This window comes from Thalassophryne amazonica, chromosome 6 (genome assembly GCF_902500255.1).
Source record: "Thalassophryne amazonica chromosome 6, fThaAma1.1, whole genome shotgun sequence".
NCBI lineage: Eukaryota > Metazoa > Chordata > Actinopteri > Batrachoidiformes > Batrachoididae > Thalassophryne > Thalassophryne amazonica.
The window spans coordinates 70733113-70805201 of NC_047108.1; the positions used below are offsets into that span (position 1 = coordinate 70733113).

Here is a 72089-nt window from a genome sequence, read left to right on the forward strand (position 1 = left end):
AATGTTCAAAATGGGAAACTTTTTTGTTTTGTGCAAATATTTGCTCATTTTGAAATGGATGCCTGGAACACATTTCAAAAAAGCTGGGACAGGGCAACAAAAGACTGGGAAAGTTGATGAATGGTCAATGAACACCTGTTTGGAACATTCCACAGGTGAACAGGTTAATTGGAAACAGGTGAGTGTCATGACTGGGTATAAAAGGAGCATCCCCAAAAGGCTCAGCCTGTGAACAACTGTGTGACAAATAGTCCAACAGTTTAAGAACAATGTTTCTCAATGTTCAATTACAAGGAATTTAGGGATTCCATCATCTACAGTCCATAATATAATCAGAACATTCCGAGAATCTAGAGAACTTTCGACACGTAAGCGGCAAGGCCAAAAACCAATATTGAATGCCCGTGACCTTCGATCCCTCACAGGCGGCTCTGCATTAAAAGCTGACATCACTGTGTAAAGGAGCTTACCGCGTGGGCTCAGGAACACTTCAGAAAACCATTGTCAGTTAACACAGCTCGTCACTACATCTACAAGTGCAAGTTAAAACTCTACCATGCAAAGCGAAAGCCATACATGAACAACATCCAGAAACGCCGCCACCTTCTCTGGGCCTGAGCTCATTTGAAATGGACAGACGCAAAGTGGAAAAGTGTGCTGTGGTCTGATGAGTGCACATTTCAAATTGTTTTTGGAAATCAAGAATGTCATATCCTCTGGAAAAAGAGGAAAAAGACAATCCAGATTGTTACCAGTGCAAAGTTCAAAAGCCAGCATCTGTGATGGTATGGGGGTGTGTTAGTGCCCATGGCATGGGCAACTTACACATCTGTGATGGCACCATCAATGCTGAAAGGTACATCCAGGTTTTAGAGCAACACATGCTTCCATTCAAGTAGTGTTTTTTTTCAGGGATGTCCCTGCTTATTTCAGCAAGACAATGCCAAGCCACATTCTGCATGTGTTACAACAGCGTGACTTCGTAGTGAAAGAGTGTGGGTACTAGACTGGCCTGCCTGCAGTCCAGACCTGTCGCCCATTGAAAATGTGTGGCACATTATGAAGTGCAAAATATGACAACGGAGACCTCTATGAGGCCATTATTGTAGCAAAAGTATTTGTAAATGTGTATTTTGATCTGTGTGTGAAAAGATCCACAAATGTGTATAACAATCTGTGTGTGTGTGTATTTTGATCTGTGTGTGTGAAAAGATCCACAAATGTGTATAACAATCTGTGTGTGCGTATTTTGATCTGTGCGTGTGATTAGATGTGTTCTTACACGTGACGTTTGCTACAGTTCTGCCACGTTAGATCTGTAAATGCGTGCAGCGATTTGTGTGTGTGTGGAGACTTGTCTGTGTCCTTCCACCAGAGGGCGCAAGCACCAATGACGTCGCTCATCGCTGTCATTTTAAGCCTGGCTGGTCCCTCCAAGAGATCAAAATACACATTTGCAAATGTTTTTCCGACAATAATGGCCTATAAATGTCCAAAAGACAAATGTCGGGCTGGAAAAGACGAGACAATTTTCCAAGTCAACGATGCAACAGTGTGTTGTTTATGCTGGACACACAGCATAAAAAACAAACAGCTTTGTTCTGCCCCTGAGACCATCCACCAATCACAGATGGGGGCTCACACAGTTTAATTTGCATGCAGTATCTATAAATGAACGGTTGTCTGAGCCTAAGCCTCTTTCGTTTCATTAAATGCAGATTGCATTAAATTTGCAAAACCTTTTGCTACAATAATGGCCCCATAGCCACGCGTCAATTAAATATTGCTGAATGATTGACGTACAGAGTCAGATTAACACTGACTCTGTACATATAGGCAATTTGCATTTAATGAAACGAATGAGGTTTTGGCTCCAACACCACATGTCTACAGCCAAAATGCTTCTGAAATAAATATGGTCAAACTTTACTCATTTTGGGCCACAGAGAATGAAAATGTTGTTTGAAATTATTGATTGGCTGTAGTTTTAAGAAATGCTGCTACTGTGCTACTAAGAATTAATATATAACCCTTTTGCTGATTTTTCAAGTGTTACATTATGATTTTTCATGAAAACTACTGTTAACCCTAATAAATAAATATGTCAACATAAAATGAAAAACCCTGTATATCTTGGAAATAGTAACTTACAGGTAACTCCAGACTGTCTTTGATCATCCTGGAGCTGATCAATGGGTGAGCCTTTGCCATTCTGGTTATTCTTCTATCCATTGATGGTTGTTTTCTGTTTTTCTTCCACATCTCTGTTTTTTTGTCCATTTTAAAGCATTGGAGATCATTGTAGATGAACAGCCTATAAATTTTGCACCTGTGTATAAGTTTTCCCCTCTCCAATCAACTTTTTAATCAAACTACGTTGTTCTTCTGAACAATGTCTTGAACCCCCCATTTTCCTCAGGCTTTCAAAGAGAAAAGCATGTTCAACAGGTGCTGGCTTCATCCTTACATAGGGGACACCTGATTCACACCTGTTTGTTCCACAAAATTGACGAACTCACTGACTGAATGCCACACTACTATTATGTGAACACCCCCTTTTCTACTTTTCTTTTTACTAATAGCCCAATTTCATAGCCTTAAGAGTGTGCATATCATGAATGCTTGGTCTTGTTGGATTTGTGAGAATCTACTGAATCTACTGGTACCTTGTTTCCCATGTAACAATAAGAACTATACTCAAAACCTGGACTAATCTTTTAGTCACATAGCACTACTATTATTCTGAACACTACTATATATGAGAGACTTGTATATAAAACACACAAACAAAGCGGTTTTGGAGAGACCCAGCCACTGATGTCATGGTGCAGCTCTACTATGATTGGCTGTCACCTCCGCCACTTCATAAACAAAACTGAACAGATTGTGACATTTTAACCTCTTAAAATATGTTGTTTGCCATCTTTGAACTGTTCAACGTTTGTGTCCACGAATGTCCCTTGTGAATTTGACGACTGTGGCAGTAATAGGGCTAGACTAATATTGAACACAGACAGACAAACAGATGGACAGAAGCAAAACCTTTGCAATACCCAATGGCCATATTTGATGGCCTCGGGGTAAACCACAAGACAAACCCCTATATGTTTCAGCTACAGTTGTGGGCTGTCCACAGAGAAGAAAGAGAAAAAGAGAATAGGGAATCATAATGTCACATTCTCTCACACCATGCTGGCTGGTGTGCACAGTTTGCCTCTGAATCATTTGTCCGGGTCATTGTTAAGGGCCCCTTCACACCTACACAAAATTGGGCAAAAGAAGCAGAAACCAGCTGAAAATCCGTGAACAAAAACTAAATGGGAGCCGCAAAGCATTCCGCCTGTTGTCGCGGAGGGACACACGGTCGTACAAGCGTACACGATACCGCAGGCACTGTGTTCGTGCACGATCGTTGTTCACGTGCTATGAACACAGTGCTTGCACATGGAAGTCGCACACACAGTAGCAGAGCAAAAAAAAAAACAAATACAATTTATAATATTAAGTTCTAAAGCGCAGACTTAGCCTCGCTAGTCGTACACCAGGAAGTAATGAAATGTGGATTACTGTTCTCCCTTTTATGTTTTACATGAATTACCTGATGCTCTTGTCTCATGAAGACATCAGCTGGACTCTCATCTCATGAAGAGCAGCTCCCGTGTCATGAACACATCAACCAGCATGGCGTGTCAAGCGTGCAGTGATCCGCTGATGACGCATTGCAAATGTGATATGTGTTTTAATTATTACAATGTGGGGAAATCCTGCAGATACACACGCCTCGCGGTGGCGACCCATGAGGTGATTTTCTGCATGGCATGGTATTCACCAGCGTTCCGGTGTGCTGACACGACAGTCAGCTGAAGCGATATGTGTTTTAATTATTTCCATGTGAGGACAGCATGCTGATGTCTGTGCCTATGGTAAAGTTATGGGGGTCATATTCTACAAGCACTACAGGTGTTCTCCAACTGTGACTTGCAAGGACTAGATATCTGAAAGTCGCAGGGGCACGCACACCTTTGTCTGCGGACCTCGTCAGCTCACAGAAAAAAAGGCTCACTTTCTGTTCCTTTATTCTGATTTTTATTTTATGTATTATTATTATTTTTTTTGTCCTGCATCTGTCTGATGTCTGTTTTTAATTTAACACCTTGCGTGCACGGTCAGGTCCAGCTGACAGTCAGCAGTCAGCGGACAGGCGCCGTATATCCACAGCAAAGCGATACACATGAATGAGTTCACGCCTTTACCCTATTTGTTTGATCTAATCTCCACTCTTTCTGTCTGTCATGTAAACTACAATTTATAATGTGGTGGAAGTGACATCAGCCTGCTTGACCGGCTTCACACTGTGCCGGGCGCTCAGATGCTGGCTGGTCTCTCATGTGATTGTGTCTGTATGTAATTATCAGTTGTCATGAGGGCATGAGCGCCCACCCACCTGACTCATGACACGTTGGCTCTCACTGCGGTATTGTATCACTTCCTGTTCCGGAGCACAGCGGTGTTTTTTCTGTATCTGTTAGCTGTTTAATCTGCGCAGTTAGATTGATCTAGTTATCTAGATTACGATTTGTTTCCCAGTGTAATCTTTACGTGCCTTAACTAAAGCACTCCTTCTGCTGAATCACCTCTAAATTATTTACACATTATTCACTTTGTGTGTTTTTAGGAATAAAGCTAGCTAAGGCTAAACGTAAATTTGGTAAGATTGTAATTCACGTCGGCAGTAATGACACCCGGTTACGCCAATCGGAGGTCACTAAAATTAACATTAAATCGGTGTGTAACTTTGCAAAAACAATGTCGGACTCTGTAGTTTTCTCTGGGCCCCTCCCCAATCAGACCGGGAGGACATGTTTAGCCGCATGTTCTCCTTGAATTGCTGGCTGTCTGAGTGGTGTCCAAAAATGAGGTGGGCTTCATAGATAATTGGCAAAGCTTCTGGGGAAAACCTGGTCTTGTTAGGAGAGACGGCATCCATCCCACTTTGGATGGAGCAGCTCTCATTTCTAGAAATCTGGCCAATTTTCTTAAATCCTCCAAACCGTGACTATCCAGGGTTGGGACCAGGAAGCAGAGTTTGTAGTCTTACACACCTCTCTGCAGCTTCTCTCCCCCTGCCATCCCCTCATTACCCCATCCCCGTAGAGACGGTGCCTGCTCCCAGACTACCAATAACCAGCAAAAATCTATTTAAGCATAAAAATTCAAAAAGAAAAATAATATAGCACCTTCAACTGCACCACAGACTAAAACAGTTAAATGTGGTCTATTAAACATTAGGTCTCTCTCTTCTAAGTCCCTGTTGGTAAATGATATAATAATTGATCAACATATTGATTTATTCTGCCTTACAGAAACCTGGTTACAGCAGGATGAATATGTTAGTTTAAATGAGTCAACACCCCCGAGTCACACTAACTGTCAGAATGCTCGTAGCATGGGCCGGGGCGGAGGATTAGCAGCAATCTTCCATTCCAGCTTATTAATTAATCAAAACCCAGACAGAGCTTTAATTCATTTGAAAGCTTGACTCTTAGTCTTGTCCATCCAAATTGGAAGTCCCAAAAAACCAGTTTTATTTGTATTATCTATCGTCCACCTGGTCGTTACTGTGAGTTTCTCTGTGAATTTTCAGACCTTTTGTCTGACTTAGTGCTTAGCTCAGATAAGATAATTATAGTGGGCGATTTTAACATCCACACAGATGCTGAGAATGACAGCCTCAACACTGCATTTAATCTATTATTAGACTCTATTGGCTTTGCTCAAAAGTAAATGAGTCCACCCACCACTTTAATCATATCTTAGATCTTGTTCTGACTTATGGTATGGAAACAGAAGACTTAACAGTATTCCCTGAAAACTCCCTTCTGTCTGATCATTTCTTAATAACATTTACATTTACTCTGATGGACTACCCAGCAGTGGGGAATAAGTTTCATTACACTAGAAGTCTTTCAGAAAGCGCTGTAACTAGGTTTAAGGAAATGATTCCTCTTTATGTTCTCTAATGCCATATACCAACACAGTGCAGAGTAGCTACCTAAACTCTGTAAGTGAGATAGAGTATCTCGTCAATAGTTTTACATCCTCATTGAAGACAACTTTGGATGCTGTAGCTCCTCTAAAAAAGAGAGCTTTAAATCAGAAGTGCCTGACTCCGTGGTATAACTCACAAACTCGTAGCTTAAAGCAGATAACCCGTAAGTTGGAGAGGAAATGGCGTCTCACTAATTTAGAAGATCTTCACTTAGCCTGGAAAAAGAGTCTGTTGCTCTATAAAAAAGCCCTCCGTAAAGCTAGGACATCTTTCTACTCATCACTAATTGAAGAAAATAAGAACCCCAGGTTTCTTTTCAGCACTGTAGCCAGGCTGACAAAGAGTCAGAGCTCTATTGAGCTGAGTATTCCATTAACTTTAACTAGTAATGACTTCATGACTTTCTTTACTAACAAAATTTTAACTATTAGAGAAAAAATTACTCATAACCATCCCAAAGACGTATCGTTATCTTTGGCTGCTTTCAGTGATGCCGGTATTTGGTTAGACTCTTTCTCTCCGATTGTTCTGTCTGAGTTATTTTCATTAGTTACTTCATCCAAACCATCGACATGTTTATTAGACCCCATTCCTACCAGGCTGCTCAAGGAAGCCCTACCATTATTTAATGCTTCGATCTTAAATATGATCAATCTATCTTTGTTAGTTGGCTATGTACCACAGGCTTTTAAGGTGGCAGTAATTAAACCATTACTTAAAAAGCCATCACTTGACCCAGCTATCTTAGCTAATTATAGGCCAATCTCCAACCTTCCTTTTCTCTCAAAAATTCTTGAAAGGGTAGTTGTAAACAGCTAACTGATCATCTGCATATTTGGGTTGATGAGTTTTATTGTAGGTTAAAATCCATATATGTGAAGTGCACATATAAATAATCACAGAGGACAACACAAAATATAAAACATACTTATGGACAGATTTCATTGTATGTATGTACAATGATAAAAAGGCTCTTCTTCTATTTCCATTGTGGCTACATGATCAACTTGTGTGTAACTGATTGGAATGTACAAGTACAATAACAACCCCTAGAAAATTTATAAGGTCCCAAAATGCAATATAAAAAGATAATTGTAAACATAATAAGAGGTTAATTCTGAATAAAAAAGAGCACTCCTGAAAAGAGTAATTCTTCAGTAAGAATGAACATGAAACTTGAACTGGGGTTTGTACCTAAGATTCTGGATGTGATGATTGTCCATCTTTACATGACCAAAAACACTGAAAAAGAAAAACAAATTTACAATATGTCACAGGATGATGCATGAAATGGTACTTCAGGAAAACAGTGACTGCTCCCCTTTATATTACTTAGTCAATAATTATTTTAAATCATTAACAACATTTCTGTGTTTAGTTGAAGTTATGTTAATATTTATATGTCGCGGACATGAATGAGCAAAGCTCATCAGCATCTCACCATGTCATTTAGGTCCTTCAGACTTTATTTTTGAGGAAATACCCCCCCACTCCACCTTTTTAAGCATTTTTCTTTCTTTGCCTCTCACATGCCTGGAAAAACTCCTCGCCACCTAACCATGTCCTTTACGTCCTTAAGACATTTTTCAGTAAAAACTGTTCTTGGAGCATGACTAAACCTTTCAGTTTCTGGGGGGCTCTGCCCCATACTCCCCACCTTTTTTTTTTTTTTGCTTTTTAGCTGACCCCCCCCAATTACAGCCCTCTTAACCCCCTGCCACTTTAAGCATTTTTTTTTATTGCAGATGTAAATTAATCTTCAAAGTTTTCAACGAGTTGACAGTAGGGCTGTACAATATGGCCAAATTATCGTATCTCAATATTGTCATATAAATTGGCATGTAAATGTCACTTATATACATGCTGTCCATATTCTTGAGCCGTTTAGGTGGGTAGAGAGAGTTCCCATGGGATAAAAAAGCTTTTCAACCTACCATCCCATATTCTCAAGACCAGGCACCTAAGTGGCTTCTCTCTCTCTCTCTGAGATATTTCAGTGTACCTTAGTAAACACTAGTAGAGTTCCACTTTAGATTGGGAATTATAATAGAAGATATAACTTACTGAATTTTCATATCAGTATGATATACGATATGACTATGATTTGACACAAAGTGCAGCAACAGTGAAAATTAAACATTCTTAAACAAAACGGTAATAGTACACACTCATTTTACACTCATCATAAGGTTAGGATACTGTGCCCTCCAAAAGGATTGGAACACTTGGAATTTCACACATTTTAATTTGTTTATGCCATTTTAAATCCTAGAAAAACAAATAAAGAATTAAATTTCTAAAATTATCTTCCTCAAACTCAAACTGAAAGCAAATCTCTAAAACTTGATAAAACCTGTAAATAATAATCAGTTTTATTGCCAGTTTTCTTTTAGACAAGTCAGGGGATGGAACATGAACAATATGTCTTGGACGTTATTTACATCAACTAAGAAGAAATACAAAAGTTTCTTTCACAAAACATCAAATCTAGGCTTTCATCTCAAATGTACTTTCTGTCAAATTGTAGCTGAACTTTCAGGTCTTCTTTTTAAGAAAATCCTCCTCTACACCACTTCATCAGGAAGCTGGATTTTAGATTTTTAATTAATTTATATCAAGCTGTAGAGATTTGCTTTCAGTTTGAGTTAAGGAAGATAATTTTAGAAAAAAGTATTTTAAATAGAATAAACAAATTAAAATGTGTGAAATACCAAGTGTTCCAATACTTTTGAGGGCAAATGAGAAACACTGAGAAGCAGCATCTTACTTTTTATATATAGTGCAGCAGATAAGAGAATATTTAGAGTGGTGAATACAAATGGTGAATACAAATGGTGATACAAATATCAAATTTGGCACAAATAATCCATAGACATGAACTCTTTAAAAAAATAAATAAATACATATGGTCGTTTACTCACCAGTGTAAGTTTGGTGTGATTAGAAGTCCATAGCTCAAACGACATGTTCAGTTCAAGTCTGGAGCAAACATTTTTCTTATTCTGCTAAGCTGGATTAGAACTTTTTGTGGTACACAGCACAAAATACTGGACAGGAGGAACCTAGCAGTCAATGTGACTCACTGATTTGAAAATGCAGGTCTTTCAACGAGACGTGTGGTGCTGTGACATGTCAATCATCTGTGTCCAATCAGATTTCAGGAGAGTCCAGTGAAACCCCGGCCTCCACTCTAGCGCCACCGATGCCAGGAAGTGTTTGCCATTTGAACATTTCCTGTTTCACTGTGACTGATAAATTGGCACTTCCTGTTTGAGTGTGAGCTTGCCACTGAGTTCTCGCGAGATTCCATGGAATCTCGTCTGTCAATCCAGGAAGTGTTTGACATTTGAACATTTCCTGTTTTACTGTGGATTTGAATATTGGCACTTCCTGTTTAGGATGCCCTGTACCATGAGCGAGCTCCGCGCCACTTGCGTGGTGCTTCGCTCATATTAATGACCCCTTGTGTTCATGAAGTTGTTTTCCATATTGACATTATCAAATTTGTAGAATGAAAAATACATGTTCAAAGGTAGCCTATTTGAGGGCATTCTGATAGATGACCAAATAGATGTTGATGTCCACAGTTCAGTCATTATATAGCCTGGGATTTTAATTTTGTTGATTTTTACAATGAACTGGACATAAGTCTTTGTCCAACTGTTGGTATTGCCACATGGGTGAGATGATAATGGTCAGATTCCTAGATGACTAATTAGCACAATGCAATGTAACTATGTCTAGTTAGCTACATGTTAATTCCTGAGTGGGTCACCTTCGCTCCACAGAACGCCACAGCAGGTCCGTCCTACCTGTGGCAATCAGACTGTATAACTCCTCCCCCTTCTGCAGGATTAATACAATGATTAATACAGGATTAATGATCAGAGTTTTTCAGTTACTATGTGCAATACTGTCAGCATCTTGTGCAAGTGTCTTCAGTCATTCTGCATAAACATGTTGTACTCACTGCTTTCAGTGTTAAAAAAACTGTTTACTGTTTCGGCACTTTGGCAAAACAATTTCCTTAATAAAGTTCTTATTCTTATTGGTATTTATGGTAATTATTATTGAATTTCAAATCAAAGAATGTCAGCACAAGTGTATAGCTTGCAGCCTACGACCCCCGCCCCCCCACTGCTGATGTCCCAGGTTTCCAGGAGATCAAGTATTGATCTGTTTTCAGGATTTGGCACAAGTTTCACACTGACACAATTCCAACTCCAGATGGAAAAACACACTTGCAATGTTCCAAGTATGAATCAATGTGCACTCTGCTTCACTTCTGAGGTCTGATGGGATCAGGGGTGCACAGCATGGCTGCTGCAACATTTCCATTTCAAAATTCAAAAATGCCAGATTCAGAAACTCAACATGCATTCTGTACCTAAAACTGCACCAGGAGAAGGGACTAGCTGCCTGAAAGCATCAAGCCACAAAGGAACCAAGTGCAGAACATAACAATCATGACCATTGTCCAAAGAAGTTGTAATTTATTTAACCAATTTACTTCAAATAATGTGCAAGTGTTATGAACTTTAGGCCAAACTCATTCAAACAACACTAGGACGATGGCCACACATCGGAAAACTAATGTGGTTAATGAAAATTCTGTTTGGAAACCCTGTTGTAATAAAGGCACTGAAATGTCCACCCACAATAGACAGTGAATAAAATAAGTATTGAACACGTCTCTATTTTTCTCAGTAAATATATTTCTAAAGGTGCTATTTATATGAAATTTTCACTAGATGTTGGTAACAACCCAAGTAATCCACACATACAAAGAAATCAAACCATAGATGTCCATAAATTATGTTGTGTGTACAAACCAGTCTCACGGCATGTTGTGATTCAGCAGCACTAAATATGTATTGATCTATTGGTTTGTGATATTGTCATGAAAAGTGCAAAATGTTTGTAGCGGGAGCACAAATTTATTATAATCCATTCTGTGATGGCTGCACGAAATTAAAAGTGATGCGGGGGGTTGGGTTATGGAGTGAATTTAAAAAAACCCTGTCATGAAAATTTGGATCATTTCGTGATGGGAGCATGAAAAAAAAGTGAGACTTGGATGTGTGTGTAATAATGTGAAATAACACAAGAAAAAACTATTCAATACATGAAGAAAGGAAGGTACAAAAAGACATGGAAAGCCAAGACACCAGCTGAAATTGATCAGTAATTACAAAGCAATCCTGACCCTTGTCAGTGCAAATTAATATCAGCTGGTTCAGTCCCACCTGATGGCCTATAAAAAGGTATCTCATTACCAAGGTGTTGCACAAGAAACAGCTCATGATGGGCCAAAGCAAAGAGATCTCTCAAGATCTTTGCAACCTTATTGCTGCAAAACATACTACTGGCATTGGTTACAGAAGGATTTCTAAACTTCTGAATGTTCCAATGAGCACTGTTGGGGCCATAATCTGAAAGTGGAAATAACATCATTTCACCATAAACCAGCCATGACCAGGTGCTTATTGCAAGATTTCTGACAAAGGACTGAAACCAATTATCAGAAGAGTTGTCCAAGAGCAAGGACCACTTGTGTAGAGCAACTGAACTATTGTTACAGAGAAAACAATAAGTAATACACTCAAACAATAAGTAATGCACATGTGATGTATGCACGCTCACCATGCAAGACTCCATTGCTGTAGAAAAAGTATGTTGAAGCTCATTCATTTAGACAAGCCTGTGAAATACTGGGAGAATATAGTCTGGTCAGATGAGAAGAAACCTGGACTGTTTGGATGTCATAATACACAGCATGTTTGGAGGTCACATGGCACTGCACATCACCCCAAAAACACATAATACCAACAGTGAAGTTTGGAGGTGGGAACATCATGGTGTGGGACTGTTTTTCAGCAGACAACACTGGCAAACTTCAAATAATTGAAGGAACCTGACTTAGTGTTGTGTTGTTGCTTTTTTTTTTTAATTCTTTGGTCTTTATTTTAATCTTACTGTGAAGCACTTTGTGATTGTTTGTTGAAAGGTGCTATATAAATAAACTTTACTTGCTTACTTAATACTTACTTGAATCCAATAGAAAATCTATGGAAAGAAATATAGATCAGAGTTCATAGAAGAGGTCCACAGAACCTTCAGTATTTGAAGACTGTGTGGAAGAATTTCAATTTTCAATTTCAATTTATTTTCATTTATATAGTGCCAAATCACAACAGAGTTGCCTCAAAGCGCTTCACACAGGTAAGGTCTAACCTTACCAACCCCCAGAGCAACAGTGGTAAAGAAAAAATCCCTCTGAGGAAGAAACCTCAAGCAGACCAGACTCAAAGGGGTGACCCTCTGCTTGGGCCATGCTACAAACATAAATTACAGAACAATTCACACAACAATTCACGGACGAATATACAAGAAATGCTACTGGCGCACAGGACAGGAGGATCGCCAACACGAATACAACTCCCATCTCTGGATGGAGCTGCACCTTAAACAGAGAGAAAAAACAGAATCAGGCATCAGAAAGACAAAAAATACTGTATAATTTGCCAGCATTAAACAAGAAAAACAGAGAAATACTAAGGTGATCACCCGCCACTAGCCCTAAACTTCACTAAAAGACCCCAGAATTTAGGTAAAGTTGAGGCCGCAGCCCGCTCCAATTACTAATAAATGAATTAAAAGAGTAAAAAGCGTAAAACAAAATTGTACCAGTATACTAGCCATATGAAAGGGAAAATAAGTGCGTCTTAAGTCTGGACTTGAAAATCTCCACAGAATCTTACTGTTTTATTGACACAGGGAGATCATTCCACAGAACAGGGGCACGATAAGAGAAAGCTCTGTGACCCGCAGACTTCTTATTCACCCTAGGGACACAAAGTAGTCCTGCACCCTGAGAACGTAAAGCCCGGGCCGGTACGTAAGGTTTAATTAAGTCAGCTAGGTAGGGAGGTGCCAGTCCATGAATAATTTTATAGGTTAGTAGCAGAACCTTAAAATCTGATCTCACTGGGACAGGAAGCCAGTGAAGGGATGCCAAAATGGGTGTAATGTGGTCGAACGTTCTGCTTTGTGTCAAAAGTCTGGCTGCAGCATTTTGAACCAATTGGAGACCCCTAATGCTAGACTGCAGTAAACCAGAAAATAGAACATTGCAGTAGTTCAATCTAGAAGAGATAAATGCATGGATCAGGGTCTCAGCATCAGCCACAGACAGGATGGGATGAATCTTCGCTATATTTCGCAGGTGGAAGAAAGCAGTCCTAGTAATATTTCTAATGTGGCGGTCAAAGGACAACGAAGGATCAAAAATTACCCCAAGGTTCCTCACTTTGTCAGTGTGATGTATGACACATGAGCCGAGGCTGAGCGTTAACTGGTCAAATTGATGCCGATGTCTCACTGGACCAAGAACCATCATTTCAGTCTTATCAGAGTTTAAAAGTAGGAAGTTTCTAGACATCCAACTTCTCACTGCTGCAAGGCAATCTTCTAAGGATTTTATGTGAACGAGATTACCAGCAGTATCGGCATGTATAACTATCATCTGCATAGCAGTGAAAGGTAATCCCAAAACGCCACAATATGTGCCCAAGGGGTGCTATATAAAGGGAGAAAAGCAGGGGGCCTAAGACAGACCCCTGTGGAACCCCAAATTTCATGTCACTAAGGTTAGTGTTACTGTACAAAACACAGTGAGAACTGGTCAGGTATGATGTCAGTCATGCAAAGGCACTCCCAGTAATCAAAAAATGATTTTCCAGCCTATTAAGTAGAATATGATGATCCACTGTATCAAATGCAGCACTGAGATCTAACAGCAACAGAACCGTAGTTTTGTCCGAATCCATTGTAAGCAGAAGATCATTCATCACTTTAGTGAGAGCTGTCTCTGTAGAATGATATTTTCTAAAAGCAGACTGCAATGGCTCAAAAAGATTATTCTCAGTAAGATGGTCTACGAGCTGCCGTGACACCACCTTTTCCAGAATTTTAGAGAAAAATGATAGATTTGATATCGGCTGATAGTTTGTCAATACACTAGGGTCAAGATTAGGTTTCTTAAGTAATGGTTTCATCACTGCAGATTTGAAACATTTAGGAACAGATCCAGAAGTTAAAGAAAGATTAATAATTTCCAGCACAGTCAGCACAAGAGTGGGCCACAGGTCCTTAAACAGTTTTGTTGGTATAGGATCAAATAAACAGGTTGTGCTTTTTGTTGACATTACAAGTTTTGTCAGCATGCCTAGTGAGATACTATCAAATTCTGTAAATCTAGGTAATACCTCAGTAGTGGTGCCCACCTCAATAGCAGGGTGTAGTGGCTGGGTTAAGGCATGCCGGGATATGTTTAACCTGATGTCTTCTATTTTCTTCCCAAAGTAATCCAGGAAATCTTGTGCTGTAAAAGGAGAGCGAACTACAGGTGGTTGTCCATGCATAAGTGTTGCCACCATGTCGAACAAGAACTTTGAGTTATGCTTGTTTTTGTTGATCAAATCAGAGTAGTAAGTCCGCTTTGTAGCCAGTAATGCATGCTTATAGTCTAAGATAGCATCACGCCACGCAAGGTGAAATACTTCTAATTTTGAACGACACCATTTCTGTTCCAGACCTCTTGATTTATGCTTGAGGTCACGCAGATAATCATTGAACCAAGGTGACTGTGATTTGGGGGAGCACGGTTTTAACACAGGTGGTGCAATCATGTCGAGTGTAGTTTTGAGCACTGAGTTTAAACTATCCACAAGTCTGTCTACTGACTGGGTATTTGTCAAATGTGAAGCTAAGACATCAGGCAGTTTAGCTTCGAGTTCAGTCTTAGTTGAGGAGTTGATGCATCGCCGTAATGATATATAAGGTTGTTGTTCCACTAAACACGGCAGCGAAACTGTAAACTGAATAAGTGAGTGATCAGACACCACTGATGTAAGAGGTATGATGTCAATATTCGTGACAGCAATACCACGTGCAAGAACCAGATCCAGGGTATTTCCACTAATGTGTGTCGAATCCCGAATGCATTGCTGAAATCCTAATGCATCCACAATTTCGATAAATGATTTGCAGAGGGGATCAGAAGGCTTATTTATATGAATGTTAAAGTCACCAATGATCAGAATGTTATCTACACTAGTTGACAATTTAGAGAAGAACGCACCAAATTAATCTAAGAATTCAGAATATGGGCCAGGAGGCCTACATACAGTAACAACGTAATACGACTGATTTTTATTCTCCTGACCTTGGCAATGTGTAACATCCTGAGCAGAGCGGAGAATCAGATGCTCAAACGAGTGATATTTGTAACCCCCAACAGCTAATAAGCTAAACCTAGATTTATAAATAAGAGCAACACCCCTGCCTTGCTTCGTATCACGAGGGACGTGACTAAATGTATAAGCTGGTGGGCAGGCCTCATTTAAGGGGAGGACAGCTGTAGGTTTAAGCCAGGCTTCACATAGCCCAATCATATCTAAGTGATGATCAATAATTAGATCACTGATCAACAATGATTTTGAGGACAGTGACCTTATGTTAATGAGACCCAGTCTAAGGACCTCAGTGGGGTTGACAGTTGAACTGTTTGGGTTTAGGGGTGGTTCCAGAGTAGCATATATAAGATGCCTAGAAGTAGGTTTAGGTTTAAGACATTCCACGCGCGTTGTAGGTAGCAGACACAAAATCTTTGCTATTGCTGGAACAACCACTGGGCCATCCTCAATTTCAACATCATCCAATATAGTAATGGGTATTAAATTTGGAAAGCAAATCCCTCTATGATTTTTATCGACACGACTACGGAAGCAGGCCACAGTCTCAACTTGTTGAAATTCCCATCCCTGGCAAATAAACTGCACTATCATCATAGTGGATTTTCTGCACTAAATTTCCCACTAAGCTAATGGATTCCACACCCACATTTGTCATAAGCCTTGCAGGGTCTCTAATCACCTGCTCTGTGGCCTGCTGTAGATTCCTAATGTTACCCTCCCTGTAGAGCTCTATCTATGTTCGCAGACAAGATGGCGACGCCTTCCCCAGTAGGGTGGAGGCCGTCCGGCATCAGCAAGCCACTGCGGCCCCAAAACGAAAGCCAGTTATCAATAAAGCTAAAGCCTTGCTGTCTACAAAACTGCGCCAGCCACCTATTTAACGATGTCAGCCTGCTAAGCGCCTCATCAGTACCCCGGGAGGGGAAGAGACCACAGACTATTAATCGATGCCGACACATCTTTCTGGCAAGGTCACAAGTCCTCTCTATGTCCATTTTTGTGACCTCTGAGTACTTCATCCTGATATCATTGGTGCCAACGTGAAAAACTATGTGACTATATCTCATGTCATGTTCCTTCGTCTGTCTTCTCTTCTGCAGCGTCAGCACCCTAAGATGAGATGCAATGTCGGGAGCTCTAGCCCCAGGAATACATTTAATGTCAGTCAGTGTCTGTAACCTGACTCTGCGGGTGATAGAATCCCCTATCACTAAAGTCTGGTGTTTCGGCCTGGAGACAGGAGTGGAAGTCACTTGTGGGCTCAGAGAATTCACATCTGGCAAATCCAAGGGGGAGAACCGATTCACAGTTCGCACTGGTGAGTGTGATCGGGGTGCCACAACCGGGCACCGAGCCCTATGGGGCTTCCTCCGCCTAGCCACAGTCTGAAAGCCGTCCTCCACAGCCGGCATTTCTAAGCTGATGCTAATGGGCTCACTAGCCGGCCCAACATTAACCTCATCTGGAGTGCCCCTAACATCTATCTCCACTGAGCTAAGAAGCTGCTCTAACTTACGGACACGGCTCTCTAAGAGAGCCACCCTATCTTCCAACATCACGCAGGATTTATGGAGGGTGTAAAGTAGAATTAGTAGTGTACTTTGTGCACTAAGAAATTCAAGAATGTAGCCAAGCAAACATGAGCTAACCAATAATGATAAGCTAACCACTCCTAAGACTCACACAGACAAATAAATTTATTAAAATTCACAGCAGTTACACTGAAAAACAGAAGTATTAAAAAGGTAAAGAAGCAGCAGCTATAAAATACACTAAACAGCTAATTAACTAACAGGAGTGTAAAAAATGAAATGAAAAAATGATGACAGGGTCCGAAATAGCTAACGCAAGCTAACTGCTAGCGAAAATGCTAGCCGCTCTTAAGATTTTACACAGGAGTAAAATAATTACTTAAAATTCACAGCGGTTCGACGGAAAAATGAAGTATTAAACGGGTAAAAAAGAACAGCTATAAAAAGTAACGATGGAGAGGGGAGGGGTCAACCTAGCTAGCGAATGCTAACTGCTAGCAAATGCTAACCGCTAGCGAATACTAACTGCTAGCGATTCACAACAGGACTGTTGTTAAATAACGTTCAGAGTAGATACAATTAATAACCAGAAGAGTGCTAAACAGAAATAAAAGAAGCGTATACAACCATGTGAAGTTCAAAGTGGTGTCACAGCAATAAACAATCCGTCAGAAGCAAGTTGCCAATTTTGTTCCACAAAATTGACGAAGAATGAGCTAAAATCACACCAGAGCTTTTGAAGCTGTCATTAGCAACAAAGGCTTTTGTACGAAGTATTACATAAATTTCAGTAAGCATGTTCAATACTTTTCCCAGTGTCATTCTCTTTTATTACCCATAACTTCATTTCTGTATGCATTTGTTTAGGTTTCTTTGCATTTTTGGATTACTTGGGTTGTTACAGACATCTGGTGAAAATTTACTGTCAATAGCACCTTTAGAAATACAACCCCAATTCTAATGAAGTTGGGGCGTTGTGTAAAATGTAAATAAAAACAGAATACTATGATTTGCAATTCCTCTTCAACCTATATTCAATTGAATTCACCACAAAGACAAGATATTTAATGTTCAAACTGATAAACTTTATTGTTTTTGTGCAAATATTTGCTCATTTTGAAATGGATGCCTGCAACACATTCCAAAAAAGCTGGGACAGTGGTATGTTTACCACTGTGTTACATCACCTTTTCTTCTAACAGCACTCAAAAAGCTTTTGGGAACTGAGGACACTAATTGTTGAAGCTTTGTAGGTGGAATTCTTTCCCATTCTTGCTTGATGTACGACTTCAGTTGTTCAACAGTCCGGGGTCTCCGTTGTCGTATTTTGCGCTTCGTAATGCACCACACATTTTCAATGGGTGACAGATCTGGACTGCAGGCAGACCAGTCTAGTACCCGCACTCTTTTACTACAAAGCCACGCTGTTGTAACACGTGCAGAATGTGGCTTGGCATTGTCTTGCTGAAATAAGCAGGGACGTCCATGAAAAAGACGTTGCTTGGATGGCAGCATGTGTTGCTCCAAAACCTGGATGTACCTTTCAGCATTGATGGTGCCATCACAGATGTGTAAGTTGCCCATGCATAAGATCCTTTACACAATGATGTCAGTTTTTAATGCAGTTCCACCTGAGGGTTCGAAAGTCACAGGCATTCAATGTTGGTTTTTGGTCTTGCTGCTTATGTGTAGAAAGTTCTCCAGATTCTCTGAATCTTCTGATTATATTATGGACTGTAGATGATGGAATCCCTAAATTCATTGCAATTTAACGTTGAAAAAGATTGTTCTTAAACCACTGGGCTATTTTTTCTCGCAGTTGTTCACAAAGTGGTGATCCTTGCCCCATCTTTGCTTATGAAAGGCTGAGCCTTTTATACCCAATCATGACACTCGTTTCCAATTAGGTGTTCTTTGAGCATTCATCAACTTTCCCAGTTTTGTTGCCCTGTCCCAACTTTTTTGAAATGTGTTGCAGGCATCCATTTCAAAATGAGCAAATATATGCACAAAAACAATGAAGTTTCTGATTTTGAACATTAAATATCTTGTCTTTGTGTTGTCTTCAATTGAATATAGGTTGAAGAGGACTTGCAAATCATAGTATTCTATTTTTATTTACATTTTACACAACATCCCAACTTCATTGGAATTGGGGTTGTATACTTTACTATTTATTCAATACTTATTTTACCTACTGTAGTTGGCCAGGCCCGACATGGATTTCTTAATTTTTTTAAATAATTTTGCAAAAAAACAAAAAACAAAAAAAACAAACAAAAAAACAACCCAACCTTTTTCACCTTGTCATTATGGGGTATTGCGTGTAGAATTTTGAGGAAAAAATGAAAATGATCCATTTTGGAATAAGGCTGTAACATAACAAAATGTGGAAAAAGGCTCTGTGAAATGTCTTAACTATCCCAGCAGTCATTGAACGATAGGCAGGGTACACCCTATCCGGTTGTTAAGTGTGATGTAACACATCATGTGATTTTCAACTTCCGCCTCCAAACAAAAAAGGCACGCTGTCATTAAAATTGAGAACTGCACTGAGATGCTCTGATCAGGCTGCACTTAAACCGTTGCACACGGACAACAGCATTAACATCGCAACATAAAACTCTTTGTATATTGTGCCTAAAACTCTCCTGGATATACAACCCCTGCCAAAAATTATGGAATCACCGGCCTCGGAGGATGTTCATTCAGTTGTTTAATTTTGTAGAAAAAAGCAGATCACAGACATGACACAAAACTAAAGTCATTTCAAATGGCAAATCAGGAAGAATAATTGTGGCAGTCAGTAACGGTTACTTTTTTAGACCAAGCAGAGGGAAAAATATATGGACTCACTCAATTCTGAGGAATAAATTATGGAATCACCCTGTAAATTTTCATCCCCAAAACTAACACCTGCATCAAATCAGATCTGCTCATTAGTCTGCATCTAAAAAGGAGTGATCACACCTTGGAGAGCTGTTGCACTAAGTGGACTGACATGAATCATGGCTCCAACACGAGAGATGTCAATTGAAACAAAGGAGAGGATTAACAAACTCTTAAAAGAGGGTAAATCATCACACAATGTTGCAAAAGATGTTGGTTGTTCACAGTCAGCTGTGTCTAAACTCTGGACCAAATACATACAACATGGGAAGGTTGTTAAAGGAAAACATACTGGTAGACCAAGGAAGACATCAAAGCGTCAAGACAGAAAACTTAAAGCAATATGTCTCAAAAATAAAAAATGCACAACAAAACAAATGAGGAACGAATGGGAGGAAACTGGAGTCAATGTCTGTGACTCAACTGTAAGAAACCGCCTAAAGGAAATGGGATTTACATACAGAAAAGCTAAACGAAAGCCATCATTAACACCTAAACAGAAAAAAACAAGGTTACAATGGGCTACGGAAAAGCAATCGTGGACTGTGGATGACTGGATGAAAGTCATATTCAGTGATGAATCTCGAATCTGCATTGGGCAAGGTGATGATGCTGGAACTTTTGCTTGGTGCCGTTCCAATGAGATTTATAAAGATGACTGCCTGAAGAGAACATTTAAATTTCCACAGTCATTGATGATATGGGGCTGCATGTCAGGTAAAGGCACTGGAGAGATGCTGTCATTACATCATCAATAAATGCACAAGTTTACGTTGACATTTTGGACACTTTTCTTATCCCATCAATTGAAAGGATGTTTGGGGATGATGAAATCATTTTTCAAGATGATAATGCATCTTGCCATAGAGCAAAAACTGTGAAAACATTCCTTGCAAAAAGACACATAGGGTCAATGTCATGGCCTGCAAATAGTCCGGATCTTAATCCAATTGAAAATCTTTGGTGGAAGTTGAAGAAAATGGTCCATGACAAGGCTCCAACCTGCAAAGCTGATCTGGCAACAGCAATCAGAGAAAGTTGGAGCCAGATTGATGAAGAGTACTGTTTGTCACTCATTAAGTCCATGCCTCAGAGACTGCAAGCTGTTATAAAAACCAGAGGTGGTGCAACAAAATACTAGTGATGTGTTGGAGAGTTCTTTTGTTTTTCATGATTCCATAATAATATTTTTTTCCCTCTGTTTGGTCTAAAAAAATAACCGTTACTGACTGCCACAATTTTTTTTCCTGATTTCTTATCGTGTTTCTTAAAGCCAGAAAGTTGCCATTTGAAATGACTTTAGTTTTGTGTCATGTCTGTGATCTGCTTTTTTTCTACAAAATTAAACAACTGAATGAACATCCTCCGAGGCCCGTGATTCCATAATTTTTGCCAGGGGTTGTATATAACTGGGTTTTTAGATGTTATTGCCTTTGTTTTAGTCTTAGTCAGCTTTATTGTCATTTCTACAATACATCACAGACATATTGAGAACTGAAATACCTGATCTCTGGACTCCCTGACCTCACAAAAGGTATTAAAGAAATATAATAAAGTATAAGTATCAAGTGTAGAAATATAATAAAGTATAAGTATCAAGTGTAGAATTGTAAACAAATACTTGTAGTGCAAAGTGGCAGGACAACATTCAGCAGTAATGGATATGTGCAAATTCCATGACCAGAGCAAGAATATATACAGTTATTGATCATTGTGCAGAGTATTTTATGTATAAAGTGCAATATCTTCACAGCAGCTTAGGTTAGGGAGGTTAGGGAATAGACGGGAGTGGAAAGTGAAACAGTCCAGTTTGTGTTTATGTGTGAGTGGAGGGCAACAGGGGGAAAGGGGGCAAAGCAGGGAGGGAGTTGAGTGACCTGACAGCCTGGTGGGAAAAGCTGTCTCTCAGCCGGCTGGTCTTGGCCTGGAGACTGCGCAGTCTCCTCCCCGACGGCAGCAGGCTGAAGAGACTATGTAATGGATGAGTGGGGTCACTTACGATTTTATGTAAAAATCCCAGAAGCTCAGGTTGTTTCAACATTATTTTCAATGGGAGTTGCTGCGAGCTGCAATCGTTTCCTGTTCATGTCGTTCGGGGGAAAGTGAAGTTTGCACTTTAACATCCTGTTTATTGTAATAAATATTTTTTATGAACAAACAGACGTATATTTTACCTGTGCATAATAAAATATATAAATTAAAAGGAAAAAAGTTTTATTAAGTGTTCTTACCTTAGAAACAGACGAATGCAGTTAACAGAGGTGGAGAACGGAAGGAGGGAGGTTTGTGCACACTGTAAACACAAACTAAACTTAAACTGTAGATCCTTAAAAGGATCATACAGATGTAACTTTATTTGTAAACTTGCAGGTCTTTGGACCCGGAAACAATTTTTTCACGTGATGCGTTATGTCAGAGCTTAACAACCGGATATAGGACGCTATTGTAGGGCTGTGTATAGACAGACACTTTCACACTCAAACACATATACACCAATGAACAAGTTAGTCACCAATTCACCCAGTTTTTGGAAGTGGGGTGAAGCTTTTTACAAAGTTTTTTTTTTTTTCTTTTAACCAAATGTAAACAAATGTAAGTAACTTAATTTCAATTTTGATTTTATATAACTTTAAAAAAAAAAAAAAAATTATATTAACTTTTTCATGATGATGCTTCAGATTTTCTGGCTCCACCTCCTTTTAACATTTATTGTATAAATAAAATAAACCAAATCTCCCATATCAACCAACCTTCTTTTTGTATTACGTTGTTAACAAACCAGTAGGCAAATTTTATATAAAGGTACCTGTGTTACAAATCACTTTCATATTTGTTCACCACAATTACTGCATCACTTCTCAATTTACATAAATTCAATATTATTAAAAATTCAGGTAGCACATTAGGCTCATCACATTAAATTGAATCCATCTGTCTATCTGAGTATGTCTGTCTGCAGTGTAAAGCAGTCAGACACTGGAATTCAGCCTGATGTATGACGTTAGGTTACTGGTTGTTTGAGTCCTTGTACGTGCGGTCAAAGCTGTCAAGCTTTGTCTCTTTCTGTGTGTGTGTGGTCCCTGCAGCCTGCCTGTGTTGGAAACACTGTCAAATCTCAATTGCGTTAATTACTTTTATATTTTCGTCTTGCTTGAAGGGATAAATGTTATCAGATGAATTGCAGCGCTGTTAACTGGCTTTTATGGCGATACACTGGAACAGAAGTGTTTCTACGCATCTTATACAAAGTAACATTCTGCACCTCACAACTGTGTGCTGCCGTCACACGAACAAGATTCTACAAATCTGCTGAAGCAATCGATCCATTTTTATATTTGCCATTTTATTTAGCACCAAGTTTCACTTGTGACAAATCAATTCACCAAAGAGATTGGGTTTTTTTTTTTTATCAGTTTGTTCCTTGTTTTTATTGTTTGTGGGTTTGTTAGCAGGATTTCTCAACAACTAATAAACTGATTTCAAAGAAACCTGGTGAAAAGACTGGCCTAGAGCACATACAATTACAATCCCAAATCAGAAAAAGTTAGAATGGTGTGGAAAAAGCACATTTTCATTGCTATGCTACTGACATGAAAAACAGGATGTGTAACAACTTCTTTTAAATTCTGACAAGACCAAGATGATGGTCATTGGTCCTACAAGACAGGCATCCGTTTGGGAAGTTAATGTTAACCCTGGACTCGTGTGTTACTCATAACAGTGATGAAGTGAAAATTTTGGGCTTACCTTTCATCCCACACAGTCTTTTCACCCATAACATTACAGAAATCACTAAAACTGCTTTCTATCACCTCTGTAATACTGCCAGGATTCGGCCTATCCTGTCAATCAATTAATCAAAGTGGTGTCACGGCAGTTCGTAGACTATCTTACTGAGAATAATCTCTGAGCCACTGCAGTCTGCTTTTAGAAAATATCATTCCACAGAGACGGCTCTCACTAAAGTGGTGAATGACCTTCTGCTGGCAATGGATTCAGACATCACTATGGTTCTTGTGCTATTAAATCTCAGTGCTGCATTTGATACTGTGGATCATCATATTCTACTTGACAGGCTGGAAAATCATTTTGGGATTACTGGGAGTGCCCTTGCATCTTTGACGTCATACTTGACCAGTCGTTCTGTGTTTTGTGCAGTAACACGACCTCTAACCTTAGTGACATGAAATTTGGGGTTCACGGGGGTCTGTCTTAGGCCCCCTGCTTTTCTCCCTTTATACCACTTTTTCGGCACATTCCACTGTTACAGGAGTTTTTGTCATGGAAAGACGTGCGGAGGAATTTGCGCGTCGGGACGGAGCCGCATGGCACAGAACAAAAAGCAACGCCGTGATGAAGCCTCACAGGACATGTTGTGGCATGTCCAGCTTGTCCACAATTTCTCAGATAGTCACACGACTGAAAAGCCATTGAAAGCAGTCTGAATCTTCCGAATGGTGCAAGAGCTGCGAATGTCAGGGCATATCCTGTGAGACCAACACGGAGGTGCTTTTGTCCCACGCCATTAGAGGCTCCGTGGCAAATTCCTCCGCTCCTCTTTCCATGACAAAAACTCCTGTAACAGTGGAATGTGCCGAAAAAGTGGTATGTCCACCTCTTCTGCCATTTCTGTAGTAGTCAGACGACGTCCCGGATCAACACAGCATTTAGTTTGGAAATGAGCTGGTCATTTCAGCCTGTCGATAGCCGCTCGGAGCGCGGCGCGCCCTCAGCCGCTGTGGGCCATCTTTAATCCGGTTGTAATGCTCCTTAATCTGTGTGATCCCCATAAGATCTTCACCGAAAGCCATCTGAATTTTCCAAATGGTTTCCACCTGGCTGTCTCTCTCAGTTTCTGAAGAAATTTTGATGCAATAAAGCGGCAGTCGCTCAGCCAATTTCCTGACAATGAACACCCAGGAGGCTGGACCACTCCTCCCACAAGGCATGCTCACAGGCGAATGACGCAACAGACAGGCATGAAAAAAACTCACGCATGCGCACGAAGGTTCAAGCTTGGCTGATGCAAGCACATGATTCAAATCCATATAGTTTTTGCAAAAAATAAAAAGGTTGGATTCTTTTCTAACAGACCTTGTATAGGCCCAACACCATAGTAGGAGAAACATGCCCATATCATGATGCTTGCACCACCATGCTTCACTGTGAACTGTGGCTTGAATTCAGAGTTTGGGGGTCGTCTCACAAACTGTCTGCGGCCCTTGGACCCAAAAAGAACAATTTTACTCTCATCAGTCCACAAAATATTCCTCCATTTCTCTTTAGGCCAGTTGATGTGTTTTGGCAAATTGTAACCTCTTCTGCACGTCTTTTAATTTAACAGAGGGACTTTACGGGGGATTCTTGCAAATAAGTTAGCTTCACACAGGTGTCTTCTAACTGTCACAGCACTTACAAGTAACTCCAGACTGTCTTTGATCATCCTGGAGCTGATCAATGGGTGAGCCTTTGCCATTCTGGTTATTCTTCTATCCATTTTGATGGTTGTTTTCAGTTTTCTTCCACGCGTCTTTTTTTTTGGTCCATTTTAAAGCATTGGAGATCATTGTAGATGAACAGCCTATAATTGTTTGCACCTGCGTATACGTTTTCCCCTCTCCAATCAACTTTTTAATCAAACTACGCTGTTCTTCTGAACAATGTCTTAAACGTCCCATTTTCCTCAGGCTTTCAAAGAGAAAAGCATGTTCAACAGGTGCTGGCTTCATCCTTGAATAGGGGACACCTGATTCACACCTGTTTGTGCCACAAAACTGACGAACTCACAGACTGAATGCCACACTACTATTATTGTGAACACCCCCTTTTCTACTTTTTTTTTTTTTTTACCAATAGCCCAATTTCATAGCCTTAAAAGTGTGCATATCATGAATGCTTGGTCTTAGATTTGTGAGAATCTACTGGTACCTTGTTTCCCATGTAACAATAAGAAATATACTCAAAACCTGGATTAATCTTTTTAGTCACATAGCACTGCTATTATTCTGAACACTACTGTGTGTATATATATATATATATATATATATATACATACATACATGGGCACAATTTGGTAGGGGATGGGGGACATGTCCCCTCCACCTTTTCCACCAGGGGGGACAGAATATGGTATGTTCCCCCCACCTTCTGACATATATGTGTGTACTTGAATCATGCTATGCCAGTCTTATATGCAAACCATGTCAGTCTTATGTGTTTCACTGCTATGCTGATGATACTGTTATACATGCCGATAGGTGTTGGTAATCTCATCCACATAAAATCCTTAGAAGATTGCCTTGCATCAGTGAGAAGTTGCATGTCTAGAAAATTCCTACTTTTAAACTCTGATAAGACTGAAATGTTGGCTCTGGGTCCGACATTGGTATCAATTTGACCAGTAAATGCTTAGCCCAGGCTCGTGTGTCATACATCACACTGACAAAGTGAGGAACCCTGGGGTAATTTTTGATCCTACATTGTCCTTTGACCTCCACATTAGAAATATTATGAGGACTGCTTTCTTCCACCTGCAAAATATAGTGAAAATTCATCCCATCCTGTCTATGGCTGATGCTGAAACCGGGATCCATGTGTTTATCTCTTCTAGATTGGACTTCTGCAAAGTTCTATTTTGTGGTTTACCACAGTCCAACATTAGGGGTTTCCAGTTGATTCAAAATGCTGCAGCCAAACTTTTGACATGAAGCAGAAAGTTCGACCACATTACACCCATTTTGGCATCTCTTCACTGGCTTCCTGTCCCAGTGAGATCAGATTTTAAGGTTCTGCTACTAGTCTATAAAATTGTTCACAGACTGGCACCTCCCTACCTAGTTGACCTAATTAAACCTTACGTACCGTCCTGGGCTTTACGTTCTCGGGGAGCAGGACAACTTTGTGCCCCTAGGGTGAATAAGAAGTCTGCGGGTCAACAAGCTTTCTCTTATCGTGCCCGTTCTGTGGAATGATCTCCCTGCATCAATAAAACAGTCAGATTCTATGGAGACTTTCAAGTCCAGACTTAAGACGCACTTATTTTCCCTTTCGTTTGGCTAGCATACTAGCAAAGTATAGTTCTACGCTTTTTACTCTTTTAATTAATTTTTTTTTAGGAAATGGAGCGTGCCGCAGCCTCAACTTTACCTAAATTCTGGGTCTTTTAGTGAAGCTTAGGGGAGTGACCAGTGATGACCTTAGTATTTCCAGTTTTTCCTGTTGTTTAATGCTGACAAATTATACTGTATTTCTTGTCTTGCGGGATGCCTGATTCTGTTTTTCTGTTTAATTTTAAGGTGCAGCTCCATCCAGAGATGGGTGTGGTATTTGTGCTGAAGACCCTCCTGTCCTGGGCACCAGCAGCATTTCCTGTACATTCGTTTTGTGAATTGTTCTGTAATTTATGTCTGTAGCATGGCCCAAGCAGAGGGTCACCTCTTTGAGTCAGGTCTGCTTGAGGTTTCTTCCTCAGAGGTAGTTTTCCCTTACCACTGTTGCTCTGGGGATTTGTAAGGTTAGACCTTACTTGTGTGAAGCACCTTGAGGCAACTCTGTTGTGATTTGATGCTATATAAATGAAAATAAATAGAAATCAATCAATCAACCCTTTGTCATTGTCATAATAGCAGTTCTAAATAAGATATTGTTTAGAGCAACTTATTACTAACATAGAAGCATACTCAAAGTGCAAATCGCTGATGCACAGACTTTGATTCATGCCTTTTTCTCTTCTACTTTGAATTACTGTAACATCCTATTTTGTGGCTTACTGTAGCCTAGCATCAGAGGTTAAAAAGAGCCACAGAGCTTTCGCTTACCATGCACCTGTTCTGTGGAACAATCTGCCTGCTGAGATAAAACAATTTGATTCTCTAGAGTCATTGAAATCCAGATTAAAGACCCATTTGTTCTCCCTTTCACAACACTAAGGTGTTAGTTTTGTACTGAACTATTTTTTCTCCTCCATCTTAATGTAGTTACTACTAATGAAGCAGGACTCAATCTCATGATATCTAAATTCTGGGACTGTTAGTGAAGCAAAGAGCTAGCTGCCGGTGACCACATTAGCATCCTCTCTTTTAATCTGTTATTTTGCTGTGGAGAAATAATGTTCTGAGTTGTTTGTTCCAGCTGATTAATTCTGTTCTCTCCTTCTCCATTTGAGGTGCAGATGCCGTGTTCGTTGTTGACTGTTGCAGTGGAGTGGAGTCCTCGTCTACTGGTCCCGTCTGAGGATGTGGCTCAGCAAAACTGTTTTTATAAATCACACATTACTTTGAATTGTGCACACATTGATCTGCCTCATATCCTGCCATCTACACACCCACATTCAACCACTAATGCTCAGTGCAAAACCTTTATGAAGCATTAAAAAAAAAAAAAAAAAAAAAAAAAAATCACACAAAACCAACATGAATCTGTCCAATTAACAGAATATGTAGAAAACTGTTTATTGTTGCAGTTTTCACAGAATCCTTTGAGCTGCTGTGACATCACTGAGCAGATTTCTGGTGTCATACTCTCACACGTGCCACTATCTTAGATTATGGCAAGCTAAAAGTGGACGCTCTCGTTTTGGCCAAACAACTACCCAGTTTCTGGGTATTCTTTGTTAGTACGCGCCTGCGACGTGCTTGATGAATTCCTGCACAAAAGTAGTTCCTAAACAATGTGGTATTTGCCATGACAGTGCCTTTTCATGGGTAACAAAAACATGAGTATATTTGGCACAAGAACTTGTGTATCTCGTGTTTTTTTAATGCCTAAATGATAGTGAGTCAATACTCACACTCATCCAGCAGCATCTTCTCATGTCGGCAAATTCAGTGCTGGGTCAGGTGAAAGTAGTCTGGCGTGTTATCCCACAATGCCAAAATAGCAGAGATTCTGCTCCAATGAGAGAGGCAGGCTGAGCAGGGTGTTCCAGTGTCTCACAGCGCATGTAAATAATAGCTAGCGAGGATGTGGATGGCATTGATCCAGCGAGTTCAGGGGGAATAATGATGATGACGCATTCTCCCAAGCTGAGAGGGTTATCTGGAAGAGGTGTAGCACCTGTGATGGACTTCTGCTGTGCCCCGATGTCTTCTTGTCCATACTTCACAAGGTTTGTTTACATTGTGCCCTGACCCAGAACTCAGAGCATCCTGCCCACTTCCAAACTGGACATCTTGATACATAGAGTGAGCCTGCTCCTGGCAGCTGCCAATGGTAGCCTCATACGCGCATACAGCACCAGACACATCAACTTGTGTTTCGAGGGACAGAGCTTTAGCTGGAGCTACATAACGGCTAAGGTTGCCATCCCACTCGGGCGTGGACTTTCTCTGTGAATATGGATTACTGGTGGACATCAAGAACAGCTGTCTAATTGACGCCACCACCTTTTCCTCTTACAGCTGCACCCTCAGTGGCGTGGATTCCATCAGGCTGTTCAGTGTGTTGTCGCAGACAGACATGTTACACCAGCTGCTCAGGGAATTCCCTGCACTCATGCAACTGACCATCTCAGCCTCCACTGCCAAGCATAGAGTGAAGCACCATGGTCCTAGCTCAGCATCACCAAAGTGGAATTCAACCGCATGGAATGCCTCGGGATTATCCACCGCACCAACAGCCTGTCAGCGTCGCCCCTCCACATGGTGCCCAAGCCTGGTGGCGGGTGACGCCCATGCGGTGATTTCCGCCGACTAAACGATGCCATAATGCTGGACCTCTACCCCGTGGCCCACATCCAAGACTGTTAAGTGCACCTGGCAGGCATGGCCATCTTCACAATGGTGGACCTCATCCATGGATACCACCAAATGCCGGTCCACACACGAGACGTCCTAAAAACTGCAGTGATCACCCTGTTTGGACTGTTTGAGCTCCTGAGAATGCCATTTGGCCTCAAAAATGCCACCCAGTCCTTCCAGTGCCTCACTGACTCCGTACTATGCGACCTGCCATTCCTGTTTGTCTACCTGGATGACATCCTAGTGGCCAGCTCCTCCAAAAAGGTGCGCCTCTCCCACCTGTGGATGCTTTATGAATGCCTCAGCCTGCATGGACTAATCATCAACCCCACTAAGTGCCAGTTTGGGGTAACCACCATCAACTTTCTGGGGCACAGAGTCACAAAAGATGGAGCTGTGCCTCTCCCATCTAAGGTGGAGGTGGTTCTGAATCTCGTGCCACCGACCATGGTATGAGCCCTGCAGGAGTTCTTGCAAATGGTGAACTTTTACCACCGCTTCATCCCCAAAGCTGCCATGGTCATGTGCCCCTTATATACTCAACAAAAATATAAACGCAACACTTTTGGTTTTGCTCCCATTTTGTATGAAATGAACTCAAAGATCTAAAACTTTTTCCACATACACAATATCACCATTTCCCTCAAATATTGTTCACAAACCAGTCTAAATCTGTGATAGTGAGCACTTCTCCTTTGCTGAGATAATCCATCCCACCTCACAGGTGTGCCATATCAAGATGCTGATTAGACACCATGATTAGTGCACAGGTGTGCCTTAGACTGCCCACAATAAAAGGCCACTCTGAAAGGTGCAGTTTTGTTTTATTGGGGGGGGATACCAGTCAGTATCTGGTGTGACCACCATTTGCCTCATGCAGTGCAACACATCTCCTTCGCATCATCCATGAAGAGAACACCTCTCCAACGTGCCAAACACCAGCGAATGTGAGCATTTGCCCACTCAAGGCGGTTACAACGACGAACTGGAGTCAGGTCGAGACCCCGATGAGGACGACGAGCATGCAGATGAGCTTCCCTGAGACGGTTTCTGACAGTTTGTGCAGAAATTCTTTGGTTATGCAAACCGAATGTTTCAGCAGCTGTCCTAGTGGCTGGTCTCAGACGATCTTGAAGGTGAACATGCTGGATGTGGAGGTCCTGGGCTGGTGTGGTTACACATGGTCTGCGGTTGTGAGGCTGGTTGGATGTACTGCCAAATTCTCTGAAACGCCTTTGGAGACGGCTTATGGTAGAGAAATGAACATTCAATACACGAGCAACAGCTCTGGTTGACATTCCTGCTGTCAGCATGCCAACTGCATGCTCCCTCAAATCTTGCGACATCTGTGGCATTGTGCTGTGTGATAAAACTGCACCTTTCAGAGTGGCCTTTTATTGTGGGCAGTCTAAGGCACACCTGTGCACTAATCATGGTGTCTAATCAGCATCTTGATATGGCACACCTGTGAGGTGGGATGGATTATCTCAGCAAAGGAGAAGTGCTCACTATCACAGATTTAGACTGGTTTGTGAACAATATTTGAGAGAAATGGTGATATTGTGTATGTGGAAAAAGTTTTAGATCTTTGAGTTCATCTCATACAAAATGGGAGCAAAACCAAAAGTGTTGCATTTATATTTTTGTTGAGTGTACGATGTACTAAAGGGGAAAACTCCCAAACACACAGTAGACTGGAAAGCAGAAAGAGACACATGGCATGTTCAGATGCCAAGACAGCCTTGGCTTCCGCGACGATGCTGGCCCAGCCATCACCGGATGCCCCCATATCATCACCACAGATGCACTGGACTACGCTGTGGGCGCAGTACACAAGCAGTGGGTAAACAGGGCGTGGCAGCCACTCACTTTCTTCAGTCGACAATTACGCCCCAACGAGCGCAAATACAGCACATTCGACTGGGAGCTGGTCACCCTGCACGTCGCCGTCCGACACTTCGCACACTATTGGAGGGCCGGCGGTTTACAGCTTTCGTCAACCACAAGCTGCTGACTTTTGCCATGCCCAAATTGTCAGAACCCTGGTCCGTCCGCCAGCAACGGCAGCTTTCCTAAATCTCAGAGCTCACTACAGACATCCAGCACATCGCCGGCAAGACAAACATCATGCACTGCCTCTCCCGAGCCTTCACAGCCACCATCCACATCGACCTGGACTACACCCTCATGGTAGCCAACCAGGCAGCCGACCCAGAAGTGCAAGCACTCAGGTCTGCAGCCACCGGATTTCAGCTAACAGACATCACCTTCATTGAGGATGGGACCAGGCTGCTCTGTGACCTCTCCACAGGACAGCCATGCCCTGTATGGAAGCAGCGGATCTTTGAGGCTGTGCATGGCCTTTCCCAGCCGTGGAGGAAACCGTCACAAAGGCTGGTGGCAGCCAAGTTCGTCTGGTACGGCCTCAAAAAAAAGACGTTAGAGCCTGGGTGCCCTCTTGTGGCGACTGCTCCAACATCCACCGACACATCAAAGCCCCCCTAACTCACTTCCCAGTACCAAAATGGAGGTTTGATCACATGAATGTGGACCTTGTGGGACCCTTGCCACCTCCTCAAGTTTCACGCACCTCCTCACCATGGTAGACAGAACCACCCGCTGGCCGGAGGCCGTACCACTGACGTCTGCAACAACGGCCATTATGGCCTGGGCGTTCATCGGTACATGGGTTAACCATTTCAGCACTCCATCGGACCTCTCTTCGGACAGGGGCTCACAGTTCACATTAGAGCTATGGAATGCAATCGCAGATAGGCTGTGTGTGAAACTCCACCGGACCGTGGCGTGTTCATCCCAGGCAAATGGACTGTGTGAGCTCTTTCATTGTTCCATGAAAACTGCTCTATGTGCTGGATTAACAGACAGTAGATGGGTGGACAGGCTCCCATGGAGGACTTACAGTGCTCCTCGGCAGAGTTGGTTTATGGCCAATTACTACGGGTCCCTGGGGATTTCATTCACCACCACCCCCTGGTCGGTGGCTCACCAAAGGAGCGAGCCTTATGACAAAATTATGATTTTCGCACCCCTGCCGACTTCACAGCACGGCCCTCCGCTTTCCTACATGTCCCCACACCTACAGTCAGTAGATTATGTTTTTATTCATCATGACTCTCACAGAGGACAGTTACAGGGAGGTGATGGTCTAGTGGTTAAGCGTTGCACTTGAGACCAGAGATCCTTGGCTCAAATCCCAGACTGACCGGAAAATCACTGAGAGCCCTTCGGCAAGGTCCTTAATCCCTTAGTTACTCTCGGTGTATAGGGAGCGCCTTGTATGGCAGCACCCTGACATCGGGGTTAATGTGAGGCATTATTGTAAAGCACTTTGAGTGTCTGATGCAAATGGAAAACGTTATATACAGTACATGCAGTCCATTTACCATTTAAAGCAGGGGTGGCCAAGTTCGGTCCTCGAGAGCCACCTTCCTGACCCTCTTAGTTGGTCTCCCTGCTCCAACACACCTGAATCCAATGAAAGGCTCATTAAAAGTCTGCTAACGAGTCTTTCATTGGATTTAGGTGTGTTGGAGCAGGGAGACAACTAAGAGGGTCAGGAAGGTGGCTCTCGAGGACCGAACTTGGCCACCCCTGATTTAAAGCCTGTTCATGACGGCAGCCCTTTTCACATACTGTAAACAGGGGACAAAAACTTTTGGGTCAACTTCGGTGGAAAAGCCAAACGCATTTCAGTGGACCACCTCAAAGCGGCCCACCTGGATCTGGACAGGCCCAGGGAGCTGGCCCATCCACTTTCATGGGGCCACCCGCTGAATCGGCCCAGCCACCCAACCCACACGCCTAAAACTCCTCTTCGCAGCACCTCATTCTGTGTTCTGTAAAAACTTAAAAAATATATTTTTAAACACTTCATTTTCAGCCCCAAAGGCCTCCTACAACAACATCTGAGTGGTTGAAACATTTTTTTTGTGTTTTTGATATTTGGGTTTTACAGGGTTACGTGTGACTTATAACTCACTCACTGTTATGGAGACTAGATTTAAAAGGACTATATAGGGTTGGCTTGTGATGGTAATAAGCCTCTTTCACCACTGGGGCATCGGTCAGGACACAATAACAGGCATTAGTGGTTCAGTTTACGCAGTTTACCGAACAACTGCAGGCACAGGTGAGTTATAGGCATAAAAGGGTATCTGGGAGGAGAGTGCACGTGGGGGTGTGTGTAGTTCTAAGGAACAGAAACAGAAAAATAATAATAATGAATATAACAGATTCTTTAACTGCAGTAATATAGTATGCAATAGTGTTGCATTTATACTACAGAGGTTAACATTAACAATCATTAACATTAACAATTAATCTATTATTAGACTCTATCGGCTTTGCTCAAAAAGTAAATGAGTCCACCCACCACTTTAATCATATCTTAGATCTTGTTCTGACTTATGGTATGGAAATAGAAGATTTAACAGTATTCCCTGAAAACTCCCTTCTGTCTGATCATTTTTTAATAACATTTACATTTACCCTGATGGACTACCCTGCAGTGGGGAATAAGTTTCATTACACTAGAAGTCTTTCAGAAAGCGCTGTAACTAGGTTTAAGGATATGATTCCTTTGTTATGTTCTCTAATGTCATATACCAACACAGAGCAGCGTAGCTACCTAAACTCTGTAAGGGAGTTAGAGTATCTCGTCAATAGTTTTACATCCTCTTTGAAGACAACTTTGGATGCTGTAGCTCCTCTGAAAAAGAGAGCTTTAAATCAGAAGTGTCTGACTCCGTGGTATAACTCAAACTCGTAGCTTAAAGCAGATAACCCGTAAGTTGGAGAGGAAATGGCGTCTCACTAACTTAGAAGATCTTCACTTAGCCTGGAAAAAGAGTTTGTTGCTCTATAAAAAAGCCCTCCGTAAAGCTAGGACATCTTTCTACTCATCACTAATTGAAGAAAATAAGAATAACCTCAGGTTTCTTTTCAGCACTGTAGCTAGGCTGACAAAGAGTCAGAGCTCTATTGAGCTGAGTATTCCGTTAACTTTAACTAGTAATGACTTCATGACTTTCTTTGCTAACAAAATTTTGACTATTAGAGAAAAAATTACTCATAACCATCCCAAAGATGTATCGTTATCTTTGGCTGCTTTCAGTGATGCCGGTATTTGGTTAGACTCTTTCTCTCCGGTTGTTCTGTCTGAGTTATTTTCATTGGTTGCTTCGTCCAAACCATCGGCATGTTTATTGGACCCCATTCCTGCCAGGCTGCTCAAGGAAGTCCTACCATTATTCAATCTTAAATATGATCAATCTATCTTTGTTAGTTGGTTATGTACCACAGGCCTTTAAGGTGGCAGTAATTAAACCATTACTTAAAAAGCCATCACTTGACCCAGCTATCTTAGCTAATTATAGGCCAATTTCCAACCTTCCTTTTCTCTCAAAGATTCTTGAGAGGGTAGTCGTAAAACAGTTAACTGATCACCTGCAGAGGAATGGTCTATTTGAAGAGTTTCAGTCAGGTTTTAGAATTCATCATAGTACAGAAACAGCATTAGTGAAGGTTACAAATGATCTTCTTATGGCTTCGGACAGTGGACTTATCTCTGTGCTTGTTCTGTTGGACCTCAGTGCTGCTTTTGATACTGTTGACCATAAAATTTTATTACAGAGATTAGAGCATGTCATAGGTATTAAAGGCACTGCGCTGCGGTGGTTTGAATCATATTTGTCTAATAGATTACAGTTTGTTCATGTAAATGGGGAATCTTCTTCACAGACTAAAGTTAATTATGGCGTTCCGCAAGGTTCTGTGCTAGGACCAATTTTATTCACTTTATACATGCTTCCCTTAGGCAGTATTATTAGACGGTATTGCTTAAATTTTCATTGTTACGCAGATGATACCCAGCTTTATCTATCCATGAAGCCAGAGGATACACACCAATTAGCTAAACTGCAGGATTGTCTTACAGACATAAAGACATGGATGACCTCTAATTTCCTGCTTTTAAACTCAGATAAAACTGAAGTTATTGTACTTGGCCCCACAAATCTTAGAAGCATGGTGTCTAACCAGATCGTTACTCTGGATGGCATTTCCCTGATCTCTAGTAATACTGTGAGAAATCTTGGAGTCATTTTTGATCAGGATATGTCATTCAAAGCGCATATTAAACAAATATGTAGGACTGCCTTTTTGCATTTACGCAATATCTCTAAAATCAGAAAGGTCTTGTCTCAGAGTGATGCTGAAAAACTAATTCATGCATTTATTTCCTCTAGGCTGGACTATTGTAATTCATTATTATCAGGTTGTCCTAAAAGTTCCCTAAAAAGCCTTCAGTTGGTTCAGAATGCTGCAGCTAGAGTACTGACGGGGACTAGCAGGAGAGAGCATATCTCACCCGTGTTGGCCTCTCTTCATTGGCTTCCTGTTAATTCTAGAATAGAATTTAAAATTCTTCTTCTTACTTATAAGGTTTTGAATAATCAGGTCCCATCTTATCTCAGGGACCTCGTAGTACCATATTACCCCCATTAGAGCGCTTCGCTCTCAGACTGCGGGCTTACTTGTAGTTCCTAGGGTTTGTAAGAGTAGAATGGGAGGCAGAGCCTTCAGCTTTCAGGCTCCTCTCCTGTGGAACCAGCTCCCAATTCAGATCAGGGAGACAGATACCCTCTCTACTTTTAAGATTAGGCTTAAAACTTTCCTTTTCGCTAAGGCTTATAGTTAGGGCTGGATCGGGTGACCCTGGACCATCCCTTGGTTATGCTGCTTTAGACGTAGATTGTGGGGGGGTTCCCATGATGCACTGTTTCTTTCTCTTTTTGCTCCGTATGCATCACTCTGCATTTAATCATTAGTGATCGATCTCTGCCCCCCTTCACGGCATGTCTTTTTCCTGGTTTTTTCCCTCAGCCCCAACCAGTCTCAGCAGAAGACTGCCCCTCCCTGAGCCTGGTTCTGCTGGAGGTTTCTTCCTGTTAAAAGGGAGTTTTTCCTTCCCACTGTTGCCAAGTGCTTGCTCATAGGGGGTCGTTTTGACCGTTGGGGTTTTTCATAATTATTGTATGGCCTTGCCTTACAATATGGAGCGCCTTGGGGCAACTGTTTGTTGTGATTTGGCGCTATATAAGAAAAAAGTTGATTGATTGATTGATAATATGTAATCAGAACTCAATCTAAACTAGTGCAATAGCTGAACAATAAACCCCAATCAACCATATTAGCATCTTTACAAACTACATAATGATGTAAACAATAAATCATGGAGGAAAAAGTGATCTCCACCGCCTTAAACGGCCTTAACAAGCTTAATTACACATCAAAGGGTTTGCTGCAACTGACCTGTCAATCAAACACACCATACTAACAGTACTCACGAGCACACATTATGTTTTCTCTAAACGGACCACAGACTCTCCGTGGGAATGACACACACATTACTAAACTGAACAATAAATATACTTACATTCAACAATGACGCACACTGGTGCTGCACGAAAGAGAAAAAAGAAGAAATGAAGCTAAATTGTCTGTGGTTAACTTCTCTGGCTGGTGTTATCCCACAATGCAAACCATTGCTCTCTTAAAGTGGCACAGGTAAACATTGCACATAAACTCTTAAGGTGGACTGTTGAGGCACGTACAACCCCTGGCAAAAATTATGGAATCACCGGCCTCGGAGGATGTTCATTCAGTTGTTTAATTTTGTGGAAAAAAAGCAGATCACAGACATGATACAAAAAAAGAAAGACCAGCCTTGCAAATGCCTTGCAAGATCTCCGATCTTCACATCCGCTAACTGGATATGACCATCAGCACTGGGGTGGACTCTTGTGGCACGTGCAATGGTCCACAAGACCCAGGGAAGCTGTGGGTTCATCAGGAGCACAACTGAACCATGAGGTCAGCTGGTGTAGAGTGCCATTTTGGGTGTCTGCAGGCTCGGCAGATAGTTCCGTAAGCTGGACTAGAAGCAGTCTGCCAACACATGGGAGTGTCTCCAGTGACGGCCGCTCACGAGTTCAGTCTCGGGGTAGGCAATTTGGGGCAGGGATCCATCTATCCTCCCCATGAAAAGGACATTGGGGGTCACTGGACCGAGGTCGGTGATGCTAGACGAAACACACCCCAATGGCTTGAATTAAGAATGCCTTCCACTTCAAGCAGCACAGTTCGCAGTACTATCTCTGGGACTGGCTGGGATCCTACTGTAGTATACAGGGCCGTCTTTACGGAGAGGATCTCCCATTCCCAGACTCCTCGAAAGTGAGGTGCTGCGGGAGGGTTGAAGTGAAAGCTGATCCTTTGTTTGGCAAGTTGCTGTTGCAGACCTGGGGACAGTGTACCAAACGCTTCTCCCAGCTCCTTTTTTCCTCCAAGGAAATTTGTTCCCTGGTCAGAGTATAGCTCAGCTGGTGTCCCTCGGCGGGCGATAAATTGCCTCAGGGCCATCAAGAATGAATCAGCATCGATTGCGTTCAGGAGATCTAAGTGGACACCTTGGGTGGTGAGGCACTTAAATATTATGCCCCACTTTTTCTCCATGCGCCTTCCGACTCTGACTTGAAATGGCCAGAAGCAGTCCATCCCCGTTGAGAAGAAGGCCGGCTTGAAGAGGTGTAAGCAGGCAGGTGGCAGGTCTGCCATCTTGGGAGCACAGGGTGTGGCCTTCCATCGCCGACACTCAATGCAGGTGTGCTGGTAGTGGCACACAGCTTCACGGCCCCGCAAGATCCAGTACGAACGATGGATTTCGGCAAACACCCTCTCAGGTCCTGGATGATGCAGGCGACTATCGAAGTCCTAAATTAGGAGCCTGGTAGAGGGGTGATGAGGATCTAGCACAATGGGATGCACTGCTGTCTGCTCAAGGCCTACAGCCCGATGGAGTCTGCCGCTGACACGAATAATGCCTTCTTGTTCATTCATCTCCAGTGACAAGGTGAGCAGTAGGCTGCCTTAAAGGAGCCGCAACTCATTCAGAAAACTCTCCTGCTGGGCTGGCTGGAGTATGAAGATCTCCGCCCTGCGGTAATCTTCAGCAGTACAGCTGTCAGTCTGACCTGCCGCCCTGTGCAACTCCTGTACAGTAGCTTCTAGTAGTTCCTACCAGGTAGTATACTGCTTTGCCTCCTTAGCTACTGTACCGGGTGCATCGGAGATGACGCCACAGAAGGTAGACTTCCGGTGTTCAGTGCCGTCATCGGCGGGCTTGATATTGGGCTTGACAGGCCATTTCTCTGGGAGTTACAGGAGAAATGGAGGGCCTTGATGCCACCTGTTGGGCTTCCTAAGGTCTTGGAGTGTCTTGCCTCTTGTACTGTCATCTGCAGGGTTCCTCGCTGAATCCACATAACGCCATGCATTGGGGCTTGTTAGTTCTTGGATTTCTGCCACTATGTTGCCAACAAAGATTTTGAAGCGACAGGACTCCGACTGCAGCCACATCAGCACTGTTGTGGAGTCTGTCCACAGGATGGTCTGGTTCACCTTCAGCATAAGCTCCCTTTCCAAGAGTTTAGCCAGCTGAGCTCCAGTGACCACTCCACACAGCTCTAGTGGATGGATGGATGGATAGCTTTATTATCATTGTCATTACAACGAGATTTCCACACTCACATTCCACAGACAAACAGCAATTAATCCATAATTATTACTTGTTTGCCGTAATAATGGCACACATCGGAATTAAGACAACACATATACATTTGACATTGTTTATGTGCACTAAACTTGAAACAGTCCATTTTCCAAATTGAGGCAATGTGAGTGTGTGGTAGCCGCTGCAACTGGAGTCACGCTGCCGCCAGCTTGGGGGGAACGAGGACCTGCCGCAGCTAAAAACCGCGCAGCCCCCGCAGGGGAAGGGGTGGTGCGAGCAGTGGCCGGGATGGGGTATGTGATGGGGGGAGCAGGAAGGGAGGTGAAGGGAAAAATGGAGCATGCTTCAGTCTTCTGTCCATGTGTAAGTCTGTCAGTTTATTGTCTTTGTGGGTTGAGATAAGAATGGAGCCGAATAATCTCACCAAGGCCTGAATAAATTTCTGTGGAGGTAAACAGTGGGCAATTTGTCCTTCAGGCTCGATAAGCCTGGAGTGTTGTAGTTGAGCAGTTAAAAACACTTTAACAGTTCCACTTGAACAACCAAATCCCAATTATGAATTAAGAATATTCACCAGCCTCCGAAACCTTCAACTTCAACTGCAAGGCACGCATCTGCTCCAAGATGTCATCCAATCTGCGTCTGAGTTCAAGAGTCATCGCAGTCTAAGAATGCACTGCCTTGCCAACCTCGTTAATCATGACGGACAAGCGAGGAGCCGTGGTTCTTGATGCCGCCATCTTGACAATTTTCCGGTAGATCAGGGTAGCACATTAGCCAAAAAGTACCAGCCCTGCTACCATAAGACCAAAAATGAATAAATCCTTGACGTCCTCAACGGAGAAAGGCGCCAAGCATGCCACACGCCAAGAGCTCCAGGAGTCGAGAACATAGCCCACAGGATACGTTCCATCTGGGCAGGTAGGATCCCCTGGTCCTGACCTTCTTGTAGAAAAAAATGGTGTCAATAGCGTTCAGAGACCAGCTGATCAATTCCATGGTAAATCCAATAGTAGTCCAATAGATCCAGTATCCAATATAATTTGAGGAATTGACAGTCTGGTGAAGTAGAGACTTGAAGGTTAAAGCAGAAAGCAGAGATAAGGGACAGTGGAAGAGATGCGGCCGCCCTTGTCGGAGTCCCAAGCTGGTTGGGCATAGACAGACGTTGCTTGGGTGCAACTATGGACCTGGCCAGCAGGAAAGATAGATGAACTTGGCCTCGACTGTCTACAGTCCTCAGGTACGCCACAGAGCTAGACGCTTGTTAAGATGTGTTGGTGAACACATGGACTTCACGGATCACAGAGGACTGATCCACTTCAGCAGGCACATATGCTCGTGGCAGGATGACTTGAGGCAGGAACTGTAGTTCTTCCTCCCATTTGTTCCGGGCTTGAAGGAGGTCTTGGGGGAGGAGAGGATCATCCCAGTCTTTGTTTTTCTCCCAGCGGCATCTGACAAGCATTTTGGCTTGAGTGGTGTAGGGTATGATGAACCCCAAAGGAGCGTACTGACTCGCTAAGACCAGATAGATGTTGTGCATTGTGGGAACGTCATATTCTATGGGTTAGTGCTTGTAGGGTATGACGTCAGTTTGACAGTGCCAGCTAAGTCCAAGGAATCGGGGTAATCAATTCTCTCATGGGCAAGCCAGAACTCAATGCGCTCTGACCTGGCCTCCTTGGGTAGGTATTCGATGACACTTGGCACGTTACTTGCCCACTGGCTCAGTTCAAATCCTCCAGATGCAAGAAGCTCCCGAAGTCTGTCTACTAGATGTCTGGTGTCCTCAGGCTTAGGAAGGCTTTGCAGTAGGTTGTCTACATAGAAGCACCTGTCGATCAAGAACCTCACGGCGTCTCCTGGCTGGCTGTGATCAGCTAAATGGCGCTGCAGGGCGAACATGGCACAGCATAGATTGCAGGTGGTGCTGAATGGTAGAACCAGCCACTCAAACACTGCCGGAGGGTCATCTCAGGTTACATCAAGCCACACAAACCGCAGGAGTGCACGGTCTTCAGGCAGGAGGCAGATTTGGCGGAACATTGCCTTTATGTCGGCACTTAGGGCAACAGTGTGTTCCTGGAAACGCAGTAGCACTCCTAGAAGTGAAGCCCCAAGAGTGGGTCCAGACAGCAGTGACTCATTCAGGTTTTGGCCCCTGTACTGATAGGAGCAATTGAAGACAATTGCTTCTTGTTGTGATTCACCATGTGGTGAGGGATGTAAAACTCTTCTCCCTATTGGTTGACCTCTTCGAGGTTTAACCTAGTGATGGAACCCGAATCCACTAACGTCTGGATCTTGGTGCTGTAGGCTTTAGCCCATTCCGGATCTTTAGCCAACCATCTTAGGGACCTCATAGTACCATATCACCCCAATAGAGCGCTTCGCTCTCAGACTGCAGGCTTACTTGTAGTTCCTAGGGTTTGTAAGAGTAGAATGGGAGGCAGAGCCTTCAGCTTTCAGGCTCTTCTCCTGTGGAACCAGCTCCCAATTCAGATTAGGGAGACAGACACCCTCTCTACTTTTAAGATTAGGCTTAAAACTTTCCTTTTTGCTAAAGCTTATAGTTAGGGCTGGATCAGGTCACCCTGAACCATCCCTTAGTTATGCTGCTATACACTTAGACTGCTGGGGGGTTCCCATGATGCACTGAGTGTTTCTTTCTCTTTTTGCTCTGTATGCACCACTCTGCATTTAATCATTAGTGATTTATCTCTGCTCCCCTCCACAGCATGTCTTTTTCCTGGTTCTCTCCCTCAGCCCCAACCAGTCCCAGCAGAAGACTGCCCCTCCCTGAGCCTGGTTCTGCTGGAGGTTTCTTCCTGTTAAAAGGGAGTTTTTCCTTCCCACTGTCGCCAAGTGCTTGCTCACAAGGGGTCGTTTTGACTGTTGGGATTTTTACGTAATTATTGTATGGCCTTGCCTTACACTATAAGGCGCCTTGGGGCAACTGTTTGTTGTGATTTGGCGCTATATAAATAAAACTGATTGATTGACCATCGTTTGGTGCTCTGCAGACTTGGCATGTCTGCTTCTTTGGTGATGTGAAGTACAAGCATATCTACCTTGTGCAAAAGGGAGGCATAGCGCTGGACTCCTGCTACTTCCACATGGGTGGTCTTTGCTTTGACCTGGTTATGACCTTCTCACTCTTGTATGGGAGGGTGTCTAGCTGCCACAGCCTCTCAATGTGCTTAAAAACCTCTGGCATGTGTGGGGGAACAGACGTCACCAGACAATGCTGGGGGTGTAGAGGTTGCTGGATGAATCTTGCTGGTCCCTGAAGAGTCCAAACCAATCAGGTCTGAATGACAGCAGGCCCGCCTGGAGGACCTGGTCTGACTGGCTCAATGGAGGTTATCAGATGTGGGTGGTCAGAACTGATAAGCACCAGGGGTCTGACCTTCTGAAAGGACTTGATAGGCAAGCCAACTAGGTGGGTGTACCCTTTCTGGAGACTATCTACTGGGTAGGACTGGTTGGCTAGACCAAGGCGGGATGAGGTGAAGGCCTTGGAGATGAGGAATCTGGTTTTTGGTTGATCAGCAGGAGAGATGTGGAAAGACACGGTAGAGCCACGGAGGTTCTGGACATCCTGGTGGATGGTTTTCAGGGGCAGGTCTTCTTGGCTGCCTTGGAGGCCAAGCTCTTGAGCTGCTGCTGACAGAAGCATAGTCCTTTCAGACCCGTCATCCAAGATGGTGTAGGTGTTTATTGTGCAACTTCTGTGACGGAGGAGCACCCTGACAACCTTCAGTAGGACCCGGTGGTCCTCTGGTGGTCGGTCGACATAAAGAATCTCAGTGGTTGAATCACTGGACAACTCTCTTCTTTGTTCTCCATTCTCAATGATCTATCACTGACTTTGTGTAAGACCAGTAGATGTTTCCCGTGGCATAGGCTGCAGGGCTTCTTTAAGTCCCACTGGGCTGCCTGGTGAGGCCTTGCACAGGGCCAGCACCTCCTGTTGGCCTTTATCCACTCTATGAGCTGTTCCCTTGAGCTCTTCTTCACTTCAGTACATTGACTGAGAAAGTGTTCCTCATTTTCACAGAAGGGACAGTAGGGCTTGGCTATACCCTTCTTCCCTCTTGAGTTTCTTGTAGCAGCATTGTTCCATTCGGGCTCCTGAGCTCCATGGAGGACTGCCACAGACTTCCACCTTTAGTAACTCTCTGATCTGTGGGATGTGCTTCTCTCTCTGCCCTCTGGGTAGTCTCTGCCCATTAGGGCTGAACGATTAATCGCATTTACGATAATATCGCGATATCATAGAACGAGATTTCCTAATCACAAAGGATGCGATTTGAAACGTGATCTCGTAACGCACGAGATTTGAGTGCGAGCCGAGCGAAGAAAGCAGCCACAAAGCGTAGTTAGCAGTAGCACTGCGCTAACCTGTTGTACAATGGCTTCAGGCTTGACAGAAGCAAACACAGCTCAAAGTTTGGTACCAAAGAGGGGCAGCACGTCAGTTGTGTGGAATTATTTTGGCTTTAAAAATGAAGATGCAGCGCAGCGTCAGGTATTGTGCAGAACCTGCCTTGCTACAGTTGCTACCTCACGAAGCAACACCACGAACCTTTTTCAACATTTAAAAAAACACCACAAAGCTGTATACGATAGTTGCATGGCTACTACAACAAATACTCCAAGCAAACAAAGTACCAGCCGACAGGGATCATTGACAGAACAGTTCGAAGGAATTACGCCGTATGAACGGAGTTCGAAACGGCACACAGAAATAACTTCAGCAATAACGGAGTTCATCGTGAAAGACATGATGCCTATTAGTATAGTGACCAAGCCTGCATTTCAGGCTTTGGTTAGCACATTGGATAAGCGGTACAGAATGCCTTCACGCACACATTTTAGCCAGGTTGCCATACCAGACATCTACAAAAAATGTAGACTGAAAGTTACAGCAGAGCTGAAAACGGTGGAGTTTTTTGCAACAACAACTGACCTGTGGTCAAGCCGTACAGCAGAGCCATACCAGAGTCTTACTGTGCATTACATCGATGAAGACCTAAATCTCAAAGCTTGCTGCCTTCAAGCCTCCTACTTCCCGGATGACCACACGGGAGAAAACATTGCAGCCGGTTTAAGGGAGGGGCTTGCCAGTTGGAATCTACACGAAGAAAATCACATCTGCATTACGACGGATAATGCCTCAAATATGGTGATGGCAGCAGAGATAAATGGATGGACAAGACTGCAATGTTTTGGACACCGTTTACATCTTGCCATCGGAAAGTAAATTACTATCATGATGTGTGTGCGATATAGCAGAGTGATAGACCCTTTTCACGGACAGGTAATATTTTTCATACCACCCGAGTGTCATAGTCAATCAGGTGTCACGTCCAATTCTTTCCGCCTTGCTTAGAAAACAGTGCTTGGAATTTGAGGTGGATGGATGATGAAAGAAGCAAAACACCTTCGCAATTTATGTCGACATTTTGATGATTTTCTTCATTTACAGCAGCTTCATTAACAAATGTACTCGAACGATTACAAGCGAGAAAAAAAATAAACGGCACAGTTCAGCTGAAGCATTACTGAACATACGTGACACCGGTGGGAAATACATACGTGGAACAAGAGGTGAAGCTGTATGGCTCCAATCACGTTGGCGTATCATGTATAGGGATATGAAAAGGCTTTTTACACCCTTCAGAAAACGATCGTTTATAGGTATATGATAAAATCGTTATCATATTCGGCCTCAGGGTGTATGGTTTTCTTCAGGGTGTATAAAGCCATATTCATTGGTGAACAACTTGATAACTGATAGTATTATTCACAGTATTTCATATTATTTTATAGGACATGCTATCAAAGAAGAAAGTTTCCAGAGCACTAGGGCTGTGCAAGAAGTTGGTGGGGCACTTCTCCCACAGTTGGAAGAAAAAAGCAGCATTGACTGAGGCACAGAGGGAACTCAAACTTCCTGAACACAGCCTCATCACGGAGTGCCCCACAAGATGGGGATCCAAAGAAATGATGATTTCCAGGGTCCTAGAACAGCTTAAAGCCATTACACAGGTTTTGTCAGATGATAGAAATGCACGCTCCCTCATCCCAACACGGCAAGATATAGATGTGTTGGAGTCTATTCACAAGGTACTGCATCCCTTACTGGACTTTACTGATGCCCTCTCTGGAGAGGAGTATGTCAGTGTCTCCTACCTCAAATCAGTTCTACACCTTTTGGCCACATCAGTTCTAGCTGAAAACCAAGAGGACACTGACTGACTAGATCAATCAAAACCAAGGTCCTGGCATACCTCAATGACAAGTATAAAGACCCCAGCACCCAGGAGCTTTGGATGTTGCATCCTGCTTAGACCCCAGGTTTAAAACCAATTATATCTCCGCAGACAACATTCCTACAATTAAGACCAGACTCAAGACTGAAATGCTCCAATCAGCAAGGCTTGCACATCACCAGGTCAGTATTATATTGCAAATACTTCCTATGTAAGTATAATCTTATTTCAGTACTGATTGCTGTTTGTTTTTTTTTCTCTCTATCTTTCATCTTGCAGGAGAAGAGGTCTCGCACTGAAACAACTCCAACAGCTCAAAGTGCAAAGCCCTCTGGCGAAAAGGTGAAGAAGTCTCTTGGCAGCTTCTTCAAGACTGGTGTGACCTCTCTTTCTTCCATCCAACCTGAAGACCTTGCTGAGGCAGAGTTAAACAGTTACCTCATATCCCCTCCCACTGATGGAGAAGATGACCCCTTGGCCTGGTGGAAGGTGCACAAAATCAATTTTCCTCAACTGTGCAGTTTGGCTCGCAAGTATCTGTGCATCCCTGCCACAAGTGCTCCTTCAGAGCGTCTTTTTAGTTCTGGAGGTAATATAGTGACATCTTTAAAACCAGAAAAAGTTGACATGCTTGTTTTCCTTGCAAAAAATCTGTGAACTTCTGAGAACTATACTAAATAATCTTTTCTGGTTGATGGTGCCATAGTCATCATTTTGCACTTTAGTATGTTGTGCAGTGTGCACTGCTGCTACTTAGTGAATTCATGTTCAAAATGTTTTTTTTTCCTCTTAGAACTTACAACACTTTTTGTATATATTGGGAGTTTGTTATATTTAAAAAATGTCCAATAGGTTTTAAAGCACATATTTGCTTTTTTGCACTTTAGTATGTGTGATGTTACTGACTTGAGATCAGTAAGCTTTATTTGTTTTATACCTGTAATTGTATTTATTTATAGATTGCTATAAATCTATAAAGGTCAGTGTTTAAAGTTCAGTGTTTAAAAAGAGCAGGCCTCATGTTTACATAAAACTAAAGGGCTCTGTGCCATGGAGTGCCGCAGAAAGGAGGAGGAGATGGAGAGAGCCACGTGTGTGGCTCCACGCGGCTCTTGTCTCGCTCGTTTTCCCAAACAGGTACATGCAGCAGGTGGAACACCTGCAGGAGCGCACTGAGGAGCACTGAAACGAAACTTTTAGCTGACTTGGCCTCATTGTCCTTTTTCAGCATGCTGCAGCAATGAAACTGAATGCGGTGCAGCAGGGTTTAATTGTGCGCACATCAGAGAAGAATGCTGTCACGCTCTATTAAGGATCACCGCTAATCAAGACGGATCAACACGCTCAGTTGTGACCTCCACGACGAGGCGAAATGAGGGTAGTGTGTGACATTCGTGGAAGAAACATGCTCCACGAATATCACGCACCAACACACACTATTAAGAAACCTATTAAGTCACGTTAAGAATGTCAGGAATGTGCCAAGAATGATGCAAATATGACATTTGTAACGCGTCTTGCCTATGTGTAAATGCAGCATTAGAGATGGTTGGGCCTGGACCCCTGTATACCTTTTCAGTGGCTGGTGCTGAGTTATAGTACAATGGAACAGGGGTATGCTGATCCTGACTCGGCATCCATGGAACTTGTTAGGTGGAAAGTGGAAAGGTGGCAGGGTGCTGTGGTATATAGGCTGCTGCATACAATGGCACTCGGTGGTGTAGAGGCTGTGAGTATGCAGGCTGGTGGAAGTTTGGAGGCTGTCTGGCTGCATAAGCAGTGGCCTAAGATTTAAATGTGAGGGCAAAAGGAGGAGCCACAGGTTGATATAGGAACTGAGGATGCTGAGGTGTAGAAGGTGCATTCTCTGCTTGGGTGGGGCAGTGTGAGTGGATCTCATATCCTTTCCCTCGGTTCCTTCTCTCTGCACCGTAGTTGGGCTAGCTGGGTTTCCGCACTGTACGTCTGCCGCTCTTGGTAGTACAGGTCCGCCTCATCTGGCGCAGCATCCCTCCGGCAGTGGTTGATATAACGGTAGTAAGGGGAATCAGGGTCATCATCGTGGTCACTCCCTCTTCATGAGATGACTGCACTTCCTCTTGCCCATGCCTGTCTCACTGCCTGTGCCCAGTGTAGTTGACCTCATAGTCATCGAGGTGGGCTGGAGGGCGTGTCAGATGCTTAGGCCGTGCTCCGTAATACTGCTCTTCATACTCCATGTTGTCCAGGGGTAAAGGGAGCTATCCAGCTCAAAGGACCATAAATGTTATGGAGACTAGATTTAAAGGACTGTATAGGGTTGGCTCGTGATGGTAATAAGCTTTAAGGCAGTTTATTGAACAGTTGCAGGCACAGGTTAGTTACAGGCATAAAAGGGTATCAGGGGAGGAGAGTGCATGTGGGGGTGTGTGTGGTTCTAAGGAACACAAACAGAAAATAATAATGAATATAACAGATTCCATAACTGCAGTAATATAGCATGCAATGCTGTTGCATTTATACTACACAGGTTAGGTGGATTGGAATCTTTAAATTGTCCGTAGGTATGTGAGTGGGTGCGACTGTGTTTGTTTGCCTATATGTGGCCCTGTGTCACACTGGCATCCTGTCCTGGGTGTACCCTGCCTTGCGCTCTATGACTGCTGGGATAGGCTCCAGCCCCCACCCTTAATTGGACTAAGCGATTGAAGATGAGTGTGTGAGTGAGGTTAACATAATCAGAACTCAATCTAAACTAGTGCAATAGCTGAACAATAAACCCCAATCAACCATATTGGCATCCTTACAAACTACATAATGATGTAAACAATAAATCATGGCGGGAAAAGTGATCTCCACCACCTTAATCGGCCTTAACAAGCTTAATTACACATCAAAGGGTTTTCCGCAACTGACCTGTCAATCAAGCACACCGTACTAACAATACTCACGAGTGTACGTTATATTCTTTTCTAAACGGACCACAGACTCTCCGTGAGAATGACATACACATTATTAAACTGAATAATACACTTACATTCAACAATTTGCGGTTTATCTTCTCTGGCTGGTGTTTTCCCACAATGCAACTGTTGCTCTCTTAAGGTGGCACAGGTAAACATTGCACCTCTGCTCTTAAGGTGGACTATTGAGGCACGTAATACAACAAACATTGAGAGCCTTTCTAACGCTCACACATGGCATCATTTTATGTGTAACGCTGTTGTTCACATTTGAAATTTCCAAATGTTCGTTTACGTACGTGTGAACATTTTGCCATCTAAATTGTTTTCATGAATCACAAAGTATGCATTAATAATGTGTGCATGTTTTAGGTCTCATTTTGTGCATGTGCAACGTGCATGTGAGTTACATTCACATTGTGTATTTGTTAAAAGAAACTGCAGTTTTGCTCAGAGAGTTTTGCACTTTATGTTTTCAAATCCTCCGTGGCTTGTACTGACTGTGGCTCACTTGGTAGCAATGAGTTGCCCATTTATTGAAGGGTTAGTGGTTTTCTTGTGTCCACTTTTATTTAAGGAGGAAAAAAGCTCCTGTGGATGTGAAGCATCACTGTAGAGCACTTTGACTGTGTGTGTCAACATAGTATGACACCATATAAACACCTTATTACAACTGGCAAAGATTTGAAGTTGAATTTACTAACGAGAAGTGAGTAACATTTACTGAAAAAAAAAAGAAAATACCCTGTTAAATTCACTTTGAATTTCTGTGTGCAAATTGTGACAATGCTTTTTTAAAAGTAAATTACACTCCGTGTTTTATTGGTGGAAATGACGTGGGTGTGAAAATGACAGCTGCATCAGTTGATGGCTCAGAACAGCACATGCGATGCACTGTGTGCTGTTTTATGGCAGGTGACAGGCCGCTTTGTGCCACTGCCCTAAAGGTGTATCTGGTGAAGGAACAGTCAAACTTTGCCCTGTGCTCAGTTGGCCCATTTTCTTCAATCCCCTCCACAGAACCCTGTGCCTCCTTGTTGTCATCTGTGTTTTGGAAGCTCTTCTCACTCATCTAGTTTGTTAATTATCACTCTTTTTTGAAGTGAGACTGTTCTAAACAAACATGCAAACATTGTACATTATGGTTTCCAGACATGTTGACAGAAACCATGTCCATTTCATCTCTCTCTTTCTCTCTCTCTCTATATACATATATATAATGTCTTTCTTTTGTTTTTCATTGTGAGATTGTTATTCCTTCAGATTCTTCTCCAATATTTGTAGAGCCTAATCACTGGCCTTTGATCCTGATTGATCACCTGTGTTTCTGATTTCTTGATGTAGGTTCTCATCATTCATTTTTGATTGTTGATCTGTGTGTCATGGGCTGCCTTTGTCTGCCATTGTCCTCCCCCTGTCTGTCCTTTTGTGTGTTGTTTGTCTGTTTTCCCTCCAGGTGGCGTGCTGCAGAGCCGAGGAACACCTGAGATTCATCAACTCCTTGCACCTGTAATTCATGAGCTCCTGATTATGAGTGGGCTACTTAAACCCCGGCTTTGAGTTCAGTCTTGGCCAGAATCTACCTTGACACCTGCCAGATTCTACCAATGGTTCCATGAGCTACCTTGACCTTGAGCTGTGTCTTCTGAGAGCTTTCCCTGAGACATCCTCAGCGTGAATTCTGAGCTTCCCGCAGCTTCTCTCAAAGGTAACCTGGTTGCTCTAGTTTCCGCAATAGAGTACTCTGATCTTTGGTGTTCCCAGACGCCTTCCTGCTCAGCTTCCATGCTGCAGCGTCTCCTGGCTTCCATGCCACTACCTTCAACTACTACATCACTTTTGGAACTCACAGCTGTGCCGCTGTTCATCTGCAGTCAGCCTCAGAGCATGTCGCTCTGCTCCAGTCAGCTAAGCTCCTGCCGTCTCTGAGATCGTGAGATTCCGCCTCTCATTCAGCTCCTGTCAGTGATTTCGTCTGTTTATTCCCAAGAACTGTATGCAGAACTCCTCAGAACTTCCAAGTCATTTCTGAAGCCAAGTTCCAGCAAGCTCCAGCTAAATTGAACTGCATCATAAGATGCACTGCTGCTTAATTGCATTGCTGACGTCTGACCTCTGAACAATTCCTGAACTGTGAACATTCCTGCATTAAGCCTCCGTGCAAACTCTGAACATTCTGTTGTTAAAGGCTTCCAGTGTTACAAGTGTATTTACATACCTTTGTTCTCCTCAGAACGTTCCTCCATCCTCAGCTCTGTGCAGCCACCTGGCTCCGTTTCCTGTCCTGGATTTCAATCCACTCTCTAACTCCCAAACCTGGTTCCATTTGCACTGCAGCTTCCAGCTTTCCACTGCTCCAAGCGGGCCCTGTCTCGGCTCTGCAGGCACCATTACCAGCTTCAGTATTATTATTCCTTTCACTCATAATTGTAAATAAATCTCCTTTCGTTCACACCTGTTCTTGTCATTGCTCCCAGTATTTGAGTCCATCACCTGACCAGTCCGGACCTCTAACCATAACACTGTGATCCTTATTGTGGAACCTGATGACTCATCTTTAATCCTGAGCTTTTATCTTGTCTCCTAATGGTAGATGCTGATCACTCATTGTTGAGCATGACTTCAGACCTGGATTGCTGGACTTTCATTCTGATCTTTGATCCTGATCACTCATCCTTTGCCCTGATCACTGATCTTTGCATATCACAAAAGTTTTTTGTTTTTTTCATTTTGTCTGTCAGTATTTCCTTGACCATGTATTCAGGATCAAGGGTTAGATCTGACATTAAGGTGATTATTGATTAGAGGATCAAATGAATTTTAACTGTTATTTGTGGTTGTGGTGGCCAGAGCAGGTGGCTGTGGCCTCCAAAATGAGCTGGGTCTGCTGATGTTGGAACCTGCTCTTAGGGCAACTTTGTTGTGATATACGTAGTAAGTCTCTTCAGCATCTCCACTGTTTTGACTCAGAGTCGCCACAGCAAATGTTGATTTGGCACAAATTTTATGCCAGATGCCCTTCCTGACACAACTCCATATAGCAGAACGGGGCAGGGGTGGAGTTTGAACTGGGAACCTTCTGTGGTGCTGACTCCTGTGCGGATACACCCAAGAGTGCAAATGAAGGCCGACTATGGCAGCTGCAAAATGGACTATGCTCAAAGACTGGATCTGAATGCCCCAATCCCCCCCGCAACTGGTGCTGTCCTGGACGTCTGTGTGGACTCTCACGAGCGCCACTAGCCTAGCTTATGGTAAGCTAAAAGCTGAACAACTGTTCAGTTTCTGGGTATTCTGTGTGTGTACGTGGCCGATGTCCTTGATGAATTCCTGCGCAAAAAGTAGTTCCCAGATAACTGTGATATTCCTCTGAGATAATGAGTATATTTCATCTAAATTAATTCTAAAATTGACCAGTAATAAAATTATAAAGATAACTGAAGTTTTAAGAGTGGGCGTAATAAATAATTAAGAAACTTAAAGTTCATGTGCAACTTCACCTGTTATTGCTCAAGTATATTGTAAACATTGACACGATGGAGTTTGGTGCGGAAGAGTTCAGAAAGATACGATTGGAATGTTTTGATTACCATTTACAGTTGCCGATGAAAGACTTGGGTGTTGTCAGGCTGGGCAGGTGGCAGGCACCTGAATTGTTAGGACCCAAAATGCAAACTCTCAGACTAGGCTTGGATGTAGAAGAGATCAGTGTCTTTAATTCAGGCTCTGGTTCGGTACACAGGTCAGTCAGCAGGGCAGAAGCACAAACAGGGTCAGGCAAAAACGCAGTCATGGTTTAGCAAGGTTCAGAGGCACGAGCAGACACAGTCACCAAGGGCGAGGCAAAAGGCAAAGTCAAAAATACAAAGCAGGATCAGAATACACGGCAAAGCAAAAACTGGACTGGAAACAGAGCTGACAAGTGTACAAGGACAACAAACGAGCAAGGGAGTGGTGGCTGGGTGGAGATTAAATAAGACAGGTGTAATAAGGTGCACGTGAGGAACAATCAAGAAGGGGGCGTGGCTAGTGGACGAAGATACTACATTGTGCAAGACAGTGAGGGAGGACAACACAAGGTGGAGTGAAGAAAAGAGAGATTTGTGAACAGGTGTCAAGAGTGTGACTAAATGAAAACACAAAGCAGACAGAGTTAAAGTGAGACAGGGACACATGGCAGGTGCAGAAAAAAACTTAATCAACTGGCTGTGAGAGATGAAGACAGGAATGCAGGTGCAGGATGTGGAGTGAAACGGAAATAAGTACAAAGCTACAACTAAATCTAATATTACTGAACAGGAGTCAAACATTAACATGAGGACTAAACTAGACAAGAACTGGCAACACGGAATAGAATACGAGACATGGAGCTAAATACTAAAATGACATTAAACATAAACTGACTAAAGAAAACTAGGCAGTAAGACAAACCATAAGAAGAAGCAGTGAACAAACAATAACCAAAACAAATCCTGACATAACAGTACAACAAATATTATAACCCAAGAAGAACAAGAGATAACTAAACAATGACTGAAAACTAGAACAGAGTGAAAGGCCAAAGTAAAAAGTAACAAAGAAAACAAATTGACAAAACAGAAAATAACCATATGATGAAAATGAAATACCAAGTGAATCATAAGAATAAAGTGGCAAGAAAAACATGACAGAAAAACACATGAAAATAACTAATAAAGCCACAGCAGATGGGAAACCACGAAACGGGGAAAAATAAGGGTTCAACGCCCTGACCTGGCCCAATCCCTAACGGTGTTAACTTCGTGTTAAAGTCAGAACAAGAAGCTGCACTGAAAGAGATCTATCTGGGAAGAGACACACTCTGTGTTGTCGCTCCAATGAGAGCGGCACACTGAGCAGGGTGGCGAAAGTAGTCGGGCAAGCTCAATCTGTGGACCTGTGGGCGCAAGCTATCCCACAATTCCAAAACAGCAGAGATGTTGGTCCAATGATGTTGTCCAACTCTGAGCAGGGTGGCGTGGACTTAATATTTCTCAAAAAATTTGATGATCCTCTGTATTGTTAAAAATGTTTTTTATTAGTTTGACCTACCGGTAAGCACTTTGTCACCCTTTTGAGTCTCGTCTGCTTGAGGTTTGTTCCTCAATATCATCAGAGGGAGGTTTTCCTCACCACTGTTGCCTGTGTTCTTGCTCTATGGGTTGGTACGGTTAGACCTTACTTGTGTGAAGCACTTTGAGGCAGCCTTATTGTGATTTGGCACTATATAAATGAAATGAAAAATGCAATGGAAACAAGCATAGTTAACCACTTGGCCATCGCCCCTTTTGTTGTGATTTATAAAAATATTAAAATTGAATTGAATCACAGTCAGATAACAAAAATCAAAGGCAGGATCAAAATGTATATAAGCAGAGACTGAAGATAAAGTCAAGGTTTCATCCTTTGAGCTGAATACAAGTAGCCAACTTTATAGATCAAAGGCATGGTCAGGACAAAAGGCATCGGGAATAACAATCAAATTTACAAGATCACTGCTGAAAGATCAAAGGAAAACTCTGCCTCTTGATGCAAATCTGCACCAGAATAAAAAAAAAGAAAAAAAAAAGTATTGCATGAATTATGCACTATTTTCCACCTTTAAAGTAGAAAAAAGATTTAATTTTATTTACAAAATGGCGGGAACATATCTTTTTCAAAATAGTTCAGGAAACAGGTTTAGGAGCTAAAATACTGTTGTAATGTATATTTAGAATTCCGATTTGGTCAGTACGACTTTCACAATAAGGCTAAGTGATATTCAAAATTGTACAAGTACTTTTCAGATTTGGTTCTTGAAACGTCTTAAAATTTTTATTATATATACTACAACCCCCCCCCCCCCCCCCCCCAAAAACCCCCCAAAAAAAACCCTGATATATGTTCTTAGTGTATGGTAATATTCTTGTTTTTACAAAATATAGATTTTAGTGACACTTGACCTACAAACTTGTAACACTGGAACTCAGTACACAGTAGATTGTGCAGGTCATAAACAGGCAAGTTTGGAAGATAGCTCATGTCCATTGTGCAGTAACAGCACTTTGTTCCAAAGCTTTTTGGTGTCATGAAATTTTTATCATTTCTTCTTTTGTGTGTTATTATTTCCTTTCAAACCTGGATGATGGAACAGACTATAGACAGTGAGCAATCACCCATCAGTGAAAACCATTTGGTTATTAGTAATGAAAAGAAAAGCAGTTTGATATGCTAGCACCAGGTCAAAGGCAGGGTTGTTAAAATTTGATGTCTTCATAACTGACTTCTCAAGCTTAAATTATCCTGGCATTGGGACACTGGACGGTTTGTACACTTTTAGGACACACGTGAACTACCCACTCAAGAAAACCCAGTGTTTTTGTTACGGTTTGTGAGGTCGTGTACTTTTGCACAACACCAAATTTATCCTTCTAGATGAGACAGCTAGCCATCACAATAAACTCAATAAAAACAGCTAAATCTCCAACTGTTGAACCTTCAGGTTAAAAAAGAATATTCTGTCAGGTTACCTGCTATGAAATCATGAATTTAAATATTTCTTGAATAGTTTTTGAGACTACTCATAATCTAATAAAGCAGTCAGCAGGAAAATTGGTGTAATGATTGGATCTTGCTTGGAAGACAAAACAAATTTTTATTTGCCAGTAAAGATGTGGGTGTAGTCAATTTTAAGCCATTTTGTTGACCACTTGCCATTTATCATTTTGCTGCTCATGCTAACTCAGAACTTCATTAATGTGTTTTATACAGTAAATGTATTTTATGGTCATGTCACCTTGTCACATAGACATTTATTAAAAAAAATGTTCATGTTGATGTAATTCCAAATTAGCCAAAGAATCATTTTCTGAAAAGTAATTTAAGCATATTTTGTTGGAAACTTCCACTGAAGCATTACATGTTGAGATAGATTTTTTTTTTCTTTTTTTTGGCTGTTCGAACTTGAAAATGAAAAATTCTCAGAAAATAATGTTAAGTTATTGCATCCACACAGATGCTGAGAATGACAGCCTCAACACTGCATTTAATCTATTATTAGACTCTATCGGCTTTGCTCAAAAAGTAAATGAGTCCACCCACCACTTTAATCATATTTTAGATCTTGTTCTGACTTATGGTATGGAAATAGAAGACTTAACAGTATTCCCTGAAAACTCCCTTTTGTCTGATCATTTTTAATAACATTTACATTTACCCTGATGGACTACCCTGCAGTGGGGAATAAGTTTCATTACACTAGAAGTCTTTCAGAAAGCGCTGTAACTAGGTTTAAGGATATGATTCCTTCTTTATGTTCTCTAATGTCATATACCAACACAGAGCAGAGTAGCTACCTAAACTCTGTAAGGGAGTTAGAGTATCTTGTCAATAGTTTTACATCCTCATTGAAGACAACTTTGGATGCTGTAGCTCCTCTGAAAAAGAGAGCTTTAAATCAGAAGTGTCTGACTCCGTGGTATAACTCACAAACTCGTAGCTTAAAGCAGATAACCCGTAAGTTGGAGAGGAAATGGCGTCTCACTAATTTAGAAGATCTTCACTTAGCCTGGAAAAAGAGTTTGTTGCTCTATAAGAAAGCCCTTCATGAAGCTAGGACATCTTTCTACTCATCACTAATTGAAGAAAATAAGAACAACCCCAGGTTTCTTTTCAGCACTGTAGCCAGGCTGACAAAGAGTCAGAGCTCTATTGAGCTGAGTATTCCATTAACTTTAACTAGTAATGACTTCATGACTTTCTTTGCTAACAAAATTTTGACTTTTAGAGAAAAAATTACTCATAACCATCCCAAAGATGTATCGTTATCTTTGGCTGCTTTCAGTGATGCCGGTATTTGGTTAGACTCTTTCTCTCCGATTGTTCTGTCTGAGTTATTTTCATTAGTTACTTCATCCAAACCATCAACATGCTTATTAGACCCCATTCCTGCCAGGCTGCTCAAGGAAGTCCTACCATTATTTAATGCTTCAATCTTAAATATGATCAATCTATCTTTGTTAGTTGGTTATGTACCACAGGCCTTTAAGGTGGCAGTAATTAAACCATTACTTAAAAAGCCATCACTTGACCCAGCTATCTTAGCTAATTATAGGCCAATCTCCAACCTTCCTTTTCTCTCAAAGATTCTTGAGAGGGTAGTTGTAAAACAGCTAACTGATCACCTGCAGAGGAATGGTCTATTTGAAGAGTTTCAGTCAGGTTTTAGAATTCATCATAGTACAGAAACAGCATTAGTGAAGGTTACAAATGATCTTCTTATGGCTTCGGACAGTGGACTTATCTCTGTGCTTGTTCTGTTGGACCTCAGTGCTGCTTTTGATACTGTTGACCATAAAATTTTATTACAGAGATTAGAGCATGTCATAGGTATTAAAGGCATTGCGCTGCGGTGGTTTGAATCATATTTGTCTAATAGATTACAGTTTGTTCATGTAAATGGGGAATCTTCTTCACAGACTAAAGTTAATTATGGAGTTCCACAAGGTTCTGTGCTAGGACCAATTTTATTCACTTTATACATGCTTCCCTTGGGCAGTATTATTAGACGGTATTGCTTAAATTTTCATTGTTACGCAGATGATACCCAGCTTTATCTATCCATGAAGCCAGAGGATACGCACCAATTAGCTAAACTGCAGGATTGTCTTACAGACATAAAGACATGGATGACCTCTAATTTCCTGCTTTTAAACTCAGATAAAACTGAAGTTATTGTACTTGGCCCCACAAATCTTAGAAGCATGGTGTCTAACCAGATCGTTACTCTGGATGGCATTTCCCTGATCTCTAGTAATACTGTGAGAAATCTTGGAGTTATTTTTGATCAGGATATGTCATTCAAAGCGCATATTAAACAAATATGTAGGACTGCCTTTTTGCATTTACGCAATATCTCTAAAATCAGAAAGGTCTTGTCTCAGAGTGATGCTGAAAAACTAATTCATGCATTTGTTTCCTCTAGGCTGGACTATTGTAATTCATTATTATCAGGTTGTCCTAAAAGTTCCCTAAAAAGCCTTCAGTTGGTTCAGAATGCTGCAGCTAGAGTACTGACGGGGACTAGCAGGAGAGAGCATATCTCACCCGTGTTGGCCTCCCTTCATTGGCTTCCTGTTAATGCTAGAATAGAATTTAAAATTCTTCTTCTTACTTATAAGGTTTGAATAATCAGGTCCCATCTTATCTTAGGGACCTCATAGTACCATATTACCCCATTAGAGCGCTTTGCTCTCAGACTGCGGGCTTACTTGTAGTTCCTAGGGTTTGTAAGAGTAGAATGGGAGGCAGAGCCTTCAGCTTTCAGGCTCCTCTCCTGTGGAACCAGCTCCCAATTCAGATCAGGGAGACAGATACCCTCTCTACTTTTAAGATTAGGCTTAAAACTTTCCTTTTCGCTAAGGCTTATAGTTAGGGCTGGATCGGGTGACCCTGGACCATCCCTTGGTTATGTTGCTTTAGACGTAGACTGTGTTTCATAATTATTGTATGGCCTTGCCTTGCAATGTGGAGCGCCTTGGGGCAACTGTTTGTTGTGATTTGGCGCTATACAAGAAAAAAGTTGATTGATTGAAGTTGATTACTGAATTTGTCCTCCTGACACCTGTGCACGTGACAGCTGACTGTCCGCTGAATGCTGTCCAGAGTGGTGGCAAAAATATGCCCACAAATCTCGAGCAGTCTGCACACATACCGCATGAGGAACACTGACGTGGCGCACGGCACACAAGCAAAAGTTGAGCGGCACTGACGCAACGTTAAGTTTGCACACACAATACTCAGGATGGATGTGGACTACTATATTGTTATTATGTGAAACAGGCTGTTAAAACTTCCCCGACTTTAGGCAGAAAAAACACTGAAAATAATAATAAAATACATAAGAATATATATAAATAAGAAATAATTAAAAACACAAGAAACGTGTAAAGCCACTCACAGATTTGCAGATGATGTCCAGGAGGTGCTATACATAATTTCTACACAATTTCCACACCACACAATCCTCCACTTGCCGAGCATCATGATCCTTTGGAATTGCTCCAAAATAAATAAATAAATAAATGCAGAGTGCTGAAGCAGTCCCCAGTCAATGCACAGGTGATGTCCAGCATGAGATAGCGTGCTTAAATCCACTTCTGTCCTCAGAATAAAAAATACATATATAAATGAAAACACAATGAGTCCAGTTTGCGCTGACAGGATGTGTCCATCCTGCATGCGCTTGGCAAATGTGCGCTGACCAGGAGCATTAAACTTAAATCCACTTCTGTTCTCAGAAAAATATACGAGGTCTATTAGATAATAAACCAATCCTTTTTTTTTTTTTTAACTATATGGATTTGAATGACATGCAATTACACCAATCATGCTTGAACCCTCGTGCGCATGCGTGAGTTTTTTCACGCATGTCGGTGATGTCATTTCCCTGTGGGCAGGCCTTGAGTGAGATGTGGTCCCGCCCTCTCGGCTGAATTCCTTTGTTTCACACGCTGCTCGAGACGGCGCGCGTTGCTTTATCAAATTTTTTTCTGGACCTGTGAGGAATATCTGAGTGGACACTATTCGAGAAATTAAGCTGGTTTTCGGTGAAAAGTTTAACGGCTGATGAGAGATTATGGGGTGTTTCTATCGGTGTAAGGACTTCCCACGGAGCGGGATGTCGTGCAGCACGTCCAGGCACCGTCGTCGGCCTGTTTCGACCTGAAAACATCCTAATTTAAGGCTTAATTCACCCAGGGCGTCGTGAGAGAACAGAGAAGATTCAGAAGAGGCCGGCATGAGGACTTTATGCGGACATTCCACTGTTTAAGGACATTTTTTAATGAAAGACGTGCGCGCAAATTCGCCGAGTCGTTTCCGTGACGACTCGGCAAATCTGTGTGCGCCGCGACAGGAAAAACACCTCCGTGTTGAAAACCATTTGTAAAATTCAGGCGGCTTTTGATGGCTATCAACAAGTGAGTAACTGAGAAATTGTTTAACAGCTTGGGCATGTTCCAACTTGCCTGTTAAGGTTTCCAACGGAGGTGTTTTTCCTGTCGCGACCCCCCGGGGTCGGGTCCGACCCGACATGCGACTCTGCCCGCACGTTCTTTCATTACAAAATGTCCATTAATGGAATGTCCGAATAAACTCCTCATGCCGACTTCTTCTGAAAGTTCTCTCACGACTTCCTGGGTCAACAGAGCATGAAATGTGGAAGTTTTCAACTTGAAATGGCGAGACGCTGCCGCCTCGAAGCGCAGATCACCGTCAGGCACCGTGGGCCGTCCTTACGGCGACACTACCAGACCAAAATCTCTCATCAGCCGTTAAAATTTTTACCGAAAACCAGCTGAATTTATCGAATGGTGTCCACTCAGTTGTGCCTTACAGTTTTTGAAAAAAGTTTGATCAAACAAAGCAGCAGTCTCTGAGCCATTCCTAAACAATGAAAAAATCGACGAGAGGGTGGGCCACTCCTCACTCAAAGACTGCCCACAGGCGAATGACATAACCGACAGGCATGAAAAAACTCTCGCATGCCCACGAGGGTTCAAACATGTCTGATGTAATCACACGTGATTCAAATCCATATGGTTTTTGAAAAAAATAATAAGGTCGGATACTTTTCTAATAGACCTCGTATAAATAAATAATCACAATGATCCCGGTTACTGCAGCTCGTGTGTCCATCCCAGCCCAGCAAGCCTGTGACTCTATAAGCTGTTTCCAGGCCTCTCTTGAGCTCAAAGGCACAGGATAGAATTCTCTTTTTGTGAAGAGTTAGTGCTGATGTATTTCTGGGGATGAAGTTGTCAAAGTCAAGTCTGGGTTCATGTGCTGATGCTATGCTTTGCCATGTTCTCAAGACCAGGCACCTAAGTGGCTCTACTCTACTCTTTTCTACTCTTCTATTTAACTCTTCTTTTTTAGATATTCAAATATACCTTTGTATACTGGCATAGATCCACCTTAGAATTGGAATATAATATATAAGATATACCTTACTAAATTTTCATGGAACCGCATTGGGTCCAGGATGGCAACCACACAGGCACACAACCGGTTCATTCCCACATCTCTAAATAAACCATCTGTCTGCTGCAGCCAGGTGTAATGTGGCCTACCCCTTGGCCTTCTCCAGCTACTGGGGTCCTCAACACTCAGGCACCAGTGTGCTAGATAATGCACAGAGAAATGGACCACATGGCCAAAATCGTGTAGCTGAAGTTGGACAGAAGCAGGAATGACAAAGTATGAGGTCATGCCAATGTCCAAAATTCCATGTGCAACATAAGTCAGAGAGGTCTTGTTTTGGACAGGAATTGTTTTTCTGAGTGGCACAAGTATAACATATGTGGCATCTTATTGCAAGTACATAGTCGTACGAAAAAAAAATCTTGAAGCATTTCCTGCATTTTAATGTAAATAGTTGTATATAACTTTGTTTTTTTTGGGGGGGGGGGGGTTGCTACATTTGTTCATGTTTTTGAAATTTACAATTTACATTTGCTTTCTAAGTTATAAAATGGTGTTTGTGTTCATTTGCACTATTTTGAGTGCTTGTTTCTTCTCGATTGGATGACTGCAGTGTTCCATTTTGTGGTTTATCGCAGTCCAGCATTAGGGGTCTCCAACTGGTTCAAAACGCTGCTGCCAGACTCTTGACAGAAAGATTGACCACATTACACCTATTTCTTCCTGTCTGTGAGATCTGGTTCTGCTATTAACCTAAAAAATTATTCATGGACATAGCACCTCCCTATTTAGCTGACCTTGTCAAGCCCTACATACCAGTCCAGGCTCTGCATTGTCAGAGCGCAGGGCTACTTTGTGTCCCTTGGGTGAATAAAAAGTCTGTGGGCCACAGTGGCTTCTCTTATCATGCCCCTGTTCTGTGGAATGATCTCCCTGCATCAATAAAACAGTCAGATTCTGTAGAGACTTTCAAGTCCAGACTTAAGACGCACTTATTCTCCCTTTCGTATGGCTAGCATACTGGTATAGTTTTGTTTTACGCTTTTTACTCTTTTAATTCATTTTATTAGGAAACCGAGCGTGCTGCGGCCTCAACTTTACCTAAATTCTGGTTCTTTTAGTGAAGCTTAGGGCTAGAGGCCCATGTTCACCTTAGTATTTCTTCTGCTTTCCTGTTGCTTAATGGTGATGAATTATACTTTAAGTAGTTTTTTCTGGCAGACTGATTCTGTTTTCTTTTTCTCTCTGTGCAAGATGCAGCTGGATCCACATGCTGGATTGGATGATTTCTGTGGCAGATGCGGGATCAACTTTGCTGTAGGAACAGATCCAACGAGTGGCTCGATGACCCACTCGTTAAACAACTGCAATGATCAGTTTGTCCAGCCTGGATGCGTCCTTCTTCGATGTGCTGCCCCCCCCCAGTACACCATGGTGTAAAAGAGGACGCTGGCTACGAAGGACTTGTAGAACATCCACAGGAGTTTCCTGCAGATGTTAAATGACCGCAACCTCCTCAGAAAGTACAGCCTGCACTGTCCCTTCCTGTACAGGTGGTTGGTGTGGGTTGTCTAGTCCAGTCCATGGTGCTATATAAACTAAATAATTTGAATTGTTGTTCTTTTGGCTGCTCCTGGTTTCTTCAGGGTTGCCACAGTGGCTACAGCCTGGTCCGCATTGGTATTTGCCACGTTTTACCATGACATGTATTCCCTTCCTGATGCAACTCCACTTTGACCTGGAGAAACAAACACAGCCGCTGGTGTTCCAAAGAGGTCTCCCATCCAAGTACTAACCAGGTCCACTGCTTAGCTTCTGACATCTGACGGGATCCGGCTGACACAGAGCAGAGCGGCTGTCAAATAGGCTAATGAATCAAAAATCAACAACAAGGAGTTGAGCCACATGTTGTTCCTACAGACAGCACAGAATGAACTGTGATGTAGAAATAACACAGACGAGCAATCAAAGAACCAAAACGGCCAACTCTACATTGGTTCATAATATGGCACTAATATACTCAAATAATGATGATATTCTGCCGTTAACAGTGTTTTTAGAAAATAAACCACTCCTAAGCTTTGCCCCATGGTGCCAACGTTTTCATCTTGGCACACAAAACACAGCTGCTGTTCAAAACAGAATCTACACACAGAGTCCTCCATTAAAACAAAGACCAATGTTTGGTATTTAAGGCAACTTTGGTAGTGTTGTGGATCAGGCAACAGGTGGCACCAGTTCAACCTGATATGACCTAATATGCAGGTGATTTACATTTACTGACATAAATTTCACTGACTGGCTCCTTTAATCCTATGCATGATCTGCTAATCACAGGGAATATGCTATGTTTTTGAGATGCCCTCTTGAAAAACATACATTAAACAATTGAGGTTAAAAATATTTCCTTCTTGGCTGAGGTAAAAACAGAGAGCTAAATCAAGAGAGTATATGGAGAAGAGAAATTCAAATTTTATTTGGTAATAACCGTATGTAACTGTCTCAGAATGCTTCAATATGTTTTTTGTTTGTTTGTGTTGTTTTTTAATCGTGATTTTTCAAAATATGAATGAACTACCATTTTAATCATTGCATTTTGGGACAGATTCTACAAATTAAAGACAAATAAATCAGAGGGAGTGTGTAACCCAACAATGCAGACTGGACTCTGGTACCAGTGACATCCTCTGACTGCATCCATATGAGCCTTTACAATATTTAAACCAAGGAGACCCTTGGCATTTTTACGTCCGCCAAGGAAGTAATAAAATCATTGGGGTTTATTTATTTGTCTGTCTGTCTGTTAGCAGGATTACGTTATATCTACTGCATGTACGAGGTCTATTAGATAAGAAACCGACACTTTTATTATTTTTTTTAACTATATGGATTTGAATGACGTGCGATTACACCAATCGTGCGCATGCGTGAGTTTTTTCACGCATGTCGGTGACGTCATTTCCCTGTGGGCAGGCCTTGAGTGAGATGTGGTCCAGCCCTCTCGGCTGAATTCCTTTGTTTCACACGCTGCTCGAGACGGCGCACGTTGCTTTATCAAAATTTTTTCTGGACCTGTGAGGAATATCCGAGTGGACACTATTCGAGAAATTCAGCTGGTTTTCGGTGAAAAGTTTAACGGCTGATGAGAGATTATGGGGTGTTTCTGTCGCTGTAAGGACTTCCCACGGAGCGGGACGTCGCGCAGCGCTTCCAGGCGCCGTCGTCGGCCTGTTTCGACCTGAAAACATCCTAATTTAAGGCTTAATTCACCCAGGACGTCGTGAGAGAACAGAGAAGATTCAGAAGAGGCCGGCATGAGGACTTTATGCGGACATTCCACTGTTTAAGGACATTTTTTAATGAAAGACGTGCGCGCAAATTCGCCGAGTCGTTTCCGTGACGACTCGGCGAATCTGTGTGCGCCGCGACAGGAAAAACACCTCCATGTTGAAAACCATTTGTAAAATTCAGGCGGCTTTTGATGGCTTTCAACAAGTGAGTAACTGAGAAATTGTTTAACAGCTTGGGCATGTTCCAACTTGCCCGTTAAGGTTTCCAACGGAGGTGTTTTTCCTGTCGCGACCCCCTGCGGTCGGGTCCGGCCCGACATGCGACTCTGCCCGCACGTTCTTTCATTACAAAATGTCCATTAACAATGGAATGTCCGAATAAACTCCTCATGCTGACTTCTTCTGAAAGTTCTCTGTTCTCTGACGACTTACTGGATCAACAGAGCCTGAAATTAGTTAGTTAGTTAGTTCATGTAAATGGGGAATCTTCTTCACAGACTAAAGTTAATTATGGAGTTCCACAAGGTTCTGTGCTAGGACCAATTTTATTCACTTTAGATATGCTTCCCTTAGGCAGTATTATTAGACGGTATTGCTTAAATTTTCATTGTTACGCAGATGATACCCAGCTTTATCTATCCATGAAGCCAGACGACACACACCAATTAGCTAAACTGCAGGATTGTCTTACAGACATAAAGACATGGATGACCTCTAATTTCCTGCTTTTAAACTCAGATAAAACTGAAGTTATTGTACTTGGCCCCACAAATCTTAGAAACATGGTGTCTAACCAGATCCTTACTGTGGATGGCATTACCCTGACCTCTAGTAATACTGTGAGAAATCTTGGAGTCATTTTTGATCAGGATATGTCATTCAAAGCGCATATTAAACAAATATGTAGGACTGCTTTTTGCATTTACGCAATATCTCTAAAATCAGAAAGGTCTTGTCTCAGAGTGATGCTGAAAAACTAATTCATGCATTTATTTCCTCTAGGCTGGACTATTGTAATTCATTATTATCAGGTTGTACTAAAAGTTCCCTAAAAGCCTTCAGTTAATTCAAAATGCTGCAGCTAGAGTGCTGACGGGGACTAGAAGGAGAGAGCATATCTCACCCATATTGGCCTCTCTTCATTGGCTTCCTGTTAATTCTAGAATAGAATTTAAAATTCTTCTTCTTACTTATAAGGTTTTGAATAATCAGGTCCCATCTTATCTTAGGGACCTCGTAGTACCATATCACCCCAATAGAGCGCTTCGCTCTCAGACTGCAGGCTTACTTGTAGTTCCTAGGGTTTGTAAGAGTAGAATGGGAGGCAGAGCCTTCAGCTTTCAGGCTCCTCTCCTGTGGAACCAGCTCCCAATTCAGATCAGGGAGACAGACACCCTCTCTACTTTTAAGATTAGGCTTAAAACTTTCCTTTTTGCGAAAGCTTATAGTTAGGGCTGGATCGGGTGACCCTGAACCATCCCTTAGTTATGCTGCTATAGACGTAGACTGCTGGGGGGTTCCCATGATGCACTGTTTCTTTCTCTTTTTGCTCTGTATGCACCACTCTGCATTTAATCATTAGTGATCGATCTCTGCTCCCCTCCACAGCATGTCTTTTTCCTGGTTCTCTCCCTCAGCCCCAACCAGTCCCAGCAGAAGACTGCCCCTCCCTGAGCCTGGTTCTGCTGGAGGTTTCTTCCTGTTAAAAGGGAGTTTTTCCTTCCCACTGTAGCCAAGTGCTTGCTCACAGGGGGTCGTTTTGACCGTTGGGGTTTTACATCATTATTGTATGGCCTTGCCTTACAATATAAAGCGCCTTGGGGCAACTGTTTGTTGTGATTTGGCGCTATATAAAAAAAAAATTGAATTGAATTGAATTGAATTGAAATGTGGAAGTTTTCAACTTGAAACGGCGAGACGCTGCCGCCTCAAAGCACAGATTGCCGTCAGGCACCGTGGGCCGTCCTTACAGCGACACTACCAGACCAAAATCTCTCATCAGCCGTTAAAATTTTTACCGAAAACCAGCTGAATTTATCGAATGGTGTCCACTCAGTTGTGCCTTACAGTTTTTGAAAAAATTTTTATCAAACAAAGCAGCAGTCTCTGAGCCATTCCTAAACAATGAAAAAAATCGACGAGAGGGTGGGCGACTCCTCACTCAAAGACTGCCCACAGCTGAATGACGTAACCGACAAGCGTGAAAAAACTTCTGCATGCCCACGAGGGTTCAAGCATGTCTGATGTAATCACACGTGATTCAAATCCATACGGTTTTTGAAAAAAATAAAAAGGTCGGATACTTTTCTAATAGACCTCGTATATTGATGAAATTTTCACCACAGATACATATTAGGTAATGGAAGAGTCCATTCAATTTTGGAGGTGATCAGCATCCGGAACCAGATTCTGTATCAAGTTTAACTTTATATAGTTTAACGATCCCCTGTGCTTGCTCACAGGGGGTCGTTTTGACCATTGGGGTTTTTACGTAATTATTGTATGGCCTTGCCTTACAATATAAAGCGCCTTGGGGCAACAGTTTGTTGTGATTTGGCGCTATATAAATAAAATTGATTGATTGAGTGATATAAGAATTACGTCAAAACTACACAGATTCTCACCAAATGTTTACCACACATACATACATATTAGGCCATGGAAGACTCCATTAAACTTTTGGAGGTGATCTGGACCCGGATTTGAATTCTGGATCAAAAACGCTCTTTATAAACGATTTGAAGGATTACATCAAAACTACTTCACAGATTCTCACCAAATTTGCACCACAGATAGAAATTAGGACATGGAAGACTTGACTGAATTTAGGAGGTGATCCGGATCCAGACTGGTGGATGTCAGAAATCTCTGATTGCTCTTGTTTTTCCATACTATTGGAAGGGTTAAAAAAAAACACAAACATTTGGGGAAACGATCACATGTAAACACATTTTAGTTCTTAAATTGCAAGAAAGATTTGGCTGAAGCTGAAGCTTTGAATTGTTGGAAAAGAACTGCTGAAGCAGTTTTCCTCTCAGTTTCCTGACGATCTCATGCATAGACAGGACCGTAAATCCTCTTCAACACTCTGCTGCTTGATTTATTACTGGAGATAACTGCAATACTTACCACACTATATTTTATATGACAAGCTTGGTTAGTCTTCCCCGAATAAGTGCCATAAAAATCATTGGTACTTACTTTTCTGTCAAGCACTTGTGGGAAAACTACCATTTTAAAACCTGGAACACCAATTTATACTTAAAGGGGTATGATTCTTGTTTTCTCTCTCTCTCTCTCTCTCTCTTTTTAAAAGCTGTCGATTGAAGTAATCTCACTGAAATAATCCTGAAATTTTATCTTCATAATTAAAAAAAGCTGGTTTTATTTATTTATCAGCAGGACTTAAATATAAGATAGTTCACAGTTTATATTTATAACATTACTGGTGTAAACAAACATTCATCAATTTCTAAAACTATAATTTTGCTTTAAGAGTTTGATTGTTTTATTCCATTCATCAGCTGTTCTTTCAATATATTTAATGCAGTTTCTGAGTATAATTGTACAAGGACTCATAAACATGGTTGTCATGGCAAAATTGGACTTCCAATTTTTTTCTATAAACTGTTCTTCCGGGACACAGTTATTGTACAGCATGTACGTTTAGCAGGACAAAAAAGACTACATTTGGTTCACACATTTAAAATTATTTTGGGTTTTCTGAAATCAATACAGGGCCAAAATCATACATACATGTTTTGTTTTGTTTTTTTGACAATGTATGCCAAGGCTGTATACAGATTGTCACTGGGGGTTCGACAAGTGAAGGTGTGAATTGATTTACAAGACAGTTCACCAAAGTTGCTGCTGAATGTTGTCGTGCACCCACTGGGGGATCCAGGGGGCAGCAAAATTTGGAACTAAAAGGCTTAGAATTCCTGCATTCTAGCACATTATGGACAATGTCATCCTCTGCACGCCGTCATCAGCAACCAGATGAGTCTCTTCAGCCACAGACTGCTCCTTCCCAAGTGCAGGACCAAAAAACTGAAAAACTCCTTTGTCCCTCAGGCCATCAGACTGTGCAACTTCTCACTCGGGGGGAGGAGGAGTAACAGGAAGACAGAGGAGGGGAAGGAGAGGAACAGCAGTAGCCAGTAAACCAGTGTTAATCTATATGAGTGGTATTTATTTTTGTGTATTTATATTTACATTTTTTTTTTTTACTTTCACTTTTGATACTCTGTGTGCTTCTTACCCTGTGTGCTGCTGTACAATGCTGCTGGAACCTCAATTTCCCTGAGGGAATTTTCCCAAGGGATTAATAAAATTCTGTCTAATCTAATCTAAGAGTATGTCTTTTTGAGATTTACACTGAGATTTACTACATGTAAAGATGATTTTTAAATGCACTACACCTCTTAAGGGGTTAAACCACCAACCAGGATTGGCAATATGACAGTAATTACGATACATGGGGAGTTCCTAACACATCATGGACAGTTTGTGTCAGGAACCCCGTATGTGTTGGGGCAGTGGGTTTGTCTCCCCCACATTGCTCGTCGTTGGTGTGTGTTGTTGGAATGCGGCACAGATTCTGTACTGTGCTACCCCACATATGCAACCAGTAACAGCACTGCCAGAACACTCCTGGAGCCAGCCCAACAACCTTTTTCAAAAGGACAGTTAAAATTCCATTCCTGGACCACCTCCTAGCTGAAATGCAGTCACAATTCACAACACTCCACTGCTTTGCCCTCAAGGGAATGTCACTGGCTCCTGCTGCATAAGCTTATGCGCCCACAAACGAGTCACTTCTAAAGGAGTTCATTGCAGTGTACAAAGAGAATCTTCCTGCTCCCTTGGTACTTGCTTCCGGCTCCCTAAATGGAGTCAGAGCAGCAAAGACGTTATTCCAGAGACAGTGGCTGACTCCCTTCCATATGCTGCAGTTGTGTATCCTAATATTGTGATGCTACTGCACATTCTGTGTGTCTTGCCTGTGACCAGCTGCACTACAGAGAGGGCTTTCAGTGGCCTCACGAGACTGAAGACACCTCTCCACAGCAGCGTGGTCACAGCAGCGTGGTCACAGAGTGGCTCACAGGCCTACCCATTGACATAGACAGCCTCATCACAGCCAGACTTCCTTCACCAGCATCTTTAATGATGGCACCAGCAGTGACTGACTCTTTGCTACCTTTAGCAAGTCTGTATTGTACCATAAAGACTACACATCTTTAGCCGCCTGAATTTGGCACTGTCATCTTTGCGCTTTGGTGCCATGAAGAGAGATAACTGGGCCATGAGTGAGATCAAAGTTATTGTAGCCACTGGATCTCACATACAGTGGCTTTTGATTTAATCTGAATGGAGTGTGAATGTTATGAATAAAGGTGTTTTTAAACATTCCAAGCATTTTTACCAGAGGTCACCAAATATGGCCATTGGGTATTGCAAAGGCTTTCTGTCCGTCTGTCTGTGCTCACCATAAATCCAGTCCTATTACTGCCAGAGTCAAATTTACAAGGAAGATCCTTGGGACACAGACCTTGGACAAGTTCAAAGATGGCGAACCTTGACCTACTTTAAGAGGCTTTAAGACCTACTTTACTTTAAGAGGTTAAAATGTCACATTCTGTACCTAATTGTATGGTTTGATCACATGGATGTGAGTGCGGCGATGTCACTTCCTGGTCGCTGGCTGCCAACTTCGCTTCATTTTTGGCTAGAAATAATGGAAGACAACTCGTAATGCCATCTATATTACATCTACTATCATTATTTCTTCAATGTTTGTCTAATCTATTTTTAAAACAGATTACTTTCAGTGCTGTTTCTTATTGTAACCTAGAATTTCCTTAAATCCAGGCGATTTTCTTTTAAAATATTTGTTGCTGTGACCCCTTCTGTTTTTTCTGATTATGGGAGATCACGAGTATATTCACTCGTGGTTTGCCCCTTGTGCTTTATTATGCACAAACTCTGACACATAACTGTGTTTAGGCCTCATTCACCCTCTGCCATACGTGTTTCTACAGGCAGTCTATGGGGAAAAAATATGGCAAACCCGTGCTTGAGATGTATGCGTCACTTGTGTATGCAGCGCCATAGACGGTCCCAGACTGCCTGTGAACATATTTTGTCCTGTACATGCAAATTTTACAGTTCCTGCAAAAAATAAAAACTGCAGACAGACTTGTACTCCCATCGTACAGTTGAAGCAAGTCAGGAGCACGGCTAGTGCGGGCTTTGTGATGACAGTAAGACACATGAGTGGTTCAAAGGTCATTGTACTGGTGACGTGCTTCATAAGTACTACACAGGTACTCTACACTTGTTATTTGTACGGCATGCAAGACAGAAGTACATCTCACTTTCCACCCCTACTTGTATCGCGTGTGCTGCGTGGCAAGACGTCGGGTATGTATACTGGGGAGATCATGTAGCATGTGGCATTGGAGAATGGAAGAAGAGAGTACCGACAGGACTATATTCCTTCGTATGCACCAGAACACTCACCACCCACCCAACCTATGTAGACAGCAGGCACATGTTACATCTTGGTGCTATACAGTGGGGAAAATAAGTATTTGACCCCCTGTCAGTTTTGCAGGTTTTCCCACCTACAAAGAATGGAGAGGTCTGTAATTTTTAGCGTAGGTACACTTCAACTGTGAGAGACAGAATAAAAAAAAAAAAATCCAGAAAGTCACATTGTATGATTTTTAAATAATTAATTTGCATTTTATTGCATAAAATAAGTATTTGACCCCCTAGAAAAACAGAGCTTAACAATTGGTACAGAAACATTTGTCTGCCATTACAGAGGTCAGACGTTTCCTGTAGTTCTTCACCAAGTTTTCACACACTGCAGCAGGGATTTTGCTCCACTCCTCCATACAGATCTTCTCCAAATCTTCCACGTTTGGAGTTTCAGCTCCCTCCAAAGATTTTCTATTGAGTTCAGGTCTGGAGACTGGCCAGGCCACTCCAGGACCTTGAAATGCTTCTTACGGAGTCCCTCCTTAGTTGCCCTGGCTGTGTGTTTGGGGTCATTGTCATAATGGAAGACCCAGCCATGACCCATCTTCAATGCTCTTACTGAGGGAAGGAGGTTGTTTGCCAAAATCTTGCAATACATGACCCCATCCATCCTCCCTTCAATACGGTGCAGTCGTCCTGTCCCCTTTGCAGAAGAACACCCCCAGAGTATGATGTTTCCACCCCCATGCTTCACGGTTGGGATGGTTTTCTTGTGGTTGTTCTCATCCTCTAAACATGGTAAGTGGAGTTGATTCTAAAAAGCTCTATTTTGGTTTCATCTGACCACATGACCTTCTCCCATGCCTCCTCTGGATCATCCAGATGGTCACTGGTGAACTTCAAACGGGCCTGGACATGTGCTGGCTTGAGCAGGGGGACCTTGTTGCCCTGCAGGATTTTAAACCATGACCATCATGTGTTACTAATGTAATCTTTGTGACTGTGGTCCCAGCTCTCTTCAGGTCATTGACCAGGTCCTCCTGTGTAGTTCTGAGCTTTCTCAGAATCATCCTTACCCCACAAAGTGAGATCTTGCATGGAATCCCAGACCGAGGGAGACTGACAGTCATCTTGTGTTTCTTACACTTTCTAATAAATAATCACAACACTTATTGTCTTCTGCCAAGCTGCTTGCCTGTTGTCCTGTAGTCCATCCCAGCCTTGTACAGGTCTACAGTTTTGTCCCTAGTGTCCTTAGACAGCTCTTTGGTCTTGGCTGTGGTGGACAGGTTGGAGTGTGATTGATTGAGTGTGTGAACAGGTGTCTTTTATACAGGTAACAAGTTCAAACAGGTGCAATTAATACATGTAAAGAGTGCAGAATAAGAGGGCTTCTTAAAGAAAAATTAACAGGTCTGTGAGAGCCAGAATTCTTGCTGGTTGGTAGGTGTTCAAATACTTATTTTATGCAATAAAATGCAAATTAATTATTTAAAAATCATACAATGTGATTTTCTGAATTTTTTTTAGATTCCGTCTCTCACAGTTGAAGTGTACCTACGATAAAAATTACAGACCTCTCCATTCTTTGTAGGTGGGAAAACCTGCAAAACTGACAGGGGGTCAAATACTTATTTTCCCCACTGTAGGTTGATGCAACATTTTTCCACCCTATTGTAAATCCCCATTTCTGAAACACATTACGCACCACTTAACAACAAATCAAATTCATTGCAGTAATTTCCAATTACAAAACATACAAAAAAAAAGACTTTGGCTGTAGAGAAAAGGCAATCAATTAAGTACATGCAATTGCACAAGCGAATGTAATGGCAAACAAAATTCATCCACCCAAGCAATTGCTGTTGCAAAAACTAGGATTGGCTTGTGATGCACAGGGGTTTTTTTTTTTAAAGAGGAAATGTCATCAGACGTGACCTCCTCAGGGGTTGAGTGCCAGAGTTCTGTGCTATAATGTAGCATAAACCCACAGAGGGTGTTTTCTCTCTTTCAGCACCTTGGACAGCAGCACAGCCTCAAGCCAAGTATTAA

At 42.2% G+C, this 72089-nt stretch overlaps 1 long non-coding RNA gene across 1 annotated transcript; it reads left to right on the forward strand.

Annotated features, from left to right (window-relative positions):
- Window positions 1-24230: 24230 nt before the first annotated feature.
- LOC117511651 lies at window positions 24231-43371 on the forward strand. The gene is made up of 3 exons (XR_004561020.1): window positions 24231-24241; window positions 38390-38396; window positions 43296-43371. It is a non-coding gene; the product is annotated as an uncharacterized LOC117511651 (long non-coding RNA).
- The last annotated feature ends 28718 nt before the right edge of the window (window positions 43372-72089 follow it).